Genomic DNA, 72,089 nt, shown 5'->3' with positions numbered 1-72,089 from the left:
TACAGCCTCACCAATTACTGCCTGTTTACCAAGCCCTTCCAGGATGTGAAGTCGGGCCTTTACTTTTGCCAGCTCCAATCGTAGCTCTCTTATTGCCTATTGCAGATAAAAAATATGATCCTGTTGCGTGAGGATGGGTCATTTTGAGCCTTCTTGTTGGTAATTCCGTGCATATGGAGAGGGTGTCATGGCTGCAACTGTAGAGTATCGAGTCTTGATGGATGTTGAAGGAGTTGAGGGAGTTGAGGGGGACTTGGAGGAGAGGGTAGGCCAGCCCATAGTTGGTTGTATGATGAACCCCTTGGCTTAACCTAACCCCCAAGTTGGGTTGGGGGTTTAGCCCAACTCGAGGTTAGGGAGGACTAGGACTAGACTAGGTACGGACGGGAGATATGGACAGATGGAGAGACGAAGGACAGAGGCTGTGGTACGAAGGTACGGACGGGAGAAGCTGTACGGACGGAGAACTATACGGCTGTATGGGTGGTATAGGAGAAGCTGTATGGGTGGTGCTGGAGAAGTTGTACGGGAGGTACGAAGAGTTACGGGGTGAGGCTGTATGGACAGAGTTAGACATCGACAGAGATAGAGGGTTCTAATGAGGACAAGGAGAACGAAGAGAGAAGAGAGTAAAAAAGAATATTGTGTGTGTGTGTGTGTGTGTGAGAGAGAGAGAGAGAGAGAGAGAGAGAGAGAGAGAGAGAGAGAGAGAGAGAGATGTCATAAGTGGAATAGGTGGAACAAAGCATGCTGGTTGCCAAAAAAAACTCACTCCTTGCCCTTATAACATAAAATAACATAAAATAAAAAATAAAAGTCTATTCATTTTCTATAAAAGAAATATTGAAGCTCCTAACAATGTAGGTGTGAGCGAGACACTCGTCCATGCATGCATGAAAATGCCAATCCCCAAGGTTGCTAGCAACTAAGAAGAGCAAGACACTCATCCATGCATGCATGAAAATGCCAATCCTCAAGGTTGCTCATCAATCGCATGGTTGTTTCTTGAATTTGATTTGTTCGAATCTTCCTCAATTTGATTGGTACACAGCTAGTTTTCACCATTTATTACGAGTCAGCTCACATCAAAAACACGAACTCCATGCCAAAACCTTTTGTCATGTGCTAGGACTACAGCTCAAGCTTGGGGAATTGAGTGATAGGATCAGGCTCGACACCAAGTTGTGAGGGTGTGTGGGAAAGAAGCATCAATTGCCGATTCACTCAACAATTTGAAAATCATAAGTAAAATGTGAAGGTATCGAGTCTTGTATCGCTCTCCATGAGATTTTGATAAAAAACTTAACTATACAATGTGCTCTAGAGATGTTTGAATACCTTGACATGCCTGAACTAATGTAACTACATTGCGCTCTAGAGATGTCTAAAAGTTGTACCATGACCCCAAGAGTTGATTGTTGTAAGATACATGAGAGTGTAGCTACATTCATAACTTCTCACAAACTACGTTTGTTGCTATTTGCAAGATTGATTGTGAGTACTCGGTATTACGTTCTTGAGCTCATCTAGTCCAAAAGCTGATAATGTGAGATGTAGGAGAGATTTCTCAATGTTTGTTTCTATTGCGAGACTCGTGCATCTCCCATGATCATCTTTCAGACTACATGAGCTTTAAAATATGCAATATCAAGTACTCACAAGCAATTTTGCAATAGCAACAAACATAGAGAAGTCTCTCCTATAATCGCATGATCGGCACGAGCTCAAGAAGACAATATCGACGAGTACTCACAATCCTTCACTATGTTTGTTGCTATTGGAAGATTGATTGTGAGTACTCGTATTGCGTTCTTGAGTTCATGTAGTTGGAAAGGAGATGTAGCTTGGGGAGGCAGCTGCCTACACAACTGAGAAATTTTTTGGGCTAGTGTAGGTGCCTGAACGAGGTGTTAAGGCTATATGCACCAGTAGTGGCGATGATCAAGAAGGCAACAAAGTTGGTAAAGGAGCTAGAAATGTCTGAGGAGATGGGTGGCGATGCTAGTGTCTGTGTTTCATCGCAACATAAAGTATTTTGGGGAGGGCGGGGGATGCCCTTGAGTTCAACCCACATCTCTTCACAGAGGGCATAGCAAAGGCATCGTCCCATGTACGTTCATGCAGTTCAGTTTGGGATGCGGAGGGCCGTTGGAGATCCGCAGCTTCGTTTGGAAGGGATGACGTCGATGGGGATTCTTGTGAGAGAGGAGAGCACACACAAAGGGTTAAGGAGACACCAAAAGTGGTGGAGCAAAAGCTACTCCAGCTTATTCCTCTATCAAAGTACATGTGAGTATACATGGGCACTGTACAAGTGGGTGGGCACACTACCCTTTACCCCAACAACCTCCCACTTAAAGGCAGTGTGCCTTTAAGGGAGTATAGTACACATATAATGCAATCAGCCATAGGCTGAAAAAACAAGATGACTAGACTGTCATCCTATGCCCATCGGCACTTTACAATGTGCAAAGTGCATAGAGGATAAGCTGCTAGCAGACATCAGGTTTGCAGGATAGAAAACGACAAGCTGTAGATGCCTGTCAACCAAGATCTCATGCCAGATCTCACTAGGAGAGTGAACTCTCACGACCACGTGCTCTTGTGCTAAGTCCATAGCACCCAAACAGTCACTGTGCAAAGAAAATGTCTCTATACCACCTATGACCATAAGCACATGATCTACAATAGACCTCTGCTGGTCTACCCAACCTGCATCACCTGGATGCTGCTCCTGGAAGCATAAGGACCTGATGTCCACAACCGCTTCCCTACTGCCAAAATCTACCATAATCATGCTACCAACTCCCACAACGGAAGCAAGAACCGGAAGTGTAGCCCCAATGGCAAACATGTGAGAACCAAGTCTCAACATAGTCATGGATGCATGAAGTACTATGGCTGCCATATCAACCATAACTTGCTGCTTAATTGATATGTGATTGTCAAACCTACTGTGTTTCAAGTATGGAGCCAATACAGGTAATGGAGTACTCAGTAACTTCCCCCCTCTCCATACTAAAACAACCAAGTATCTGACAAACATCATCAAGACCATGCAGCTCCCACTGCAAAGCATCCCTGTCCATAAGGAACCATATGGCAAGTAACCTCAGCAGGATAGCAACCTCTTGAATACTGAGACCATAACCTGTCTCACTGCGCATCACATCCTGAGCTCTCATAATGGTATCAAACCTATGAAGCCAAGCTCGAGGGGATTGCTTCTAGCCATGGAGGCACTTACGAAGCAAACATATCAATGATTCCTGCCCATGCACAATATGACCTGAGTCAATAATTGTAGAAACCACATCTGTCTTGGCATAACCAGCCAATGGATCATACCGGGCATCATTAGCCAAGGTATCCTCCTTTACCATGCATAGCCTCATCCTCATCTGCAAGAGGCACTCCGCATCCTGGGAGCAAACTGTCACTGTCCTGTGGAATACTCGAGACATCAACCAAAATCAGGAAGTAATCATGGCTGTCCCAACTTTATAACCTGCTCACCATGGGAAAAACCTCCCACTCCAAGGGATATGGGCTGTCCCTGCATAGAATTCGGAGGTATTAGTGCACTTACATCCTCCTGGAACACCACTCTCCTGCTATCCACAGTCTTGGGCTATCCAAACATAGCATCCTCTTTAAAATAGACATTATGGCTGCGTATCAACTCTCTAGTTGAAGAATCCCATAACCTGTAGTCCCTACTGGACTCACTGTATCCAAGGAAGATACACCTCCTCGATCGGGAACCATGAGCATAAGCCTCGCAGCAAAACACACGTAAATGCTCATAACATGGTGTCCTACTTGTCAAGAAGTCAAATGGCACTCTACCATTCAAAGATCTCCTGGGTGACCTGTTAAGCAAGTATGTAGCTGTCTTACATGCCTTAGCCCAATAGCATTCGGTAAGACCTGCATACCATAGCATGCTATCAATCTTGTCCAATAGAATCCGATTTATACCTTCTACCAAGGCATCGTGAGCAGAAAGATGAGGGGTGGTCAACACCCCATTGATACCAAGTGTATCACATAGATGCTGAAATCTAGGAGAGGTAAACTCTGCATCACCATCAGTCATCAAGCTCAATAGCTTCTTTCCTGACTGATTTTTAGCATTACCCAAGAAGCGCTGAAATGTATCATATACATCATGCTTTTGTCGAATCGGATATACCCATATGTACTTTGTAGCAGCATCAATAAATATCACAAAGTAAGAGGCGCCACGCAGTGAAATGGTAGGCATAGGCCCACAAACTGCACTATGAACCAACTATAATGGCTCAATATACCTCTCACTGACTATCTTCCTCACAAAAGAGGATCCTGACTGCTGATCATCATCACAATCATGACATAAAATTTGACAGACATCCATAACAGGAATGTATCTCAATGTTGTAAGGGCTTCCATACCTGCAGGTAGACAAATGTCCAAGTCTAGCATACCATAAACTAACTGATGGCTGATTACTAATCATAAGCATCTTATCCTGGACACTTGATACATGCAATGCATAAGAGAATCCAACCTGTGATCCCCTAGCCATGACCAGATTGCCTCTAGCAATCCACCATGCATGATCACCCAAAGAGACATGATAACCTGCCTCAACCAACTGTCCAGTACTGATCTTGCTCGTAGCAAGTCCTGGTATATGTCTAACCCTCTCTAGAACAAGGATAGAGCCACTATGCATAACAAGGTGGATATCCCCATAACCATAGACATCCATAGAATGATCAATGCCCATCAAACCACTCTCCAAAATGCATTCCTGATATGCACTGAACCATGACCTATGAGGGGTCATATGACATGAAGCACATGGATCTAACATCCAATCACCGAGAATGGGTACATCAGTGGCCAAGAAGGAGGTGTCAGACATGTACAAAAGAATGGCTTCATCACTGCTACTGTCAGTGGAAACCTTGGCATCCACACCTTGAAGCTCAACATGCTTCTTCTCCTTCTTCCTGTCATTCTTAACCTTGCTCTTCTTCTTGCATTTTCTCAGCCATTTCCAGCAATACTTTTTCATGTGGCCATACTTTCCACAATAGAAACATCTAACACAAGTTCGAGAGCTAGAATTGCTCTTGGAATTCCCCCTTGAACATGACCTATTTCTACCAATTGCTGGAGTGCATATCAAGGCTGTATTTCAGCACATCAGGGCATTTCAACCCATCATGCTATAACATAACACTATCGTGGTCATACATCCGGCATATACGAGTATAGAACTCATATGCATGGTAGTCTACACCCTGTAAACCATCCTGTACCTGCAAGTAGACTGACTTCGAGAGTGATGACTAAATGATAGAGCATGCTTGCTCATCCATGTCATCCCAATCACTCTGTTTAATGCTATTAGGCTTGACACCTTCGCATTGAATGGGCTTATGCTGCCTTTTCTGTACTAACACATCATAAATCTGCTCTTTCCAATACTGAAAGTTTGATCCACCAACCTCTCAATATCAAAGAGGGCACTACCAGCTGTAGATGCCATATCTGTGGCACAATAGCTCACAACCAAAGAACAGTATAGTGCAATAGGCAACCCAGATGACCAAAAAATAGTGTTTTCCAGAACAATCAGGTCTCCAAATAAACTGGCTGATCCAATGCTCAAAAGCACTCAGCCATAAAGTGGCATAAACAAGAATATATGTAGCCCAATAACCTACCAATGCCTTGCAATCCAAGTAAGAAATGCACTGAACCAAATGAGCAATGCTTGCTCAACCAATGGCAATAGAAGCCCAGCTCAACTATCCATAAACATCAGTGCGGCATCCACCAATGCAAATCCATAATGCATCGAAATGGCATTTATCGCATCACCAATGCATCACCTCAAATGTGCAATCCTTTCGCAACAAAATCAAGCATTCACCACTTGCCCAATGTGCCAAAGTGACTTGCCAAAATGCCAATAATGCCCTTGGATTGAAGTGAGATCCCAATCACTTTCGGTAATTTACTGTGAGTTCCCAATTCACTGTTGTGCAAGAGAAATTCCTACAACAATACCTCACAGCCACTTTGGGCAAAATAACACGCTGTCCCTGTCTTTGAACAGCGATATCTTTTCACTGAAAGACCGGATGCCAAAGCTGTAAACAGCAAAGTTGTAGCTGGTAGAAAGATCTATAACTTATCAGTTGATCTCAAGAGCCAAATCCTTGTGGATTCTTAGATATTCTCACCTGAAAAACAGCTTCCTGCACATTAGTCACAAATAGACAGTAGACTGCAACTTTTTGTGGTATTGCAGAGGCTGTAACTCCTGCAGCTTATACTAGATCAACTTGCTTCCAAAAGCAAAGTTGTAGTATGTTCTGTGAACTACAACTTTCCAGTTCGACACAAAGTGCAATTCCACACCAGGAAAGAGATATTCAGTCTTGAAAATGACTGTTTTGTCATAAAAAACAACAACAATAGCAATTGTAATGTCCTGACCAATGGCAAACACAATGCCATAAAATCAGCCCTGAATACGGTAACAAATCAGCCCCAAAATGCTGACAAAACAGCCCTAAAATAGCTCCAAACAATGCTAATCTGATAGGATCTCAATACATCACCGTACCACCGTATGTATTTAACATAGGCAAACAACCATGCATCCAACGAACTGTCAATGCATCTCAACTAGGCATGTCCCACTGTCAAAGCATGTGTCACTGCCACTACCAAAGTGATGTACAGATCGAAAGCTCCTTGTGCAAGACTGCAAAATGGCATATGACCAGTCCTGCAAAGTGTCCAAGCAATAGCCTCAAATCAGCCTATCCACAACTGATGTCCATACTTCACAGCATCAATGGCAATCTGCTCGGCATCCAAGCGCATCCATAGTTCACTCTGAGTGCTCACATGCTCGCCCACCAGAAATGACATGTTCCTGTAGCTTCCTTGTCAAAGATATATTTGCTTCCATGACAAGAAACTAAGTTCCTCCAATTGAAACAAACATTGACCACAAACTATGCCACCACAGCCACAATATAGGCTAAATTGCAATGGAAGGAGCTCTCATAGAAGCAGCCCAGCAACTCCAACCAAGAACTCCCAAGGTAATGAGCAGAAACCGTGCCGAAAATGAGGGCAAATGCAGAAAAATGCCAAATGCCACTGTACCACTCCAATCTTCTCTGCAATGTGCTCTCAAAAGACACAAAAGCTTGGTAATGCCTAAGTCAATAGAGTTGACTAATCTGTAAATCCAAGCTATTGGTACATAAGATTGTGAATTGGAACCAAAACTGAAGCGGCTATAAAGGAATTGTCGAACCAGTAGTTTGTCAAAAAATCCATACCGACTATATGGACGCTGTACAAATAGGTTGCTTCTGCAATAGAGTATACGATGTGCAATAGACTGTGCGGACTTTATGGATTCCGTACAGCTCGTAGGGATTAAGTGTACAAATGGCAACGAGCACATACAAGGCCTTGAATGCTACTACAGCAGCTCCACTCAAAGTACAGACGGCTAAAAAAAAACTAACTGTAGGCATGGAGGAGTAGATCTCAATGCAAAAGTGCGAGTGCTAGTTGAGGCTTTCTGCAACAATGGCAATAATGTGAAAGAATAGGGCAGATATCCGCTCAATGGCGAGACAAATCTGAGACAAAAGTCGATGTCTACAACTGGAGTTGTTCACATGACAAACACTGGAGCTAGTTGTGGGGAGAGAGCCGTGGGAATGACCTTCCTGAGTTTGCTGGTTACGACTATCTGCAAGTGAAGTCACCTTCAGCTCTCACGGGAATCTACCAAGCTCTCCTTTGGGCTCTGGGCTTCCTCCACGCTCTGATACCAGTTGTGGGAGAGGACAGCACACACAAAGGGTTAAGGAGACACCAAAAGTGGTGGAGCAAAAGCTACTCTAGCTTATTCCTCTATCAAAGTACATATGAGTATACATGGGCACTGTACAAGTGGGTGGGCACACTGCCCTTTACCCCAACAATTCTGGCTCGATTGAGGATCTCGTTGATTACAGCCTTCCGTCTATGCTGGCGGCTTGTTGGCCCTATCTCAGGGCCTCTGTTCTTGTGGCAGTGTACGAATTTACATAAGACATAGGTAGGGCTTAGAGATTCAACTATCTTATCTTTGGTGAGAGTTTTCAATTAGGATCAAGGACCCTCTGATCAATTGGTCTCCTTATGGGATAGTTAACTAAGGTCCGGGCTGGCAACATGGGTCAATTTTTGTATCCGGTCTTTTTTACTTGGCTAGCACTAGATCGTTTTATGAAACTCTAAAATCCTACGAAGCCATGTGGCATTTCTAAGCCGTTAGATCAACTGCCCTATTATTATATACTTACAATATACTTAGCAGATGGCCAAGGATTCTAGTTAGTCATCCTTGAAAGGTTCATAAAGGCCAAGTACTCGTATAAGGGTGTGTTCAGCCCATCCAGCAACAGCCAAACACTACTCCTCCTCTATGCGTTCAGACACACAAGTGGGGGGGGGGGGTACTTAGATGGTATTTGGAAAGTTGATTGGACATTCCAGCGCACATATTTGGATCAGATGGGATGGGCATCCACCAGACGTAACTTGTCCAATAGTGGTCTTCTCCTCATGCAACACCCTAGAGGGAGGATGATATCTAACTAGTTTGAACTTAGCCTAAAGGGGCAAGAGCTCGCGAGAGGGAGAGAGCTAACGAGAGGGAGAGAGGAGCTAACGAGAGGGAGATGGAAGGGAATGCCAAGACAAGGAGATGGAAGGAGCTACACAAGGCAAGAGAGATTGTTTTGAGAGGAGAGGCTTAATTATTGCATCCCAAGAGGGGGCATTAATCAGGCTGCAAGTCGAGAAATGCAATTTTTGATTTCTTGTTCGATGGGAATACATGATAAGCAACATCACCCTTCCCCCCTTTTGTATAAGATACCCAATCACATTCAACCCAGTTGCAACATGCAGTATGCAATGGACCAAGTACACTACAAAAGCCAAGTACACTAGATGAGCCAGCATGTAGTGCACCTTCATGCTATCTTTTGAGAGGAGACTTTCGATGTAGCAAAAAGATGAGGAATTTTTCAGATGCAAAGAAAAATACAATGCTCCAACATATCACTTTTTGATGTTTATTGACTAGTTAAGTGGAACATTTTTTTGGGGGTTGGCCACCCCTCTAATGCTTTTCTTTATTTTAGAAATTAAAAATAAAAATCTATTGATCCTCTATACAAGATTTATTAGCATTGCCCTGTTAGGGGCAGAGCTCTAACTACTAGGAAGTTATACAAGGAGTTCTACTCATCCACTTGGTGAGGCCTTGGAGTACGTGGGTAGACAAAGGGGCAGTGCTATCGGGCTTTGGAGTACGTGGGTAGACAAAGGGCAGTGCTATCGGGCATGGAGTGTGCCCTCTTGTTGAAATATTTAAGCTCCTAAAAATCGAGGTGTGAGCGAGACACTCGTCCATGCATGCATGGATGCATGAAAATGAGTCATTGATTACTTACGTACTGTCGCTTCTAGTAGGAGCGACTTACGAGGGGAGGAACGAAGGAGTAAGAAGCGTCCAATCCATCGACCAGCGGCTTCTGCTCTGCTTAGCGCTCCACGATGGAGCCCAGATTTTGTCACAAGGTGCCAACATCGTTCAGATACTCCAATATGTTTCTGCATTATTTTGCGTAAACTGCATTGCCTTTCCATTGCCTAAAGTCATATCGAAAAATTGGGGACATGGGTCTCCCTTTTGTTTTCATTCGAAAGCTTGTGAGGAGCAAAGTTCGTCCTTATTTTTAGAACATGAAAGGGTGCTCACAATATATCGGTGTACTGTATGGTGTACTTGTCCCTTGAGATCCATTCCTTAACGACCTTGTACGGTCTATCAAACAGACCCCTGCCAGATTCTCGTTGCATGATAGGCATACATGTATATTTGATACACTAAGCTTTTGAACATCACGCATGCATAAAGTACTTGGGACGTTAAATCACACCTTACCCCAAATGAATGACCATTACTTCCCATCAAACAAAACTTTTTATGATTGATTAATTTTCTCATGTCAAGCCAATGCACCACTACAAAATTGTTAGCCTGATACTCCTTTCAAGAGCCAGTCATTCCACACTCTGTTTTATCCATTCCAGCTATGGGGGCTCTTTAGACTCCCGCTGCTCCATCTTCAGAAATAGTTGTGGGAGCTTATCTTTCCTTGCTCTCCACCCTTCCATCTCCTACAATAGCTCGTAGAGTACGATGACATGTATGATGTCGCTGTGGCGTTACAAATTGAAACATTCCCAAGATTCCTTTCTAGGGTCGCTACCCATAGAAGCTCTCAACCCGAGCAATATGCAGTACTGGTGGTGTTACCTCTTTCCCAGCCTTTTCAGGAAAGAGTATGATCTGAAAAAATTCTTTGCAGATTCTAAGGATTCTCATGACGAAACCAATTAAAAAACCACTAACCTTACCCCCTTTGTTACAATCCTCCCCACCCAAAAAGAATTTGTCCTCAAATTCTGTCATTGAGACAATAAAAGAAAACAATGAGAAGAATAGATGACACCAGATCATCTCCATGCAGCAATGATAATGCCCAAAGCCTCCCAATGACTACATCAACTGAGTTAGGTGGGGGTACTGCTCTCCACAACAGATGAGGGCTGTCATAAGGATTCATCATTGGAAGGCCCCTCCATTTGATGTACAATTCCACATGATTTATTCCGGAGTGCATGGTCCCTAAAACCAATGATTTTCTCTGGGATGTACTGAATCTGTCCTTCCTCATCCATGGGAGGTAATTCCTTTCACAAACTCTCTTTAGAACATTCAATAGCCATAGTATTTATGAGCAAGCTTAGTGTTAGTGCTCCTCTTCAGGAGCCTGTTAAACACATGATCTCCCCTCTCAAATGTAGTTCTTTTTGATTCTGATTTGCATAAAGTTTCATTCTATCTTGGGCTTTCATCATATTGTCTTTGCATAAAGTAAGCATCCCTAGCTTGTTGATTGGCCATTGCTCTATCAACAACTATGGAAGGCAGATGATCTTTGCAGCCATACATAGCTTCAAATGGGCTCATCCCAATGGAGGTGTGCTTAGTATTCTTATAGCAGAATTAGCTAGATGGAGCCACTTGTTCCCCCCCGCTACCCTGCGGCTATCCCCCTTGCTACCCCTCCGTACCCCCTCACTACCCCTCGCTCAGCCCAACCCCCCCCCCCCCCCCCCTTTTTTTTTCCCCCCCAAGGGAGGGGGGGGGAAAAAAAAGAGTCGGAGCTGTGAATGGGGGTTCTTCGACCTCCTGCAACCCCTTCTTTGCTTGCTGCTGCCTCCCCCATAATGAAAGGAATAGGGGGATGAGGACAGGAGACTAGGCGAGAGACCCTTCGGTCCAAATTTGCATATGCGTGGAGATGGGGAAGGGGAACAGTGACAAGGCGAAAACACAAAAGCAACTCAATCTAGAGGACTTCAACAAATGCAGCAACTGGAGCGGTTTGACAATGGACAACACCGCAGCCCAGAAGAAAGGGGACCACCCAAAGCCCATGCTGCTCACCACATCCTCGACCTCTATGGTTACCACCACTATTTCACCACCATCATCCGCCTCATCATCTACGCCACCTCTCTCCTTCCCCTCTCGTGCATCATCATCACAAGTCTCCTCTCTAGTAGCCTCACCACTGGCCCCACTGGCCATGGCTCCACAGTACTTTCCTTTCGTATCACCTCTACCTCTTAGTCAGCCACCCTTCATCACCTCGTCCGGCCTCACTACTCCTACATACCACTCCCCCACGCAGATCATGCTGTCCCTATCCTTAGTATAACGTCAGCAGCCCACCTTCATTCCAACCCCTCTCGAGATACAGTTCCCACCTGGACCAGGACATCTTAGGCCCCCACTAGATGCTTGGGACTCCCTATTGGCTGAGATACATAGCATCCGGGCCCGTTAGGCAGAGCTGACACATTACACCCAAGAGCAGGCCCAATACACCTAGGAGCAGGCCCGCATTATACACGAGCAGGGCACCCTTATCCAGGGACTCATGCATGACATCACATAGCTTCGAGAGGAGCTCGGGATCCTCAAAGCAGCGCCTGGAGGGACCCCAGTCACAAAGATGGAGGCACAGATAGCCACGATACAGTCGGTTATAGTAGAGATGACTAGATGGGTGGACATGGCGAAACGGGAGCCCGCAAAGCCAACCGTTTCAGCCACCATACAGGAGTAGCAGCAGAGGGATTCGAAGGTCCTCAACATCCGGATACGAGGGATCACGCGAGACAGCACCAGCACCACTACGACGCCCATGGAGGAGGGGATCACCTTTGTGACCACCACCATCATCCCTAGCTTCTCTCGAAAGCATATAAATGGATCTCCTCTGCGAGAGATTTGCGCCACATTATCCTCTGTGGGACACTACTGAAGAGCAATGTAGCCGTCATCAATACAACCCTAAATAAAGTGATAGTGGCGCATCATGCAAGCACGAAACACTAGGTTGTGACCAATGGCGATGCATGACTGACTATCACAGTAGAGAGATGTGGGAACACTCTCCTATGAATGATGAAGGTCATACAGGAGTTTCCTCAACCACATGCATTCTGTAGTGGCTGCAGCTGTTGCCTTGTACTCCGCTTCACTGGATGAGAGTGAGTTCCTGGGTTGTTTCTTGCCTTGCCCATAAAGAAACTATACCCAGCTGTAGATCTTCTGTCATCACAATCTCCTGCCCAATCTGAATCAGTAAAATCATGGAGATGTACATCATCACCTGTAGCATAATGCAAACCAAAGTGAACAGTCCCACATATGTATCGAAGGACCTTCCCACATATGTATCGAAGGACCTTCTTGGCTGCATTCCAATGTGTGACAGTAGTGCATGAATTGTGATAGCAAGCCTGTGGCATAAGAAAATCCAGCCTGGTAGAGCACAAATAGATGAGTTTCCCAACCGGTTGCTTGTATGATGTGCCATCAATCTTCTCAACAATATCATACTTCCTAAGTTTGAGTCCCTTCTCCATAGAAGTAGACACGGGTTTGCTGTCCTGCATATTAAATTGCTGAATTATACTCAAGGCATACTTGGACTAAGTAAATGCCATGTACCATTTGCCAAAACTCAAGTCCCAAACAATAATGTAACGGCCCCAAATCAGTCATCTCAGACACTGAGAATAGCATGATCTTGATGGCTGCAATCTTCTTTGCATCATTGCCAGTGAGTATAATATCATCTACATATAAAATGAGGATGACTATATAGTCATGCTTCTGCAGAACATACAAGTTGGGCTCACTTTGAGTATTGCAAAGCTGATGTGACAGTAGATAGGTATGTTTGCAATGATACCAAGCACATGGTGCTTGTTTTAAACCATATAATGCTTTTCGCAACTTGCATACTTGGTGGTGTTCTTGTCTTGCAACACTAAAGCCTAGGGTTTGGTTCACATATACCTCGTCTTTGAGGTCTCCATTCAAGAAGGCTGTCTTGACTTCAAATATATTTATGGGCCAGCCATATGAGGCAACCATGGCCAAAAACACACCTGATAGTAGTCATCTTGGCTATAAGAGCAAATGTCTCCTTGTAGTCAATGCCTTCTGCCTGTGAATATCCCTGGGCAACCAAGCGTGCCTTATACTTTTCCACTTCACCATTGGCATGATATTTCACCTTATATACCCCCTTTGTGCCAATGACAGATCTGCCCACTGGTAGACCTACTAGTTGCCATGTTGCATTCTTCTGGATAGAAGACATTTCTGATTTCATTGTATCCAACCACAGAGGATTAGTATGTGCTTCCTGGAAATTAGTAGGCTCCTCTGGAGCTTCCATCACTGTGGTCATCAATGCATATTTGACTCCATGAAGTCTCTTTCTAGCACCCCTTGTCCTGCCAAGAGTGGGCTGATCACCAGCATCCTAGAGAGTGGGTTTTGCCCATGTGGGAACTGAAATTACTGGTTTTTCTGCTACTGGAGCAACCTGAGACTTTGATCTCCTTTGATAAGTGATGATTTGTTGTTCAACCACACTTTCCTCCGGCTGCATGGACATCTCTTGCTATCCGTTTTCTGTTTGGAGCTGCAACACATCATCTGTAGCCTCACTTAAATCAACGACAGTTAAAGGAGTTGGATCCAAATCTGAAATATCTTTCATGTCAGTACTTCATTGGAGACAAAATACCCACTAACAATGAGCTTTCGTGTGACTGGATTCCACAACCTTTAGCCTTTGCTTGCATGGCTGTATCCAACGAAGATACATTTAGTCTCTTTGTTATCCAACTTAGACCTGTTTTTGAACAGAAATAAAGCATATGCCACTGAACCAAAGCTACGGAGGCGGCCGGCCTTGGGAGGTTTGCCATATAGTGCCTGAAAGGGTGTGATGTCTACCAAAGCCTTGGTGGGACATCTGTCCTGAATATATGCAGCTGTAACCACAGCTTTTCCCGAAAAAGATTTGGACAAATTCCTTTGAGAAAGCATGCAACAGGTCATCTCCAAGAGAGACCTATTTTTCTTCTCCACCACATGATTTTGTTGAGGAGTGTATAGAGTTCTAAACTGATGCTTGATGCCATGCTGTCTCAAATAGTCATTGAAGGCATTTAGTACATGCTCTCCTCCATTATTTGGAAGCAATGTTTTGATCTTGGCATCAAATTTTTTTCCATCAACTGCTTACATTCTTGAACGAAATAAAACCCTTCAGACTTCTTTTGCATCAAGAATACATATGCAAAGCATGGGAAGTCATCAGTGAATTTTACAAAATATCTCTTGCCTGCATGTGTGGCCACATTGATGTAGCTCTCACTGCTCCATCCAAAGGGAGGGGCTGTCTATGCATATTGCCCATAACATAGTCCTCACAAAATTCAGATTTTATGTGCGTAAGCTTGGGCACACTTGCTGCCATAGCTTGAGATGAAATAGGCTCAGCATCAAGTATACACACACCATCAGTGAATGTGCCTGTAGCAACCATTGCCGTATTTTTGGTGGGATGCTTGATCCTACATTGCAAATCTTGAAATTCAATGAGCATGTGTTGTTGAACTGCAAGTGTTGGCATGGAAATAAGATTCCTATGAAGTCCCAACACATGCCACACTTTGCGAATGAATTGTTCTTTGCCATTGGGCACTTGCACGGGAATATCACCAGTGCCAGATACCGCTTGCCTTATATCATTGGCACATGTTACTGGTTTTTCTGCTACTGGAGCAACCTGAGACTTTGATCTCCTTTGATAAGTGATGATTTGTTGTTCAACCATACTTTCCTCCGGCTGCATGGACATCTCTTGCTATCTGTTTTCTGTTTGGAGCTGCAACAGACAGTTAAAGGAGTTGGATCCAAATCTGAAATATCTTTCATGTCAGTACTTCATTGGAGACAAAATACCCACTAACAATGAGCTTTCATGTGACTGGATTCCACAACCTTTAGCCTTTGCTTGCATGGCTGTATCCAACGAAGATGCATTTAGTCTCTTTGTTATCCAACTTAGACCTGTTTTTGAACAGAAATAAAGCATATGCCTTGGTGGGACATCTGTCCTGAATATATGCAGCTGTAACCACAGCTTTTCCCGAAAAAGATTTGGACAAATTCCTCTGAGAAAGCATGCAACAGGTCATCTCCAAGAGAGACCTATTTTTCCTCTCCACCACATGATTTTGTTGAGGAGTGTATAGAGTTCTAAACTGATGCTTGATGCCATGCTGTCTCAAATAGTCATTGAAGGCATTTGGTACATGCTCTCCTCCATTATTTGGAAGCAATGTTTTGATCTTGGCATCAAATTTTTTTCCATCAACTGCTTACATTCTTGAACGAAATAAAACCCTTCAGACTTCTTTTGCATCAAGAATACACATGCAAAGCATGGGAAGTCATCAGTGAATTTTACAAAATATCTCTTGCCTGCATGTGTGGCCACATTGATGTAGCTCTCACTGCTCCATCCAAAGGGAGGGGCTGTCTATGCATTTTGCCCATAACATAGTCCTCACAAAATTCAGATTTTATGCGCGTAAGCTTGGGCACACTTGCTGCCATAGCTTGAGATGAAATAGGCTCAGCATCAAGTATACACACACCATCAGTGAATGTGCCTGTAGCAACCATTGCCGTATTTTTGGTGGGATGCTTGATCCTACATTGCAAATCTTGAAATTCAACGAGCATGTGTTGTTGAACTGCAAGTGTTGGCATGGAAATAAGATTCCTCTGAAGTCCCAACACATGCCACACATTGCAAATGAATTGTTCTTTGCCATTGGGCACTTGCACGGGAATATCACCAGTGCCAGATACCGCTTGCCTTATATCATTGGCACATGTTACAAATCTGTCCACAGGTGGAGAAAATTCTTCAAACCACTCCCTATGGGGAGTCATGCATAGATACCGCTTGCCTTATATCATTGGCACATGTTACAAATCTGTCCACAGATGGAGAAAATTCTTCAAACCACTCCCTATGGGGAGTCATGCATCTGATAGCTCCACAGTCAATACACCAGGCATCCTACATTGCAACCATGGCTTGACCACTAGTTGCACATGTGTCATCAGCATCTTGCGTGTGCATCATAAGCATCCTTTGGAATCTCAGGTGGCTGTTTTTCTGTTAGAGGCATTTCCCCCCCTGCATAGTAGTTCTTTCTCAACCAAAAACACATAATCCTTGTCATCGTGGATAGTATGTGCCTGCTCAAAAGATGGCTGAACATTGTGGACAGTATTTGCCGGAGATGGAGGAACAATTTGTGGGCAAAATGAGGATAGCTCAGCTCATGTGGAGGAGAAGAGGCAATGAGTAGCAATGGCACGCATAATGATGCCAATGGTTGATGTAGCAGCAGTTCTCTTCAAGTAGGTCGTTTCTTCAAAAACAGGCTCCAAATGAGGTCGTTTTTAGGGCGACCAATACTAGAAACATCTCCACAATAGTAAGCAACTATTTACTTCACAAAAACGCCCCCAAAACAGAAAAAACGGGCTGTTTTTGAGCAAAAAACGGGCTGCTTTTGAGCAAAAAACGAGTTGTCTTTTTCCTCTACGAAGACACCCACTAATGCCCATAAGAATGGTGACCAAGTTGCTCCTTTTTACGTGGGCAGCAAACCAAGCTCCATAGCTTTCGAAGGTGAGGCTAAGGTAGAAGAAGAGAACAAGATGGGGAGAAAAGATTGGAAGGGAGCTCAATCATGGAGGACAGAATGACTTCCATTTGTGGGCTTCCTTCATCCTCTAGATTGGCATGGAGAAGGGAAAGGTAGGAAAGGAGGCTTAGATACCACATGAAGGTGCATGGTGGAGAGGGAGATGGGGAGAGAGAGGGTAGGCTAGGGAGAGAGATAATAATACTCAAAGAGAGACATAATGAAATGGAAATGAAATAGCAAGAGCAATGAGCAAAATGAAAGCACTCACATGTAGACCAAAGAGCTTTTAGGCTTGATACTTGATTGATTTGACACTAGACAAGTACAGCTCTTATATAGAGCATATATGTACATATGAGCACCAATGCATATGGGATAGCTCCCATTGTGACACGTGGCATCCATAGGACACACTAGACTAGAACTCACACTAGAACACACCAAACTAACTCATCTTGACTCCATTTCCAAACTCCTTCCCATGGAGGAAAGGTGAGTGACTACTGGAATGGAACCAAGAACAGAAAACGGTCATCTAACTGTGCAATGACGGTCTAGAACTAGACATGGCTACCATGCTAACTCAGAGGCAAGTGAGCATGGCTCATAAGCTAGTGAGCATGGTATAGACTCAGAGGCTCACCTAGCATGGCTCAGAGGCTCATCATGCATGGATGTATAACCAACTTAGAGGGCTAGGAGACCAATGCACCAACATCCTAGAACTCACATGCCAGACCTGATAAATAGATCTATCAAAGCTAATGCATGACTCCCTTAGTACATATGAACACCAATGCATATGGGATAACTCCCAATGTGACACGTGGCATCCATAGGACACACTAGACTAGAACTCACACTAAACTGACTTATCTTGATTCCATTTCCTAACAATGGGAGGATCAATCAAATCCCATGTACCATTTTTCTCAATGGATCTTATTTCTGATTTCATGGTTTCCTGCCATGTGGGATGTCCATGTGCATCCTCAAAATAATGAGGTTCAGTTTCAACTCTCATCACTGTAGTCATCAGATTCTGAGCACTTTTGGTGCTGGCCCTGATTCTCCCTAAAGTGGGATGATCTTAGGCATCTGCAAGAGTCAACCTGTAGGCCATTCTATGGGCTATCCATAGGTGCCACTTATTCCTTGGTATGTGTCTTGTAGGCCTAGTTATAGTTAGTTAGGACTATTGGTACAATTAGTACATGTACCACCTAGGTCAGTTAGGACACTTAGTCCAGTTAGGGCAATTAGCCCTAGGGTTTTGTTATGTAGGCTCACCCTTGAGCCTCCACACTTGTTGTACCAGCATTTTCAATACAGCAGCTCGTTTTTTGCTTTCTTCCACTCATTTCTGAGCTTTCATTGATTGCCATAGCCAACAGTGGTATCAGAGCAGGTTAGGGTTCCACCCTCCAACCATTGGCAGCCTCCCCGAGCTTTTGTACTCATCTGTGGAGCTGTTTTGGTAGTCTTTTGGAGCTGTACGGAAGCTTTTCGTCACACGTGTGGGCATTGAATGCTGTTCCGTACAGTTCTGTCGCCAAAAATCACTTCTTCTAGGCTGCTGCTGCATTTTCGACTGCCACAAGTGATCTATCTTCATTTGGCTCTGCATTTTCACTGCATTTGAGCCTTCAGCCTTTGCACGTGTGGTGTACGGCCATCCATACAGGTCTGCAATTGCTGTATGGATTGCTATCAGTATACAGTCTACTGCCAGGCTCATTTATTGCAATACGGACGCATGACAGGCTCATTTATTCCAGTATGGATGCTGACATGTGCCTTAAACACTATACGGACTGTGTACTGTGCATTTAAGCCTGTGTATGGAAATTGTTAGATGCATTTAAGGCTGTACGGAGGCATTTAAGACTGTGCACGGGGCTGTACGGACTGACGGCAGCAGTTTACTGCAGTACGGCATTGTACAGAGCTGTACGGATTGCATTTACTGCATCTCACTTCAGGCATGTGGTCCGTACAGGGTCCTGTACGGAAATTGCATCAGGCTTTTAAAGCAGTTCAGTCTGGCTTCGAGACTTGTGCCAGCTGATTTGAAGCTTCCTTCACCACTTTGATGCTGTTTCGTGAAGCGTGTCCATTTTTTAAGCTCATACAAGAGCCGACTTTGGTGTTTGGAGCTTGCTGCTACACTTTGGAGCATTGAAGGTCACCATTCTTTGCATTTGGGACTGGTTCTTGAATGTTACACAACTACTCTCTAAATTCCTGTTCTGCAGCTCCTTGCTGACACTGGATCTGTGCACTCTAATTCATCTTGTTCACGGGCGATGACAGTATTACGATCCACCCAGCCAACTCTCAAGGCATGATACGTATTCAATTTTTCTTCATAAACATCACTACGTATTTTCTTCATGTTTATCCTTGAGACCCACATCTCCCTAGATAGTTCCTGGCCACATGTCACATTTTAGGCCCTTACTTAGATGCATCCTTTTTCACCCCTCTCTTGGAGTTCCCCTTTAAAACAATTGCCCCTTGGCAATTTACATATTAGATGCACCTAGGCCCTAGCCCTATTAGAACTATCTAGTCAATGCCATTACGCCCTCACCTTGGACCTTGGCAGTTACTTCTCTTGACCATTTAATTACGCACATTAATTATTACAAAAGTTGGTCATCTAAGAGAAAATGCCCACCGATCTATCCGAGGTCATGCTATCTCGGCTTGAGCATAACATTCCTTCCCTCTTCAAGCATTAGCGTCCTTGATGATGAAATCTGGGAATGCTCTCCGCAACTGGTACACGGATTCCCAAGTAGCTTCTGATAGAGGCTGACCATGCCATGCAACCAACACCGTGGGTATCTTCCGATTTCGTATTTGCATTGTTCCTCGGTCCAGGATTCTTGTTGGTTTGCGCCTTGCAATATCCTCTATCTCCTGAAACAAAACCACACCTTCGATTAGTGAGTCACCTGTATGCAAAAATTTCTTTAAGCGTGAAACATGAAAAACCGGGTGCACCTTACACCCCTGTGGCAATTCTAATTTATAGGCTACACTGCCTATTCTCTTTAGAATTAACCACGGCCCACAGTATCGAGGTGATAACTTAGCACACTCTCCTGAAGTCAACGACTTCGAGTGCGAAGGAATTCTGAGAAAAACTTTTTCTCCTTCTTCAAATACTCTTATAGACCGATTTTCATCCGCATACACCTTGGCTCTATCCATAGCCTGACGGATATTAGCTCTCGCAAGTGCTAGCATCTCCCGCATCTGAACTACAAAGTTCGCGGCACTAGGCACTTTCTGAGGTACTCCAACTATAGTCGGATTGGCTGGTCTATAACCATAGTTCAGCTCAAACGGACTGAACCCAGTAGATGAATGTTTTCTATCATTGTAGGCAAACTCCAACAATGGCAACCACTTGTCCCATGTATGTTGCCTCAATGACACATATGCCCTCAGCATATCCTCTAAAGTCTGGTTGACTCTCTCCGTCTGACCATCCGTCTCAGGATGATCCCCACTACTCATTCCCAACTCAGTCCTTAGTGTCTCAAATACCGCTGTCCAAAAGTGACCGGTAAACCTGACATCTCTGTCTGACACTATGGATCTAGGCAATCCATGCAGACGAAATATATGTCTAATAAACAACTCCGCTACTTGCGGGGCACTAACAGACTCTCTAGTCGGAATGAAGTGAGCCATCTTGGTTAGACGATCAACCACCACAAGGATAGAATTATACCCTCCTTGTGTTGCAGGTAACCCTACAATGAAGTCCATGGAAATGCTCTCCCACTTACTTAGTGGTATTTCCAAGGGCTGTAAAAGTCCGGGTGGCTTCACCCGCTCGGCCTTACTTACCTGACACGAGAAACACCGTGTCACATATTCATGAATATGCTTTTTCATCTTTGGCCAAAAGAAATCTCGCTTCACGAGATCATATGTCTTCTCGACTCCTGGATGTCCCGCACACGGGCTATCATGGCATTGTCGAATGACTCTCTGCCTGAGATCATTCTGACCAGGTACTACAACCTTGCCATTTCTAACTAGCATACCATCCCTTATGGTATATCTTGCATAAGTTTGGCCTTTTCTGGATGCCAGGTCATCCTTTTCATTTTCCCCGGGTTTTAATACATGAGCCTTAGGCCATAAGCTCTGGACAAACTCGTCCACCTTCTGAGTCTCTCTGATCTCGGTCATTAGAGCACTCTCTAATACCGTGAAACTCAGGTTGTGCATAATGCGAGACAACGCATCAGCCACCTTATTGTCTTTTCCTCTTCGGTACCGAATCGTTAAATTAAACTCCTGCATGAGCTCTGCCCACCTAGCTTGGCGGCCCCTCAAGTCAGGCTGTTTACAAAAATGTTTCAGAGTATCATGATCTACATCCACATAAAACTCTGAACCATACAGATAATGCCTCCATGTTTTTAAAGCATGGATAACAGCATACAACTCCAATTCATGAGTTGGCCAATTCCTTTGAGAGGGAGAAAGCTTCTTGCTTTCAAAGGCTACTGGCCTTCCCTCTTGAAGGAGGACTGCTCCTACCGCAATGCCACTTGCATCGGTTTCTAGGAACAACGGTTTCTGGGGATCAACTATTTTTAACACCGGTCCTGAGACCACAGCTTGTTTTATGGTGTTAAAACTTCCTTGTTGATTCTGTCCCCAAATAAAAGGTACTTTATCTGAGGTCAGATCAGTCAATGGCGATACTATTTCGGAATATCCTTTGATATGCCTTCTATAAAACTGGACAAATCCCAAGAATGATCGCAACGCGGTCAGACTCTGAGGGATTGGCCAAGTTAGTATCGCAGCCACTTTCTTCGGATCCATTTCTACCCCCTGTGGAGTAATTATGAACCCTAAGTACTCAAGCCTAACCATACACAGTATAGTTTTCTTTTTATTCACGTAAAGACTGGCTTTCCTCAAAGTACTGAACACTATCCTTAAGTGTTCACGATGCTCAGTAATACTTTTACTGAATATCAAGATATCGTCAATAAAATGTACTACGAACTTTCCGATATACGGACGTAGTAAATCATTCATAAGCATGACGAAGGTCGCTGGAGCATTGGTAAGTCCGAAGGGCATTACCAAAAACTCATAATGACCAAACCTGCTTCTAAAAGCGGTTTTATGCACATCCTCGGCTCTAATCCGGATCTGATGATAAAGATCTATCTTGCTGAAAATCACGGCTCCATATAATGCATCTAGCAAATCATCAATCCGAGCCATCGGATACCTGTGCTTAACAGTGATATTATTCAATGCTCTGTAATCTATACAGAGTCGAAACGTATCATCCTTTTTCCTCTTTAATATCACTGGCGAAGCAAAAGGTGAGAAACTTGGTTGAATCTGCCCCAACTTGAGGTATTCTTCCAGTTGCCTACGCACCTCTGCTTCTTCAGTAAAACTCATTCTATAGGGAGGTCTATTTACAGGTTCTGCCCCCGGGATCAGTTCAATCTTATGCTGAACTTTCCGCTCTGGAGGTAACCCATAAGGTAGTTCATCCCTAAAGCATTCAGAGAACTCCTCTATTATAAGATTAGCCAGCTTGGCCATCTCACCACTTTGCGTAACATCAGTGCTAGCCGAAGACTCATCCACCGGCTCTACCGATGCGGTGCAAAGGTACAAAAACTCTACTTGAGCCTTTCTGATTTCCATCACGGAAACCAACGGTCCCTGAGGTATATCTTTTTCACCTCGCAAGACATAAAGCACATCATTCATCTTGAATTGATATATGTGCTTTTTCCAATCAATGGCTGGATTCTTACTAGAATGCCACGCCATTCCCAGGGCTATATCTGCATGAGCAAGCTTGGTCATTTCAAAATCAAGCTTCTCAGCATAGTCCTGAATCCGAAGCTCCAACTGGGTAACCCTTTGGTCCCATACTTCAGTTGAACTTCCATCTGCCATCCTGACTGTATACGCATAGTCAGATGGACTTGTCTTTAATTTCAGCCTCTTCACGAGCTTGGAGTTAATCACATTGTGAGTTGACGCTGAGTCAAACAACACAATGACATCATGACCGGCTACTTGTCCTTTCATTTTAATTAACTCCGTATCATTGAAGGCTGTATACCCCGTTGCTGCGGGCTTAGATAGGATGTTATCAGGTGCACTCGTCACTAACTTAGCAACAGATACACATAACAAACAAGGTACTAACCTCTGAGAAGGTCCCGCCAGTTGCATCTGCATATGTTCCGCACTGGGACTCTCCTGCATTTCCACGTCGCATTCAGATATTATCATACTAGTCGTGCGACGATCTTTGTTCAGTGGACAATCCTTCCACTGATGTCGCTGAAGGCAGCCGAAGCACAATCCTTCTTTTCTAGCTTTCTCTTTTTGTTCAGGGGTCAATGAGGACTTTGACCAAGCCCGGGCTGCCATTGGAGTTATTTTCCTTTTCACCCCAACGGTGGTACTTGTTTTTACTGGTCCCTCAACCGGCTTCACCTGCTTGGTTTGGCCACTTGGCTGCGAGACACTTGTCTTTGAAGCCCATTTCCTTTGAAATCCCCCTTTTCTCGGGTGCTCATACTGAGTCCCTGCCTGCACAAATCCACCAGATCTGCCTCTGGCATCCTCATAGTTCAGGGCTACTGCTATAGATTCATCTAGTGTAGTCACATATTTAGCCCGAACTTCCATTTTTATCTTGTCGTTCAGTCCATAGATATAGTCTTTTAACTGAACCGACATAGGGAGGGGGTCTGTTATTTTCATAACACATTCTCTGAATTTGTCAGTGTACTCTGCCACTGACAAGCTCCTCTGACGAAGACTTCTATAAGCATCCCAAGCTCGGGATTCTTCATCAGGTGGGAGAAAGTGTTTCTTGAATTCAGCTTTGAACCCTTCCCAGGTGGTTGGAGCAACTTGATCCTTCTGTTGCTTTATCCACCATCTGTCCGCTGCCTCAATAAACAGGTGTGTGGCCTCGCGGATTTTCTTTAGATCGGATTTAATCTCACAAATGGCGAAGGCTTCTTCCCACTTGTGCAACCAAACCTCGATCACATCAGAGCTGCGCTCGGTCATCCGACCAGCGTACTTCTCCGGTCTATAATTAGCGATATTAGGTACTTTGACCCTTGCGCGCTCTAAAGAATGTACACTGGGCTCTGGCTCTGCTGGAGCTTTGCCCTTATCAATCCTAGACGGTCTAGCCGACAAGGCTTGCACCATCTCCCTAATCTCATTTTGACCAGCATTCGCCTGAAGTTGCTGGTTCATAATCTGCTGTAAAGCATCCTCTAATATTGAAATCCTACCAGCTAATGTAGGTGCTGCCTGATGTGATATTGGTTGTGTTGACTGTACTCTAGACTCGCTAGGATTCACCCTTGAACTCTGTCCTTCAGCTTCCATTTGTTGAAAGGGAGGTTTTTTTTTTTTTTTTTTTTTTTAAAGGAAAATATATACTGCCTTCTTTTTCTGGTTTTAAAAAAAAAAAAAAAAAAAAAACTCTACACGCCAACCTCCAAAGTAAAATATATATACACAGTTTTTCGATTTCCACTCTGCGTAAATGATAAACTCAAACGAACGGAAAAGATGCTCCCTGGGCTTTTCGTCAGTTCCGATTTTATCAGATATCTCCGAATTACAGTAGGTCCTGCTACCGATTATCCCATGTCTTCGTCTGATTCGCCGTCGATCGTGCACGCCACTCAATTCCGTATCACGTTCCTACGCTGGTCTATTCTAGAAGCTGCGCCTGGTTTCGTCAACGACGCCACACTATTGCAATAAAATATCAACCTGCTCCATTCGTTATTTTCGTCACTTGCGTGGAGATGACGATACGCAGATAAAACTCGTGGTGACTGGTCGAATAGCGACGAATAGTGGCTGGTGCGTGTACGAATCCTGGTCAGCAGCCCTGCGATAAGGCGTCACTCAATCCGCTGCTCTCCGTCGTCACGGCGACTCTCTAGGTACAGCCACCATCTGAAAAGTCCCGACAACCGACGAACCACCACACTATCAACCCGTCCCTAATCACGGCCGCAGCGAGATCGCCAATTCGTAGACCCCTTACGTTCGTGCCTTCTCAATATCAATCGTCACCCTTCTCTTGGATAACCTCCGTCTAGAATTCTGCTGTTCGTCCGTAGCTTCCATCAAAGCTCACGAACCTCTTCCTGTTCCTTGTGCTCTGATACCAAATGTTACACAACTACTCTCTAAATTCCTGTTCTGCAGCTCCTTGCTGACACTGGATCTGTGCACTCTAATTCATCTTGTTCACGGGCGATGACAGTATTACGATCCACCCAGCCAACTCTCAAGGCATGATACGTATTCAATTTTTCTTCATAAACATCACTACGTATTTTCTTCATGTTTATCCTTGAGACCCACATCTCCCTAGATAGTTCCTGGCCACATGTCACATTTTAGGCCCTTACTTAGATGCATCCTTTTTCACCCCTCTCTTGGAGTTCCCCTTTAAAACAATTGCCCCTTGGCAATTTACATATTAGATGCACCTAGGCCCTAGCCCTATTAGAACTATCTAGTCAATGCCATTACGCCCTCACCTTGGACCTTGGCAGTTACTTCTCTTGACCATTTAATTACACACATTAATTATTACAAAAGTTGGTCATCTAAGAGAAAATGCCCACCGATCTATCCGAGGTCATGCTATCTCGGCTTGAGCATAACATTCTTGCACTCTTGAAGCCACATACTTGCTGTTCATTCAGCTTCTTTGTTGGGACAGTAAGTTATTTGTGCAGTTAAAAGCCTTGAGGCTTGTGCAGTTACTAGTTTTTGCAGTTGAGAGTTGTATCTATCCTTTTTGCCTTTGTCCATTGTGCTACTGCTTCTCTATTTGCATCAATTATTTCAGCCATAGCTACATTTGGCTTTCAGGTTCTTTTTGATGGTGTTAGGTGTGCAGTGTATGATGCTACACATGCCTTTACCATGGTCTTGACTGGCACATTGACTAGCGCTGTTTATACACTTGATGTTTATGGCAGATGTTTGGATGATGATGCTGCACTTGCAGATGCCCATGCCTTTGCACTTGATTCTACCATGGTAGATACCCATTTGTGGTATGAGAGGTTTGGACACCTCGTTTGGGAGAGACTAAAAAGAAAATTTTTGGACTTCACAATCAGTTGTAGCTTGAATGAAGAGATTTGGACTACTTTTTGATTAGCCTTCTCCTTTAGTGCTAGCCTTCATCATGGCTGAGTTTGCCCTTCACCTCCAGAGTGTCGACAGAAACTCAATACAAAGACTTTGTATAAATGGATGCTCAGGTATGTGTGGATGTGTGGATTTGTATGTGTGAGAGCATATTTTTATATTATGGTCTACACCCACTGTTGGGCGTTGATGATGTCAGTGGGGATGTCATAGTAGCTAGTCCCTGCTATGCGTGATGGAGTTTATGGTTTTCAATCTTATGAGTGACTATCGTGAGATTGAAACTGCACTATGTTGTGTTTTTAGAGGATGAATTTGGGAATGTTCCTTGATTCATCTCGGTATAAGTTATATAATGATAGTATAGTTGTTGATCTTCTTAAAATTATTATTGTATATCTTGTTGGGAGACTTTTTAAGGGCTTTGGTACATACCATAAAGCTCTGAATGCTATGGGAATTCCATTGTCATCCCTTACTATCTTAGCAACCTTTGCCACCCACATTGGGCCACCTTGCTTAACCAACTCTGGATCTGATAAGATCCCCAAACCTCTTCAATATGATCAGATGGTACAAACTCTTACAAGGGTTTGTCACCCTTCCTGCCACAATATTTTCGAGGTAAAAGACATTGCTTTACTTCTTCCTCATCTATCTCTGTATTTTTGTGCAATGCGGATCCTCGTGACTCGACTCATTTTGGCAAAAAAGACTCGGAATATTCAATGCTCATTAAGTTTTCTTTTTGCTTTTGCTTGCTTGGTAAGATGCATCGTGCTGCATTTCCCAAGGACGGGAGAGTTGGTGCTTCACGCAAGCTTTATGTAGTTCATAGTGATGTTTGTGGACCCATGAGGTTTGCAACTCTTGGGGGCTTCTACGATTTTGTCACTTTTATTGATGACTTCACCAGGTACAGTTGGATTTTCGCCTTGAAATCCAAATCTTAAGTTTCTTCATGCTTCAAGTACTTTATTGCCTTGGCTGAGAATGAGAGTGGGCTGCACATTGCTCATCTTAATACAGACAAGGAGGGTGAATACATGTCAAAGGAGTTTGCTGTTTTTTTGGCTTCACGTGGCATACATCATCGATGCACGGTGCCTTGTAATCCTTAATAGAATCTCGTGGCTGAGTGGAAAAATAGGTCAGTGATGGAGATGGCTAGGTGCATGTTGAAAGGTAAACATTTGCCTAACAAGTGGTGGTTGGATGTGGTCATGTGTGCTAATTACATCTTGAACAGATGTCCCACAAAGGCATTGTAGACTATCACACCTTATGAGGCTTGGACGGGTCGTAAGCCTCACATTTCTCACATGAGGTCTCACATGAGGACTTTTGGATGCTCACAGACACGCACTAAGTTGGATGATAAAGCTGTCAAGTGCATTTTTATTAGGTATAGCTCAGAGAGCAAGGGCTATAAGCTCTACCAGCCCCGCACGGGCAAGTGTTTTTGTCAGTCGGGATGTTGTGTTTGACGAATCTACCTCTATGCCTTTGCTGGACTGTAAAGAACAGTCCGTTGTTGATGCTCCAGATATTTTTGATAGCTTGATGCCTATGTTTCCATTTGATGCTCAGGATGATGTTCCATCTAAGGTTGTACCTCCTCCATCTATTGGTCATTTGCAGCAACCACATGTGCAGCCAAATATTCAGCCTGATATGCCTCTCATTGATCAGGACCATTTGCACAGGGCTCTTGACCAGGAAAGAGCTGAAATCTAGGAGTCCAAAAAGGTCCCCCGTTGGCTCCTTGACACACTAACAGACCGCAATATAAGATACTCCTCTGCTAGCCCATACTAGAAAGAAAGAAAGAAAGAAAGTCTATTAACATCCACTGGAAACCAAAAGATCTATGGGACAGCAAGAAACCCTCTAGTACATCTGCTTTAGGGAGGGCACATGGCAGCTCCCAAGGAGTGCAAAAAGCAACCCCAATTATTTAGAGTACCTACATGATATTCTGGAAGAGTAAACAGCCATACATCAGTTTAAGACGGAGAGTCTTTTGTTTTTGATTTAAACTCTCTGATTAGTGCTACCCCTTCACGGTAAACTGCCCATTTTCCATCCTTTCTAGCAGCCGTGACTTTAGCTAATTCAGTTGCCTTAATCTTGAGTTGAGTTTGTGTAAGATCCTTTGCTATCCATACTTTGGTGCCCTTCAGCTTGTAAGATTGTCGAAGAAGCTTGATCCGCATATCTTTTGACTTCAGTGTAAGGATTGCATGCCCTCTATAGTGCAAAATAGAAGCTGGCCTGGAGTCGTCTTCATCCTGCTCATCATCATTCACCCATTCAATGTTGGGCAAGCTTGATTTGATCTTTGTCAATATTTCACTATATGTTTCCTCCTCTTTGTATCAATCTTTTGGGAGCCCCCCTATTCTAATCTTCAGCGCATTATCACATCTAGCTTCGTGTTCTTTAATCTTTGCTTGGATATCAGACTGACTTGCTTTGTTGTCCACTTCCACAAACACTTCCTTCCTAGCAGTTTGTACTTCAATGTGAACAAGATCTTTGACTGTAGAGACTAGCTGCAGGGTAGGGGGGGAATCTTTACAAGATTTTACAGCCTCATCAATTACTTCCTGCTTACCAGGCCCTTCCAAGATGTGAAGTCGGGCCTTTACTTCTGCCAGCTCCAATCGTAGCTCTCTCTCTGCTTGCTGCAGATAAACAATTTGATCCTGTTGTCCGAGGATGGGCCATTTTGAGTCTTCTTGTCGGTAATTCCGTGCGTATGGAGAGGGTGTCATGGCTGCAAGTGTAGAGTACCGAGTCCTGATGGATGTTGAAAGAGTTGAGGGGGATTTGGAGGACAGGGTAGGCCAATCCATAGTTGGTTGTATGATGAACCCCCTGGCTTAACCTAACCCCCGGGTTGGGTTGGGAGTTTAGCCCAACTCGGGGTTAGGGAGGACTAGAACTAGACTAGGATTAGACTAGGTACGGACGGGAGATATTGAAAGATGAAGAGGTGTTGACGGGGAGAGGTACGGCTGTACGGCTATACGGGAGGTACGGGAGAGAATGTACAGGAGGTACGACTGTACGGAGGTACGGAAGAGGCTATACGGGAGATATGGTTGTATGGGAGGTAGGGGAGAGGCTGTACGGGAGGTACGGAGGCTGTACGGGAGGTGTTGTACGGGAGATACGGGGAAGCTGTACGGAACGAACGGTATGGGAGAGGCTGTACGGGAAGGTACGGAAAGAGCATGCTAGTTTTGTTGCTACATCATGCAATGAAGAGCCATTATGTCATCAAGATGCCTTTCAGAATGATTGTTGGTTGAAGGCTATGCAAGCTAAATTGGATTCTATCCATCAGAATAACACTTGGGCGTTGTGTGATTTGCCTCCTGGCAAGAATGCCATTGGAGTTAAGTGGGTTTACAAAATTAAATGGAAAGCTGATGGTTCAGTGGACCGTTATAAAGCCCCTCTTGTTGCTAAGGGCTATGCTCAGCAGCAAGGCATTGACATTGAGGAGACTTTTGCTTCCACTTCCAGGATCACTACTATTTGCATTGTTATTGCCTTTGCTGCCCACTTTCGTTGGTAGGTACATCAGCTTGATATCAAGACAGCTTTCCTTCATGGGCATTTGCAAGAAGAGGTCTATGTTTCCCAACCTCCTAGCTTTGAGGTTGAAGGTTCTGAAAGCAAGGTCTGCCGCTTAAAGAAAGCCCATCTTGTTGCTAAGGGCTATGCTCAGTAGCAAGGCATTGACATTGAGGAGACTTTTGCTCCCACTTCCAGGATCACTACTATTTGCATTGTTATTGCCTTTGCTGCCCACTTTCATTGGTAGGTACATCAGCTTGATATCAAGACAGCTTTCCTTCATGGGCATTTGCAGGAAGAGGTCTATGTTTGCCAACCTCCTAGCTTTGAGGTTGAAGGTTCTGAAAGCAAGGTCTGCTGCTAAAAGAAAGCCATCTATGGATTGAAGTAGGCACCTCGGGCTTGGTATTCCAGGATTCATACTCATTTGCTCACACTTGGCTTTCAGAACAGCCCTAGAGAGGCTGCTCTTTACATCTGCAAGTGTGGGATAGATTTGCTGATTTTAGCCCTTTATGTGGATGACATGCTTGTGACTAGCAAATTGCAGATTTTAAGCTTGATTTGCGGAAGTCATTTGCTATGTCTGCTCACACCTTGGCTAATATTTAGATAGATACAGTACATATTGTGATGGAAAAATGGGTGAGGATGCAAGGGTCTTTGCTGGTTGCCAAGGCGGTATTTCTCAAGGAATGGATTACCTTCCCTTCATTCTCGGAGTCACTCTATAGGGTTGAGATGGATTTTTTCAACCTCAACCGTGGTTGTTTCATTGTTCCATTTAAGAGTTTATTTTTGGCCCATCTAGGGTGTATTTCATGTGCTGCATGATGTTTTTTCTCCCTTGAGGCTTCTCAGGGAGGGTCTTTCATGCTTAATAGAAGCCTCTTTCTTGAAAAAAAAGGGGAAGGCTAAACGAAGAGAGTGAATTTTGTATTCTAGAGGCATTTCCAAATCCTCCTCCAAAATAATATGAAAGCTCTCCCAATGGTGAGCTCTTGAAGGTCTCCATCCTAGCAACAATCTAAAATTTGTATGGGTTCATGCAAGGTAACATTTACTTTAAATAGGCAGGTTCTTAGTGCCAAAAAACAATTAGGGGGAAGCACTTTTGGAGAGTCGTTAAAAAAAAAAGTAGGACATTGAAGTGCAATTCTATGCTCTTCAAGTCATTGTGCATGCACTTGGATCCACACAGTTGCCTAGCCATCATAGTTAGTTATAACTTCTGTAGCTCTTGGGCTTCTTCTTTTGTATGGAATGAATTTCAATTGAGCTCGTCTTCACCCATCTTCAAACCATTCTTACCCCCCTACATAGACCTTTTCTCTTCCACCTCTATAACTACAATGTGACAAACAACCTGGACAATTACATGATCTGTAGATAGGAACAACATCATGAACTCTTCACAAATAGTGCTAGCTTCACCAACATTTCAACATGTCAAATGACAACTCATGATTGAAGTCTGTCTGTCTGTTTGTTTGTCTGTCTTTCTCTCTCTCTCTCTCTCTCTCTCTCATGCAGATGATGTGGTACTCATGTCCTCCTCTCTTGAAGGCCTCTAAAGACATTTGGATGCACTGTAGATATTTTGTGAGCCACATGACTCGAAGGTCAACCTCTTCAACACATCTTGAGCAGCATGCACAAGGAGCAGTTCACATTTTACCGATCCCCAGTAGAGATCGTCTTCTCATATACTTACTTGGGTGTTGTTTGCTATGGCTTGATTTTTATGATGAGACCAACTATGCAGGCTCAGTTGAGCAGGGGACATGCCTCATTTTCCCGATTGGAGAGACAATGCTTCCATTCACACTTTCAGGATCCTTGGACCAAGGCTCTTCTCTTTGACTCCCTGGTTTGCGACCAGCCGACATGTATGGTAGCCCTTGATGGGGACTCGACATTTCAAATGCAAGGGGTCTGGAGTAGAGCGACTATAGAGAATAGATTCTCTTGCTCTCACAAATGATCTGGGGGAAACCATAGGTGCTACATCATATCATTCAAGCAGAGTTGGGCAGTTCTCCACTGTAGCTAGATGCGGTATTCCAAACCATTACCTAGCTACACTGTGTTAGATGGTATGGAGACTGAACATCGAGGAGACGTAGGCTACCATGGTTGGCTCTATCTTTGTCCATGAGTCTTGCAAATGGAGGGGACAAGAGAGGTTGGTATGCATAGACACGTAGGTGGTTCGAGAGATTGGGGTCTCACATGGATAGATTACCACCCTTCTAGTACAGCTTAGACACTCCATCTATCCCACTTTGGTACCATGACAACTAGGTCATTTGAGAGGATCTCTTAAAGCTACAAACATTCAAGACCTGGTTGTAGTCGAGAGAGCTTCCAGTAAAGCTCAGCTTCTATAGAGATCACTGCCTTCACATGTTTGAGGAGCGCTTCATTGTCCCCCCCAAAGTAGCATTGAGGATCTCCATCGGGTAAATTTGAGTATTATCAAACTAACTTTGTATCGAGAGAGGACGAGCTAACGTAATACCCAGGGAGTGTCGCTAATGTATGCTTTGCGATCGACAGGAGGTTGAGTCAAAGGAGCAGTTCTTACTCTGATGCCCCGTGTACTACTAGATCCATGGTCGCTATCATTATCTCTTTAGAGATGGCTTTAGTTGCCTCTCTAGACTCCTTTCGTATCTAGACCAGGGATACCTCGCTTCTTTCATTCATGAGGTGGTTTGACATAGAGAGCACTTACTCAGGATACAAAGACATGCCTCGGATACATCGCCTAACTCTTCTCAGAGTAGGATCACAGAGTCCTTCCATTCAGATCGTACAGGTCACATAGTCACTGATGGCAGACGTAGTAGGGACCTGGATCCCGAGGCACGCCACACTCCACAAAAGACGGGCACACAAATCACTTTGGGTGACCTTCCTTCCTTGTTCAGACCTACCATTGCAATTATCTAGAAGTAGAGCAACAAAATAAGCAATAATAAAGTTGATGTGACTAGATCAAGCATCTAGTGATAGAGAAGCCAAGTGTTGCATTAAGGTTGTTAAAAAAATAGCATCAATATGCAGGGATGTCACAGGCTGTTATTGCTCTACAAGAGTAGCTAGAAAGCTTGTAGAAAGACCTGAAGGTATCATTGAGCATAGTTACACAATGGAAGAGCCTGCATGTATTTTTAAAGTAGAAATAGTGGCATTGAATAGAAATTGTTCTGTTCTAGGTGCCTCTTCAAACTCCTCATTATATTTGGAGGCCAACGTGGCGGCCTTGCAAATTAGTTGAGTGGTTCATCTTTCTATGCACTTCTTTGTGTTTCATGATGTACATCTCACCTAACATTGTTTGCCACTCACCTAACAATTTTCTTGATAAGTGGAAGAATCAAATGGCCAATGAATTTTGGTGGATGCATTTTTTGCAACAAAGGAAAAGCAACACAATACTACTCATTGTTTTGTCATCCACCCCTGCTTGCACACCTAGTAGGGGGACTATAAGTATTGACACATCTGTGGCCTGCAATGCATGTGGCCTCTCATTGAACAAGATGGAGGTGGTGGGTGTGTGCATGCTCTCATAGGCAGACCCCTACCATCTAATCTATTTTGCAAGCTTGTATTTGAGGAAAGACGAATGTGTGGAGCATGCGTACAAGCAAACTATTACTAATGCTGCAAAACAAATGGTGTTGGTGCAATCTCATGCCCTTAGATGGAGGAGGGCTCTTCAGGAGCACGAGCGTGCAGTGCGACGATGAGACCTCGCTTCCATAAAGAGGCTCCGAGAGCAGGACCCAGGATCCCTGTGGCTTAGTGATAGATATGAGAGTGCATGCCTTGAGCTCTAGGACATGGAGGTTTGACGGGATGAGGCTTCCTATGACTCCACTCGGGCCCATTGGGTAGAACATGGGATAGGATGATGAAGCATTTTTTTCAAACCACAGGACCTTGATCAGCAGGCATGCAGTTACAGTGATTATGAGATCCACATGGCATTATGGACACCGATCCACAGGAGATTCTAGAGCTAACCATGGCTTTCTAAAGTCGCTTTTTAAGGTGGAGAGGGCGATTCCAACCTACCTTGTGGCCCATGAGTTAGTTTGGGACCATGTTTTGACAGTAGTCTTGCGAGAGTTGTGCAAGAAACTAGAGGAGCCTTTCACAGATGAGGAGCTCTGGGAAGCCCTCAAGGCCCTCTCGCGACCTAAAAGTTTCCTGGCGAAGATGGCTTGACTTCTCAACCTTCTTCTGAAACTTCTGGGAGATCATTTCCATCCCTTTTCACTCAGCTTGCTAGGAGATCCTTGACACAAGATCCCTTCCTTAGTACTTAAGCATGGGGTGGATTTATTTGATCCCGAAAAGGGGAGATATGTGAGACATTCGGCAGGGGAACCGATCACCTTGCTTGACACCGCTTATAAGATCCTCGCTAAGGGTTGCGGCCTCATCTCAACGACATCATCCACGGCACACAGATTGGATTTGTACAGGAGTGTAGCATCTTGGAAAACATTTTTACGTTTTGGAAAGTAGTGGATTGGTGGGCCAGGGAGAAGCACAGTATTTGGCCATTCTTCTCTTGGATTTTGAGAAGGCTTAGGACAGGGTGGAGTGGTCTTTCTTGGAAGGGCACCATCCAGAGATTGGGTTTCTTAGATAGATGGAATAGAGGAGTCTCTGCACTTTATGCGGGGAGCTCTAGTCAGATACTTATCGGTGGACACACTGGCGAGGCCTTTTCACTATCTTGCTTGGTCCGCCCGAGCTGCCCCCTAGCTTCTTTTTTTTTCGTGTTTGTGACGAAGGCATTGGGCTACTACTTGAAATTGCAAGTGGCGGGCCTTATAGGATTGAGGCTCCTAAAATTAGATAGGAGGAGAAGCTGTTGGACTCACAGTTTGTAGATGACACAGCCTTGTACGTAGAGGACACCGTAGTGAGCTTGGAGAGAGTCAAGGGAACCCTGGCTATTTATTGTGAGGCCTTAGAGGCCTTAGGTGTGCTGAAGAGACAGGAGATTCGAGAGCGGGGGAGTGCCTTTGGTTTCCACTGGATACCGTGGGGCCAAATAATGAGATACCTCGGATGCTAGGTTGGTATTGATATTACAATTGAGTAGCAGATCGCCCGAGTTCTTGAGAGCGCTTAGCACAAGCTTCTCTACTCAAAATTTCCCTAGCAGATCGTGCCTTAGTGGCAAACCAAGTCCTTATCGCCATAGCCTGGTACATTGCCTCCTGTTGGTGCTTTCATAGAGTGTGCATTGGACACCTCCGATGATTGGTTTGGAATTTCCTTTGGGCAGGATCGAACAGCATGAGAAATACAAGAGCTTGGGTCACTTGGTAGATGGTGATCATGCTGCAGGCATTAGGAGGCTTGAGTATCAATGATATGGAGATGCATAGCAAAGCCCTCTTGGGAAAGTTGGTTGTGTGCAGCCTCACCCTTGGTGCAGAGCCCTAGAAGCTCCTCTTACAGCAAGGGCTTCTCAGGAACACCCCATGCAGTGGGGGCAGTGTGGTAGCAATCACACAGATGGATCTTCTTAGAGGCCTCTCTTATGGGGAAGGGTTCCCCCATGATGAGGAGCCTACATAGGGCTTGGCAGAGATTAACAGGTGGTCTCATCTATGCTCAGTCCCATTGCAGAGAGAAGTTCAACCGTTAGTCCCTCATTTTGCACCCTAAGATTAGGGATCGGGATGGACGTATGCTGGGACAGCGGACTCACATTGGATGGGCACGGTGGGACAATGGCTCGGATTGCTCCTTTGGTAGATGGAGTAGACTACCCATGGAGGCAGTTGCGAGGCTTGGAGCCACAACGCAAATGCATGGGGTAGGGCAGCAGATGAGGGACCATTGATCTCGCCAATCCCTAAGTCTTGGTGGGAGGGACTTCGGATGCGGATGGACAACAGATGGTTGGGTCAGTTTTCTTGGACAGGGGTCCCCTTGAGGATGATGATCCAGCGAGGCAGTAATTAGCCTGGTTCCTTCCGTGTAGGTCCCAGAGGCTTACTTCAAGCACTTACTAAGAGAGACCCAGAGATGGACAAGAGTCTGGATGGGATCCATTGGAAGATGATTAGGGTTGTGGGACGATTGGGGAAGGAGTGGCACATTGTTGGGGCCCACCTCTCACCCATGTGGCCATCACTTTGGGGAGTAATAACAATATAAGAGTGGAGGCCGTTTTGTAAGTGCTCATAGTTTGTAAGTGCTCATAGTTAAGAGTAGTGGCCTTGTCTAGTGAATGATGCTCGAAAATACGACTGTTGTCGGAATACTATTGGAATATGTTATAAGCATCATGTCTTCTTTTTGAAGAGAGTTGTATGCTATAAGTTGGGAATACAAACTAGTTTCAAGCCTTTGTCTTTTAAAACGCTGTTTTGTCTCTTTGAATGCTCATTTTTGATTTGTCTCTTTCCAACTTTAGTCAAACATGAATCTAAATCTAGTAGTTCCATTACTAGAAGTGGATGTGTGTTGGTGTTTTTCTCCCTTTTGAAGACACTAGTAACACTATTGGCGATCCTCTACTGTGTTCAAACTCCCAGTCGGTTTTGCTGCTACATAGCAATTGTGCAAAAGAGTGACAACAGTAAGATCCAAAACAACAATAGTGACAACTCGAACAAATACAATCAACAATGGAGTGCCTGCAAAAAGGCTACTTCAATACAAGACAAAGATGACACAGCAGCTCGACAAATCGGTGCATTCCTAACACGAATTCATATGAAAATCCAACTTCCAGCGGACTACAGTAGGAGATAGATTACGACTTTCTGCCAGCAAGAACTCACGGAAAGAAAACGCTCAAGAGTCTCTAGAAACCTTTGAACAAGTCAGAAGAACTACGACAAGGTGCAAACAACTACAAAGCCTATTCTTGAATTGGGTCTTTGACAGAAGCGGATTGACATTGGCGTGGTTTCGACTGGACAAAGCGATAGAAGGCTGTTTTGAAGCATTTCATTAATAAAATCAAGTACATCAACAACAAAGTACTACACAAGCTTTCAAATTATCAAGCTCCATCCACATTACAACAAGCAACTTAGTAGGCAAGACTGCAGTACAAGCAGTGCGACATAATACAGTGACATTAGTTCTCCTTCTCTTTTCTTTCATGTGGCAAATATCTCAACTCATGTTAGATAGATTTCAGGAGCCATTGTCACCAAGACGAATAGGATACGTCTACTTCACACATAATCGAGCCCGTGTTGAAGCATCTACTCAAGTTGGCCAGGATCAACATGATATATTCCACACCAAGTGGAACAAGCTCGTTTGATAGCTCACTCCACAGCATCAAATTATACGAAGCTCGTGTTGAACTCAGTACGTTGACGATATCTACATTGATAGAGGAATTCCTCAAAAGAACTCTTGCAAGCCTTATAGCAGCAAGTGTGGTTGTTGCAACCCAAAGAAGATTGAACTTCGACCCACTACCTGCACAACCAAAAAGGAGAGTACCAACCAAAGCTCCAGCTCAAAATCTAGCTCCACCAAGAATTCAGAACCCATTAGTGAAAGCAGCCAAGTTCACTGGCAGAAAAGGCCAAGACCCTGATAGCCATGTTGGGCAGTTTGAGATAAGGTGGACAGTAAGTGGCTTTGGCGGACTCCCAAAAACCACAAAAAAGGAGCAATTCGTAGCAACCTTCAATGGTAAGGCAATGAATTGGTTTATGCAGTATGGAGTAGCTCATTTTACCACGTATGATGAGTTAAAAACTACATTTTAAAGTCATTTTCAGAAAGAAAATCAGCTTATTGCAGTACACTAGCTTACCCTGGGCATCATGGAAGGCTTCCCTGCATGCTCTGACACAATATGAGAGTTTCCAACACAGCGGAGGTATGCTTGCTAAGAATATCATGCTTTTCCTTGATATTATAGCACAAGTCTTTCAGCTTCCTATCATCAACAAGGAGGTTGTGTACAAAAAATATGTTGATTCCGACATGTAGGAGGAGTTCCGACCACCAAAGACACAAAAGAATTACTTTTTCATCAATAATGTTCAGGATTTGAGAAGACAACAACAATTTGTTTAGTATCTCTGAAGGATGCAATTCTCATAAAAAATAATACTATGAGCAGAGATTCTAATGCTATGCTAAGTGCAACCGAGAAGGGAACGAAGATATCATGGGCACATCTGTTGTACTCACGCCTAATGAGCGAGATTGCCAGAAAGGACTTGAGCACCTCCAATGCTCATTCAAAGATAGGGCTATTTATTGCTGCATTATTTAAATTTGCCAATCATATTGGTACAAAGGCCTCGGAGGTAGTCCATCACTACAATGAAGAGCACACAAAAACAAAGCATGACAACTAGCATGAGGAGGAGAAGATAAAGAAATACATGCTACAAGCATCAGAAGATGCCCAGTACTCCAAGGAGGAAGCCAATATGGCTATGTATGGCCACTCCTTGGCAGAATGTCTGTGGGATACACCCCTAGCAAGAGAAGAGCTTCTAGCCACACGTGCAGAGCCCAAATCTTCTAAGAAGATCAAGTTAAATCCTTGACTAAAATTTGTGCTTCAAAAGCGAGAGACTTGGTGCAAACAAAAAGATAACATTGCTAGCATACTGCTTACAACGCCTTCCAGAAGCTCCTTCAAAGTGTTCTCCCCTATCCACAACATGACGGACTTACAGGAATCCCCAAAACAAAATATGAACAGTCCCGACTTCAGAAGGAATACATGCCAGCATGGAGCTAGAACATGCACTCCGAGTCTTGTAGGACTATGTTGATTAGCAGAGAAAAATATAGCTGCAGTAGCAGCTGAGTAGCAAGTGCAAGAATTAACAGAGGATAAGAAGGCCGGACATGAATATATGCTTAAGTAGGTTGACATGCAGAAAAAGTTGCATGCCACACAGTTGGAGCTAGAGGAAATCAAGAGGGAATATGCCTAGTATAGAGCTATGCAGGAGAAGCAAGTCTCCAAACTCACTGCCCAGGTCAGAGTGCAAAAAGAATGCCTACCAACTTTGACAACTTGGTTGGAAGAGATGAAGACATAATTTTTTCTACAATTGAATCGAATGGGTGCATCCCACACCGACTTGAACATTTAGAATCTTATACTGAAGGAATGGATAAATGCCTCGAAAGGAGTTGATCAACAACTCAAGGAAATGGTAGAAGAAGTTGATGGAGTTTTTTTTAGCTCCTCCGATCTCACGGATATGAAGAGATAGTTGGCAAAGACATCTCAGGACCTATGGTCCAATCTTAAAAAACACTTATTTGTTATTGTGCAAAGACCTTCTGAGGCCTTTGCATCTGCTGCTAACGCATTGGAAATGTTCAAAGCTACAGCATAGGGTGTAAAACAGAGACACATGCCAATGGATGTTGACAAATAATTATTTGAATTGAAAACAGAGCCTGAGAAGCTAGCTGCAACACAGCAGAGCCAGTCAACACAATTGTTTGCAAAGCATACCACTTTCAAGGATGCCAAATATCAGGATACAGAAATCATAACTACCCCTTGACAGGCCTTATCGCCTGGTGCAGATTTTGAAGAGAAACAGACAGCACTTGAGGAGGAACCAGAACTTTGAACGAAACCTGTAGAGAAGATAAAGATGAAGCAGACCCAATTGCTCCTACACCATCAAGCTTTAGCTGATGGACTACTTCTAGTAAAGGGTTTGAGTCCACTTTTTTTGCAAAAAGTTTTACCACCGGGTGTGCCAAGTGTTGAGGATGACCTCTCCACCCATGTGGACCTCAACCAAGGAGGGTTAGTAGACCTCTAGTAAAGGGGGGTTACAATAGTAACTAGTGGATAATTTTGTAACTATAGGGACATTTATAACTGTCCCTAACGGCCATTAGTAGTGGTCTTATCCACCAACATCATTTTTGGAACTATGTCTAGTTCTGACTGTTACCAGACTGAAACACTATTGGATGTTGTTATAAGCTCATCATCATCTCATGCATCAGGGTCATTGTTGCTATATGCTAAAATACAAACTATTTGCAACATTTCTACTCTACAAACAATTGTCTTAGCTCTTTGTATGTTTTGTACTATCTTTTCCTTTTTTCGACATTAGTCTGTCCTTGGCATTCCCATTGCTAGGAGTGGATATGTGTAGGTTCTTTTTAGTCTTTTGGAGACATCACTAACACATCTAGCAGAGGGCACCGGTGCCCTCATCTGGATGATAATTTGGGCTTAAAAAAATTTAAATGATTTCTGTTTTTAGTCCCTCTCTCTCTCTCTCACACACACACACACACACACACACACACACACACATGCCTAAAATGCTAAAAAATGTACCCAAAATGGTGGGAAAAAAAGACAAATCATCAAGGCAAGACAATCTCTCTCTCTCTCTCTCTCTCTCTCTCTCACACACACACACACACACACACACACAAATGCCCAAAATGCTAAAAATTTTGCCCAAAATGGTGGGAAAAAAAGACAAATCATCAAGGCGAGAGAGAGAGAGAGAGAGAGAGAGAGAGATCAAAGAAATTTCTTTTAGCTCAAATTGGCATCTAGAGGAGGGCGCCCTCCCTTGGATGCTAGTTTGGGCTTGAAAATTTTCATAATTTTTGCTAGAAATATCCAAGTTTAGTCATGTTTGGTATCAAAATGATTGGAACACATCAAATGAGCTCATTTCTCTTGTTTGTTTCATGAAATTCTACCTTTGATGTGATTCTGTGCATGCTAGCTCTCCTTTAGAAGCCCTTTTGGGCTAAAAATTTATTCAAAATGCTAGGAGAAAAAGACAAATTATGACACACACATTTCAATCACTTTTAAACATATTTACACACACAAACACACACACACATACACTTTAATCCCTCTCTATAGACACACATTTTAGCTTTTTCCAAAATTTTACTATTATTTTTAATTAATATTTATTTATCATCGTTTAAGGCTTCAACCCTCCTACCATTGGCTTGCACATTTAACCTTTTTTCCCTTTAATTATTTCCACTCTCCACACCTTTTAACTTTATAGAACTTCTTAATTTTTCTTTAATTTAACACTCTTTTACGTGTGGATGCATGTAAGTTTCTTTAAATTGTTACTTGGCTTTAATTTTTCTCTAATAAGGCACTCTTTTAAGTATGGGTACTTGTAAGTCTCTTTATGGTGTCAAGTTTTCATAATTTTTACGTCTTAGCATCTTATTGTCTCTCTATCACACTCCCAAGCGAACTTTAATCCCCTTTACTAACTCTAGTGTGTTCAATACTATTGTTAAATCATTTAATCACTTCCCTTTGTTTAATATATATATATATAGTTTGTACTTTAATTTCTATACATTGCCTAATTGATTAATTTGCTTATTATTTAATTTTTTATTTTCTATATTTAGTGCTTTCTCTATATATTGCTCTATTCTTTTTCGTTTTTCTCTTGCTTTCTCATTATTTATTTTAACTTTAATTTTGTATCGTTTTTTATTTCTAAATGTAGTTCTCGTGTTTTTTTAAAATTTAATGTATGATGTCCCCTTTTTTTCTTTTACCCCCTCCTTTCTCTAAGTCTCTTGACCTAGCTTATTTCTCCATGTGATAAATTCATTAGTGTTCTATGTCCACTCTTTGGTAAGTTTAAAACACTCCTTAAGCTCTTTGATCTCCGACCCCTAAGATGATAGCTAGCCCCATTTTTAAATCCTCTTTAATTGGTTCTCTAATTTAGCACCCTTGTGTCATTTTACTAATGACATTGATTACCATAAAACTTGCAAAAAACCACCTAACTTTATATGACTATGTACCTCTTAACGAAACCCCCCCTCCCTATGTCTCATTCGAAGCAAGATAGGAATAACTAAGAATTGCATGCTTTACCTCTTTTGTTGGATGTCTTGCAAGACACACACTCATAACGATTAGCCTTTACACACACCCTTGCCCACTGCACTATTTATCCCACCCACTCTTCTTGCCCACCGCCCTAGTTTCGCTCGTCATGTGCTTGGCATCAAGCTCACTTGCGTCCTTATCTTTTGCCCTACTTCTTCTTCCTCACGGACCTCACTTCAGCTCCAGTCTCACCTCTCCTTACTCTCGGATCCTCTTTCTTGTTTCCTACCATCATTCTTTCTCTCTTTCTCTCGGACCTGGTTCCTTCTACTTTACGTAATACATGCGTTAAGCTGCCTCTATGCTTCCGCTCTTCGTCTCCACCTTACTCCTGTCCAATACTCAGGTCCATATCTCGAACCTTGCTTGCTTTTCTCCTTGTAATGGTTGTTGTGTTTGGCTCTTAATTGATTGATTCTCTTCTCTTTACGTGCGGATTTTTTGACTATAAGCGAGCGCTCTTTCGAGATCTCTACTTGCAAACAATACATGGCACAAAACTCTTCGTGCTACAGGTGTTAGCTGTGGCTCTTTGCTTGTGTTGTGACTGTATGTCACCCTTTAGGCTCTTTCTTTTGTGAGCTGAGTGCTCCTCACTTACTCTCTCATTGCTTGTGGACATTGCAGCCTTATGGGGAGGATCCTCTCTGACAAACTATCGTAAGGATGGACTATGCTTCCTTCTTGCTCTCTTGTTTTTTGCGTACTCGCTATTCAGGTCGACGCCTTCCTTGAGCCCTCTTGGCCACCCTTCACTATACCTTCCTCTTGCCATCCCTTGTTGGATCATGGATGTACTTGGCTCTAGTAAACACACACTGTTCTCTGTGCCTCCCTTCCTTTACTTTCTCTATTGCATGGATGCTTACAATTGCGTCGTAGTCTTGTTACTTACAGTTGCTTACATTTATTTCTTGTAGACTGCGTGTTTCTTGTGTTTCTTATGTACTGGTCTTCTCTTACGCTTAGCTCGACTGGTCTTCTTCCCTCCTTGTTTCATTTCCCCTCCTTCCTTGGCTTGTTATCGCTTTACCTAAGAACTTGACCTAACCTTTCAGATTCTATAAAAAGTGAATCGACCATTAGAGTGATTTAAAGAGTTAAGAAAAAAAAGTTTTTCATTCATAGAGAGAGGAGAAATATTTGGAAATTTGCTTGAATGGAAAATTTTATATTAGAGACAATTCATGGAAGGTGATCCGTTTCCTTAATTAAAAAACAACCTTAGGGTGATACTCCGCTCCCTTATTTGAAAATTTTATCAAATCGGGGATATTCCACAACCATACATTACACACAAAATTTAAATCGTAAAATAAAGCATTAGAACCATGAAAATTTTCCTTTGTACATGGAAGATTTAAAAACTAAATTAAAAAATAAAATAAATCAAATTAATGTAGAAAAATTAATGTTCTTTGAGAGCTAATGGATCAATCATTAAATGCCTCCTTATATGAAAACACGATCTAGAAAGAGCATACAGTATATATTATATGTGATAAAAAGTTTGGAAAGAATATATGAGTGACTTACTATAAATAAAAATATATATATATATATAGAAGTACAATTTTAAGAGGAAAACAATGTATAAACAAATTTTAAAAAGAAAAAATGAATGCTTTTTACAAAAGAGAACTAGTTAAATAAATGGGCCTAGCCATAAGTGAAAACGAAATCACTTTATAAAAGAGGCTCAAGAAAAACAAGACTAAAAAGCCCATCCCAACCGTGCATATAAATAAGTGTAAAAGCACACATAACATGGAAAAAATCATATGGCCATAAGAAACAAACAAGGCGGTCGCCTGAGAAGACACATAGGAAGTACATACAGCTGAGAAGAACCGCAAGAATAGAGAGGGACTCACACAAATAGGGTCGCCATAAGTAGGTTAGTTAAGTGAGCAAGAGCAGGCTGGTAGGGAGAAGCCAACACAGCTTCATTACCTACTATCTACCCAAGCTTAACTTTATTGTTCTAACAATTGGTTGGTTTGGATGGTGGGAGGTAAGTGAACCCTGACCTCAGAGCTTGGACTACCGGATGGATTCTATACTTTTATAAACCTACCTTGTTTGGCTATAATACCTTCGAAATAAAATTATATCTCATTTCTTATAAATGTTTAAATCTCCATATTTGTTAAATTTTAATTGTTTAGTTTAAGGCCAATCTATGACTGAATCAAGGGGATATTGAGGGAATAATGAATTCTAAACACACACACACACTTTTTTTTTTGGTAATGCGAGTAGCTTATATTACAGAATTAGGTAATACAAAGAGAGTCTCCAAAGCAAAGAGTCTCCATCAAAAGCAAGAGTAAACTATCTCCAAGCAAGATGTCTCCAGGTCACCTTCCTTGAAGAATAAATTCTCGATGCAAAGTGCGAATCGTCGATCTTTATGTCTTATTTCCCACTTCAAAATGTCTTGGTAAGTTTTTCTTGAAAGTTTTGAAGAACAAATTCTCGATGCAAAGTGCGAATCGTCGATCTTTATGTCTTATTTCCCACTTCCCAATGTCTTGGTAAATTTTTTTGATGATGCTTCGTACTATCTTTGCTATCAATAAAACAATGTTAGAAATGCTAGCCCTTCATAAACAGATTGCCTTAAGGAGGCTCGAAAGAACTCATAGGACTGAGTGAATTGTTGTTGCAAATATGCCATATTATGTGCAGTCCAAAAAGTCCAAAAAGCCTAGTAACGAACCCAATGAAGGAGAAGGAAGTAGGGTCTTACTGGAGTGGGACATCTACCAAAAATCCAAAAAAAATTCCCAAAGGTTGTATTTGGGAAATGAAGGTGTAACATTTGAGAAATCCTCTAAATCAAAAGCCTAGAACATGGGCAGAACCATAGAAGGTGTGGTACGATCTCTGCAAATGCTGAGCATCGAAGACAGGAAGCCGTGGCTGTAGCAATCTTCCGTTTGACCCTAGTGTAATACCTACAGGCAGAGTGCCTGTGATACATCTGTAGAAGAAAAGCCTTTGCTTGAGAGGAAGCTTAATTTTCCATAATGCATGCATAGTCCTGGTCAGTCGTGGTCCACCAAGTAAGTGGTTTGAGCAAATGCCACATATTATTAGCATAAGTATGTATTTAAGGCCTCGGCTGCAAAAGCCTATAAGTGATAATGGATGTGAGCTTACATAAAGGCACAGGACGGATGTTCAGCCTTGAGAGACATAGTGCCCAATCAGCCAACCTATCATTAGGCGAAAGAGGATGAACACACACACACACACACACACACACACATAGAGGGAGGGAGAGAGAGAGAGAGAGAGAGAGAGAGAGAGAGAGAGAGAGAGGGAGGGAGAGAGAGAGAGAGAGAGAGAGAGAGAGAGAGAGAGAGAGAGAGAGAGATGTGTAATAAGTGGAATAGGTGGAATAGAACATGCTGGTTGCAAAAAAAAACTCACTCTAAAACTTGCTCAAAAAACTCGCTCCTCACACACACTTTGGTCAGCCCCACAAAAAAAAGATCGGACACAAAAATTGGCACATGTTAGGGCTGCTAGCCAAGGCTTGCACTGCATGTAGCAAGGGGTAACCTTCATAGAGTCGCTAATGGACATAATTAGGTTGAAATTTTAGGCTAGTAGATTGTTGTCAATGGTAAAAGGAAGTCATAGGCTGGTTGTAAGAGTATCACACATGTCCTAGGCCGCACGTAGGTAGTATCATAAATATTGAATTGGAATTGATCCATGATTGCATTTCATGATACTATACAACCAACATATCTTAAAACAATTTCACCCATTGTTTCTTTATTATGCATGGCCAATTGATGGGGGGCAAATTCATCTTGTGCTTGCTAGAAAACCATTGATATTTGCAAAGAGTTGCATCAAATGTGGGATGTGAACTAACTCAAGGAGGTGCTAGAATGTATTCTAAGAGGTAAATAATATGAAGTAGCTTTCGTTGGGTCCACTTTGGTTGGGGATTAAATTTCAAAAACCTTTTCTTTACTTTTCCAATAGCCTCATGCATTTTGAGTCTCAAGAGTCCTATGAGACTCCTCCCCTAGATTGAGTGCCTCTTGGGGTGCATGCCAAAATGCCTTGATTGAGTTTATTGGTAGGGAAATGTCTTTAAATCCCTGATCTCACATGATGCCTTGCTGGATTCATTTTCATCCCCCTAATTGGATCATATGTACATGCATATTTTCCCATGCTAGTAATGTTTCCTCACACAAGTACAATTGGAGGATGTGCTTTTAACCCTGTGTTAGCAAGGACTTAAGTAGCATAAAATGTGTGTAGAGTAGTGATAAATCTTTGCTTCCCTTTGCTCGTACACATTCCTTCTCTCCCACTCCTACACTCCTCCTAAACCCTTATACTCCTATATTATTTTCTCAACCCTTATCCTCTATTCAGGGTACATTTAGCCTTGAACATTTTAGAACTTCACCTTTCCAACCATTAACATGAAGCAAGCACAAGCATACATAGTTGGATCATGGTCGGATCATAGTCGGAAGACAAAGAGCAATCCAAATATAGTTGTGATTGAGAGAATCATGGACCTGATTGAGAGATTTATGGATCTAGATGCTCTACTGAGCTCACATATGATGTCACTACTGGATATAATTTGTGCCTATATATTGGGCATGTCTCTCATGAATAAACTCTCCCCTTTTTCATCATCTTGCTCTCTCCATCTGGTCTCCATGCTATTCCAACATGTGGTATCAGAGCTTGTATGATCCTCCTTGAGCTTCTACCCACGTGTGCCACATGTCATCACCTCCTTCATCTTGTTCATCTTCTCCTTCATCTTCTTCTCCTCTTCTTGGCTGAGCTTGGAGGGCTTCATCCATGAGATCTGCTTCACCATTGCTTCTATCCTCTTAGCTAGATCTTCTTACTTCAGGGCATATCTTCTCAATGGTGGATCTGCAAAACGCGTTGCTCTACAGCCTGGCATTGTCCCTACAAAAGTCGCCATCTTCTATCTTCAGTGATGTATGAGTGTATCCCTAAGGGCTAGGAGTCCTATGTTAGGAGTGTGTGAGAGTAGGTGTGATTGAGAGAATCATGGACCTGATTGAGAGATTTATGGATCTAGATGCTCTACTAAGCTCACATATGATGTCACTAGTGGGATGTAACTTGTGCCTATATATTGGGCATGTCTCTCATGAATAAACTCTCCCCTTTTTCATCATCTTGCTCTCTCCATCTGGTCTCTATGCTACTCCAACACAAAGAAGACCCCAAAAGGAGTTATAACTACCCACTATGGTTCTTTGTAACTGCCACTCATGTATATGACTTGTGACCTTCCAACTTCCACATGACTTTGACTTAGCCTAGGTCCTCAACACCTGGCACACCCAATGGTAAAACTTTTTGCAAAAAAAGTCAAAGACTCGAACCCTTCCTAACCTCCATGGTGTAGGTTTTACTGATTACAATTATACCATTTCATGGCTACATGCCAATGTTGGGAACCCTTGAAATAGAGTAGAATCCATGCATGTTCATATAAAATGAATAAGTAGAACCATGCATGAATTAGCATGTTCACATTCCACTGGCACGGAATGGACAGATTACTCTGATCAAGCAAAAAGGAATAGGTCGATGAAGCTCCAACATCTGTAACATATGTTGGTGTAGAGTCCTCAAAGAAATCATTGATTTGTCTTTGAACCATCTACCTTTGACCTTGATAAATCCATTGAAATACTAAATTCTGAATCAGCTTTAACTCCTTGACTGAATTTTGATTTTTGTCTTGAATCTGACATAGTCAAATTGAGATCAAGCTACGAAATCCAATCTGACTGTCAAAATCTTTCCAATTATAAAAGCTCATATATAGCAGAAACTTTCTATCAAGTTGGATTTTGAAAAATACATAAAAAATAGGAGAATAGATAGTCAAACTATCTATAGGCTCCAGTCAGCAGATTGCTATTAGATTATCATTAGACTACAGTCAGATTGTTGGACTACTTGTCCACATTATGCCAATTGTCTGGTCATTATTTGCTGAGCTTAAGATCACAAAAATTACTACTAGACCTTCAGAACTTTGTTCTACTTGGATGAAATTGAAAATCGATCTTTTGAATTGTTTCCAACCTTCGAAATGCATACAATTGCTGTCAAGCTGCCTAGAAATGTCGGACTACTATAGGACACCATTTTTTGTCATAAAGAGCATAAAAAGAGATAATGTCAATGCATCCATGTTTTCTGCACTTGATTTTACTAATATTAAACCTTCAAGGCTTCATTTGAAGTGCTTTCGACCTTCGGACTTCATCCGACTTCTTTTAGATTGCCTAGAACTGTTAGATTGTAGTCTGATTACTTGTTGAATATTTGATTTCTATTTTTCTTTCTTGCAAACCTGCATGTGCTGACCTTGATCATGTGTGAAGTGATTTTTGGTATGAAGTAGAGGTGATTAGGGAACTCCTGCAGGCTCTTTTGGCTCCACTTTGGGCTCTGTTAAGCTCCTCCTTTTCCCTTCATCTTTCATCCTTTGAATTTCATTATCATTAGCATCAACATCATCATTATCATTTTTTGATTTTGTTTTGGTTGTTTCTGAATTTGAATTTTGTATTTGTGCATCTTCCCAAACTATTGGAACTTTGCCACAACTAGGATCTGACTTGTAATCTCCATCTGACTTCTTTTCTTTGCTTCAACATTCTAAATATATGCCATCTTTGTAGCATCTTTTTAACATCTCTGGTTATCAACTTGAATAGCATCATCAAAAACATCATGATTTGAAATACTATCTTCAACATTGACATTAGACCATTGGTTTATTTCTGGCTTTGATTGTTGATTCATTTGTTTATCCCCAATAGGAAAAATATGAAAACATGAGCTTATTGCATAATCCTCAATATCTTCTTTATCATCATCACATATGAAATTTGGAATCTTTGCATAATCAATATCATAACAATCAGAAACAATGTTAGCTTCATTGCTTTGACATACTTTAACATTATTGGTTGGAATTGAATTAGGAATATACCCCAAACCTTCCTTGTTAAAAGGGCTTCTGTATTCAAGCTCCTTAGTGAAATGTCTATGGGATACGCCCCTAGCAGGAGAAGAGCTATTAGCCACACCTGCAAAGCCCAAATCTTCCAAGAAGATCAAGTTAAATCCTCGACCAAATCTGTGGTTAAAAAGCCGGATACCTGGAGCAAACCAGAAGATAACATTGCTAGTGTACTGCTTACAACGCCTTCCAGAAGCTCCTTCGAAGCATTCTCCCCTATCCACAACATGACAGACTTACAGGAATCCCCAAAACAAAATATGAATAGCTCGACTATAGAAGGAATACATGCCAACATGGAGCTAGAACATGCACTCCGAGTCTTGTAGGACTATGTTGATCAGCAGAGAAAAATATAGCTGCAGCAGCAGCAGTTGAAGCAACAAGTGCAGGAATTAACATAGGATAAGAAGGCCAGACACGAATATATACTTAAACAAGCCGACATGCAGAATAAGTTACATGCCACACAGTTGGAGCTAGAGGAAATCAAGAGGGAATATGCCGAGTATAGAGCTATGCAAGAGAAGTAAGTCTCCAAACTCACTGCCCAGGTCAGAGTGCAAAAAGAATGCCTACTAATTGTGACAACTTGGTTGGAAGAAATGAAGGCGGAAATTTTCCTGCAATTAAATCAAATGGGTGCATCCCACATCGACTTGAACATTGAGAATCTTATATTGAAGGGATGGATAAATGCCTTGGAAGGAGTTGATCATCAACAACTCAAGGAAATGGCAAAAGAAAATGACAGAGTTTTTTTCAGCTCCTTTGATCTCAAGGATATGAAGACACAGTTGGCAAAGACATCTCAGGACCTATGGTCCAATCTTAAAAAACCCTTATTTGTTATTGTGCAAAGACCTTATGAGGCCTTTGCATTTGCTGCTAACGCATATGAAATCATGACACAAGAATTGGAAACGCTCAAAGCTATAGCACAAGGTGCAAAATAGAGACACATGCCAATGGATGTTGACATAGAATTATTTGAATTGAAAACAGAGCATGAGAAGCTAGCTGCAACACAACAGAGCACTGCAGTCAACATAGTTTTCTGCAAAGCATACCACTTTCAAGGATGCCAAATATCAGGATACAGAAATCATAACTAACCCCAGCCAAGCCTTAGCCCCCAATGCAGATTTTGAAGAGAAACAGACACCACTTGAGGAGGAACCAGAACTGAATGAAATCTGTAGAGAAGATAAAGATGAAGCAGACCCAATTGATGTCTGCTAAGAGAGCAGTCATAGATCTTAACTCAACCTAGGATAGTATCAAGGTTTAGTTGATGGATTACTTCCAGTAAAGGGTTTGAGTCCTCCACTTTTTGCAAAATGTTTTACCACTGCATGTGCCAAGTGTTGAGGATGACCTCTCCCCACGTGGACTTCAACCAAGGAGGGTTAGTAGACCTCTAATAAAGGGGGGTTACAATAGTAAGTAGTGGATAATTTTATAATTATACGGATAGTTATAACTATTCTTAACAGCCACTAGTAGTTCCCTTATCCACCAACATCATTTTTAGAACTATGTCTAGTTCTGACTGTTACTAAGTCAAAACACTATTGGATGTTGTTATAAGCCGATCATCATCTCCTGCATCAGGGTTGTTGTTGCTATATCTGCTAAAATGGAAAGATATGAAAACATGAGCTTACTACATAATCCTCAATATCTTCTTCATCATCATCACACATAAAATTTGGAATCTTTGCATAATCAATATCATAACAATTAGAAACAACGTCAGCTTCATTGCTTTAACATACTTTAACATGATTGGTTGGATTTGAATTAGAAATGTACCTCAAACCTTCCTTGTTAAAAGGGCTTCTATATTCAGGCTCCTCAAAAAATGCATTTGGATTAACCTTCTCTTACTTCCGCATGACTTTAATTGCAAATAATGGCGCAAATGCATAACATGCATGAATATCATATGACTCTTCATCATCTTTTATTGGAAAGTAATAATCTTTATCATCATTTGGCAACTCTTTTTCTTGCTGCTCAATTTGTCGATGAATAAAACGAGAACTTATAGGCATTGGATAATCTTCATACACATCTACCATGCTTTGAAACTTTGAAAAACTTCTTTCCAATTGGTCAAACTTGTTGTCTGCATGTTTGGGCTGCTTGTTGTCAAGATCCAATCTGTCGGACTGCTTAATGTCATGGACTACTGTCATACTCCGGTCAGACTGCTTGATGTCAGACTCTAGTCAAATTGCTGTCGGACTTCTATCTGACTGTTTGTAGTGAATGTGATATGAAACATTTGCATCCATTTGATTATGAACAGAAATCGCTGAATTATCATTGCAATTCTTACCAGTATCTTTGAAATTTGAGTCAATATCAGAATTATTATTCTCTTTATGGCCATATTTAGACTGTAGAATTTAAACTCTTTGTTGAAGCTTAACAATCTCATTAATATGCTGATTTGATCTCCAATTACCTCTGTGAAATTTGATATGCCAAGATTTTGCCTTCTCAAGTAAAATTGAATATTTGGAAAATTTATCCAACAGCTTTCTAACCTTCTGATCAGACTCTGCCTCACATAAAGTAGGAAAGATTTCATAGAACTTGTCATCCAAAAGTAAAGAACAATATTTTCTTCGATGACCGGGTTGTTGGCAATGCTTATGAAAATTAAGACAACAATCATTTTCCATGTGATTAGAATTTGAAGACATCAGACAATCCATCCTCTTACACTTCTTTTGCTTTGGCTTTCCCATGATAGGATCGATAAATGAGAAAAGTAGAGATAATTGTACCTCTGATGATGCTTCAGATTGATCAAGCTTTAGAACTTGTCCATTGAAATTGCATCGGACCGTCTTCCAACAACTGAACACAATTCAGAGCTCAATTCGACAAGCAAATATTTTCCATTTTAGAATCTGAAAACATATACTGAAAGCTATTACCATGTAGAATCATGTTATCAAGTCGTTTTTTGAAGAACAAGTCAAAAATAGAAGAACAATTATTAGAATTCTATCAGATTATAGCAAGTCGGACTGTCAAAACAGGATTTCATCTTGCTTGGTTAGACATGCCTTAATCATAGCTTTCCTTTGCTCAATGCTTTAGCCAAATCTTCTTCTTGGTGGGTCGATTTCATCATAGCAAGTCAATCTTTCAATAGTTTTAGCTCTCTCTCTCCAACAGTCAAACATGCTCCAATTGCCTCTTGATTTTTCCTGCAGGTTGGAACAATTCCTTATAGCCTTATGATTATGCTATAAGAACTCCATCATGAAGCTAAAATGCCCATGGACATCATTTTGTTGCTTGTTTACACTCTTAATATAATAGAACTATTGCTTGTTGCATCCGCTATTCAAAATAGGCCACTCATCTTCAATGGCTCACCAATATTCTTCTTTTGCTTGGGTTAGGTCTTCAACCTTGAAGCCTGTTCTTGTCTTTGAATAGCTATGGATTACAAGAATTTGTATGGACTGCAAATACTCTTCAAAATGATGTTGGAACTGCGAAGCTTCAGAGGACACTCGGATGACACACCACCATATATCCATAGCAAAAATATACCACCCGTATCACTCAAAGACTTGAAAGTTGCAAGCAGGACTGGTAATGTCCCATTCAATATGCTGTCCTACAAATCTAGACCTTGGAGGGAAAGTATTCCTTCGATCTCCTCAGTATTTCGACCCTTGATCAATGTGTGGTGTAGCAAGAAGTCCTCCAGTGAATACGGGCACACTAATCTATAATTGGATTCTTGCACTTCTGTGCCTCCGAAGGTAGAGAAAGCAAAAGAGAAGCAGCAAGAGGAAGGCGATGAGAATTGGAGTGGCGAAGATGATGGTTTGATAGAGCTGTAGCTGAGGAGGGGTTGGGAGCGATTGGATACACTTTCCTGCTTAGAGGACATTCTGTTGAAGCAAAGGATCAAGCTTGCCTCTCAGGGGGTTCACTTTGGAAAATGTAAGTATGCCATGAGAGTTCAAAATGAGGGGCATTTTTATTCTTCAAACTTACAGAAATATATATACATCAGGGGTAATTTTATGCACTATTTTGAAATCAACAGGTAGGGTGTGTCTATTCCCAAGATTCCATAAGTTATACTTTTATAGTGTTGCATCTAGGATGAGGTGTAGGAGCACTCATAGTTTGTTCATGGGTAGCTTGAATTTCAGCATGCTGGGTAACCCTAGGTCACTTCACTCTACACCACACGTGAGTGCCTGTATTAAGGCTTTGAGAGTCCATGCCTAGTCATTTTGATCTAACACCCATTGGAGTACTAAAAGATAAGCAATTTGTTCGCAAATCAAAATGGAATTCTCAACACTTCCTTTTTGATCAAACTGGAATTTTGAAGCAAGGAGAGAGATGGCACAAACCTAGGCATCCCTAGGAGTCTCGAGAAATTCACCTACATTTGCCTTCCCATTTCCATATGCATCACTTGCATGTAAGAAGATGGGTTTCTTTATGAAAAGGCATACTTGTATACTATTTGGTACTGTATGGGTTTAGGATTTAGATTACATAGAATAGAGGGGAATAGGGATCTATTTTTTAAACTAATATTATTAGTGCATGTGTGAGTGTTCGTGTGTATGCATGCATGCATGCATGTGCACCATGCATGTGTGTGTGTGCATGCGTGCTACACATGATTTTACTATAGAAATAGTCTAAAAAAAAGTATGTGTGTGTGTGTTAAAAAAAAGAAACCTCTAAACAACACGGCACACGATGCTCAGAAAAAGGTGGAAAAATCTTTATTTTCAAAAATATTTGACTTATGGATACTAATAAGTACAAAGTGTTGAATCCATCCAGTAATCTCCACTCTGTCCACTCTGAGGTTGGGGTCCACTTACCTGCCACCATCCAGACAAAACAATGTGTTAGAACATCATAGTTTCATGAGGGAAGACAGGTAATGCCTGTAAACCCCAGCTTGTTATTGCTTATACCAAAGAGCAAGATACCTACCAGGATTCTGAAATGAAAACATATTAACAACAAATTATAAAGTATAAGAAGGGGAATCCTACATCTTTACATGAGATGATTAGCTTCCTCTCTTTAGAAGGAGGAAAAGGGGGGGCATCTCACCCATATTACTAGAACATATTTAATAAAAAATGATTTGAAAAAGAATATCTTGATACTAGGAGGAACATATATCTAATCTATGAAAAATAGATTAAGCAAAGATATGATTGCATTGGTAAATAGTGTTTAAGATACTCGACCAAAATCAACCTTTGAAAAATTTCCTATGGTACCTTGAAAAAATCCCTTCATAGGCCTTAAAACGAAATAGAAAAGATTAAATTGAAAAGAAGAATCTCTAACACTAATAATTAAGTAACGTAAACTGGGCTAAAGTCTACGATAATTATTGTTATTGTGTTCTATTGAGCCATGGGGTGTATTCCAAGGCCAGTATGTCCATGAAAACAAAATTTATATAAAAACGAGGTAGAGAATAAGGCATAACCATGATATTTTTAATCACTAAGCTTAGGTCTATACTTTTTAATATTTCAAACGAATAAAAATTATCTACCTTAAGAGATAGCTATTAACTTTTTAAAAAAATTAACAAAGGGGAGAAAAGAAAAGAAACAAGAGGGGGGTAAAAAGGATTTAAAAAAGTGCTTTTTTTCACAAGGTATAGAGGGAATGAAAATAAAGTATGGGATAAGGGGGGAGGGGCGGTAAGCACTGCCGGTGGACTAGGGAGCAAAGGGTGGAAGAGGAGAGGGGGTAATATGTAAGCACAACCAAAAATTAGAAGGTGGTTAAAGCAATAGTTAAAAGGATACCTGAGTATCCATGTGGGCCAACAGTCAAAGGCATAGTCGTAATCCATGGGCAACCGTGGTCAATCGAGAGTCGTGAGCAGTGAGTCACAATGGGAATTCGTGAGCCATGAGCAATCATATGCCACTCATGGTTATGTCAAGAGAAGAGGGTAGAGGCTTTGGTATACGTACGAGAGGGAGGGAGGCGAGGTTGCATGGGAGAAATGAATGGGGAGCAGGAGCATAGAGGATTAATACGGACTGTGGAGGTGGCTTATCGCAGAGAGCAGGAGCAGTGCGTATTGACTAGGGGCAGCGAGCAAGGCGTATGATCGCAGGAGCATTAAGTGAGGCATACAATCGCAGGAGTAGCGAGCAGTGGGATTGGACTAGGAGTAAAAGCTTAGTCACTGGGTTAAGAGGAGGGTAGTCTAGGCATTTTATAGGCACATTAGTTGGGTACTCGGGTAGACATGCGCTATTGTAGTTAGGTGTAAAAACACCTATTCTCGAAAGGGGAAAGGTAGGCGGTTTTAGAGGAGGGGGGGTTTAATAATTATTATAGAGAGGCGGGCTGAAACAACCTTTAAGCTAAGTGCTATTAGGAAAAAATGTGGTTGGTTGGGAGGGGGGTGGGGGTTTTGGGAATTTTCTTGTCTATAGTAATTAATTAAGAGTAAAGGGTAGTTAAATAGGGACACGATTCTTAATTAATTAAAAATAATATAGGAAAAATTTAAGGGGGTTTAAATAGGAAATGTATACATAAAAAAAGGCAGTTTTTTTTAAAAAGGAAGAAAAAAAGGGGGGTTTTTTAATAAATCTAAAAAAAGAGGGGGTCTAATTAGAAAAGAGGGAAAAAATAAAAGAAAGATAATTTAGGAAAAGATAACTATTTATATGCAAACATCGGAAGAAAAAAAGGGGTTTTTTATCGAAAATATATTTAAAGGGGGTTTAAAAGAAACCAAGATTTTTAACAAAAAAGGAACTTGATAATTCTCAAAACAATTATGTTTATCGTCATAATTATGAAAGGGACGTAGTGGGATTTTTTCAAAGGAGGTATAAGGCAGACTTAGGAGGGTTATTTTCAAAAAAAGGGAAGTGTGTGTATGTGTGTGTGTGTGTGTGTGCATGCTCTCTCTCTCTCTCTCTCTCTCTCTCTCTCTCTCTCTCTCACACACACACACACACACACACACACACACACACACACCCGCACACACACACACACACAAAAAGTGATTTAGCAATAAGTGATATAAGTAATATCACATGCCATAAACATTTCTTCCATTTGCAATCAAAAACTTCAAGCCTTACATAACAACTTTATTAAATGTTCCACATGATGTAAAGATGTGCATATACCAACCGCCTAATGATTGCTAGTGGATTGGAATGGTTCTCAAGAAATGAGGATTGCATGGGTGATTCTTTATTTTGATATTTCAAAAAAATCAAATAGCTTCCTAAGTTTCAGATCATGCTTCCTACGTCCTGCTTTTATGCTTCTATCATGGTGGAGTTGAGCAACACTACACTACCAAGGCTATTTCTAGAATTTAAAGAGTAGAGAGAAGGGCCAAGCTTATTAATGAAACTTTTCACACACACACACACACACACACACACACACACACACACACACACAAAACAGAGGTTATGCTTGGGCGTCATAGTGGCCAATGAGCAGCAAGCTGTGATTTTGAAGAGACTTGCTTGACAAGGGGATCACAATGAATGCTTGTAGATATTGTTTGTACTTATGAGCACCTGGGCAGCTCAGGAATGCTTTCACCCATTGTTTGGGTATCCTAGTGGATCAATGAACACTTGTGCTTGTCTGGGATTGTGTGGCCTTGTTTGGGTTGTAAATAACAACTCCCATGTTAAATGCAGGTGTTTGCACTAAATATGAATTCTTATGGTCACATGGGTGTGATAGCAGAGCCCGGCAGGGCTAATGTGTTGTGATATTAATGCCTACTGAGTGAGGGAAGAGCATTGAATGGGAGTTAGTTGGTACTCATTGTGTAATCTCCTTGTGGAACTCTTCAACTAATAAAGAAATACTGAAAGGGGTGCTAAGGCTTTAGTGCTAGTCCATGTCTTTGTTTTTTAGTAGGAGTGCTCTGGCTCCCCCTATCTATCTATGGAGTGTTTGTTGAGTACTCTATTATGAAGGCTTTTGTTTTGGTCAGTGTTCTACCACCCTCTTGTTAGCCTTGAGGTTGGTTTCACGGTTCTCTCTCTCTTTATATATATATATATATATATATATAATCTTATATATATTATATGTAACATGATATATAATTTCTCTCTCTCTCTCTCTCTCTCTCTCTCTCTCTCTCTCTCCCCCCCCATTAGGGGAGATTTAGGGTCTCAAAAGGGCCCCCTTTTAGTGTTTTCTAATTTCAAGGGATTAGAGAGCCATTTGAGGTGTACCAATGAGAGTGCTCTGAGGTGTGGGGCAATGCCATGTTGAAGTTGACAAAAGCATTTAATTGTGCGGAGACCTCTAACTTAGAGTTTGGACCCATGATCTTCACTCCCAGTTCTTGATCTAATCTTCAATCCAAGGGATACATTCAAATTTGAGGTAAAGCACTCCCAGCCATTAGATCAAGGGGTAGATCTAAGGGATACTATCAAAGGATAGAAGGATGAAATCTCCACCCTTGATCAACACAAAGATCTAATGGACAAGATGACAGGATAATGCACTTCAATATGGGCCATAGATTTGATAGTAGATCTAAGGGAGAAGATGAGTGCAAATGGTGCCCTAGATTTGGAAGTAGATCAAGGGATGAGATGAGGGGAAAAGGCGCTTGAATCCAAGCCCTTTATTTGCAAGTGAGCAATCTAAGCCATCCAAAATGCACTTCAATCCTAGCCCTCCAAAATGTGCTTCAATCCCCACCCTCCATTAGGTGCCTCCATCTCATCCATTGATCTTGGACTTGAATCAAGTGCCCATATTAAAACCCCCCTTTCCCCTCTTAATGAGGCCTCCCCAAAGTCAAATTTTGCCTTTTGGAGCCCACCAAAGTGCATCCACCATCCACTAAATGCATCCTAGACCTTTGATCTATCCACCATCACCTCCATCCAAAGGCCAAGGTTGCCCAATTTCAAAATAAAGGTACCCATGTCAGTTGTGTCAATGCTATGGGTCCCTTAGCCCATGGGTTACCATAGTAGGCCCTCTTAAGACCCCAAATCTCCCCTAATGTCTCTCAGTCGCAAGTTGCAGTAGAAATGGGCAGTCGCCATCTAAGCAAACTGGAAGTTTGGACTCGAACTAGCAGTCTAGATGCCATGAGCGAACTTGCACTCTAAGCAAACTGGCCGTGAGTCTGCGAGCAGATGGGGACATGCACGACATGGGCAAGAATTAGTAGTTTGGCATGGGCAAGAACTAGCAATCTGCACACGAGCAGATGGGGACATGTGGTGCCTTGTGTGTGTGTGTGTGTGTATAAAATCTTATATATAATATATATAGATATACAAATATTATATTATCTGTACTATGATATATAATCTCTCTCTGTCTCTGTCTCTCTCTCTCTCTCTCTCTCTCTCTCTCTCTCTCTCTCTCTCTCTCTCTCTCTCTCTCTCTCTCTCTCGGTCGCAAGTTGCAGCAGAAATGGGCAGCTGCCATTTGACGTGAATTGGTAGTCTGGAACTGGCAGTCTAGCCGTGAATTGGCAGTTTGGATGCCGTGAGCGAACTGGCAGTTTGGACGCCATGAGCAAACTCACAGTTTGAGTGAACTGACCATAAGTTTGTGAGCAGATGGGGACATGTGGTGTGAGATGGTGTGGCAGCACTATTTGAGACTGGAACACGTGGTGCAAGAGACTCGTTTGAGATGACACATGGTGTAGCAATGCCAACTCTGCATGGTCAGTCTGCTGTCCCAAACTATCTCCTCCACGTGGCAACACATGAAGCTCTCCCTAGCCTCCTCCAAAACACCCCTTTCCCACAACGTGGTGCAACCTTTGAATGCCACATGGATCCTCTCCTTAAAGAATAGTAAGATAAGATAAGATGTACCATTATGTTTTGCTATGTACAAGAAAGGGTCTATGGGAAATTCGAGCAGAACTTTGAATTCCTATGTATTTTAGAAAAGTTTAAATTGTGACCCTAGCCCCTTCTGTAATTTTATAAAAGATCCTCTCTTCATAGCCTTTTTTCTCAACAAGCTCTCTTCATAGCTTCTCTCCATAGGCTTTTTCCCTCTTCACCGCCTCCTTTCTATTTGTTCTTTCTTGTGCCTAGGTTCTCTCCCTAACTTGTTGTCTCTTCACCACCTCCTTTCTACTTGGTCTTCCTTTTGCCTTATTGCCCTTCTTTAGCTGCTGCCTTGTTTCAATTGCATGGTTCATGATGAGTTGCTCTTTTGACAGGGTTAGTGCCTGGTTTTAGGGCTAAAGATCAGTCCTCATTGTCTCATTGGCATTGTCTCATGTCACCATCATGCTGTTTACACACGAGAATTGGACTATAGTAGCATGGCAGAATAGCTCTCGAGGCATCAAGGCCTTGGGAACCATAAATTTGCTCATAGCTGTTATTTCAACTTCCTTAGAGGTTGTGGGATGTAATCTTTGCTATCTTCTTGGGCCTAGTGCATAGTGAGCATATTCCTTATTCTTTGAATACTCTTCTGTCAAATTTGGCAAATGCAACTGGTATTACTTATGCACTATGTCTTTGTACTTTTTGGTGATTGTTTCTTCCTCAATAGTCATGTTTTGCCTTAAATAAGTCATTTTTGCAAGCAGACTTGCTCAACTTGCTTGACTATTTTGGCCATAAATCTTTGGAGCTTGCCTTCAAAACATTGGATGCTATTGTAGCTTAATAAGCTGTTTTCCCCTTTGTCTTGTATAAATCTTTCCTATTCCACAAAAAGAAGAAATGCCATAAATAAATTGGGATATCATCGTTTGTAAGGAAGTCCCGCCTGAGATTGAGGGAAGCTTTTTCATGAAGACGGAGGGCAACTTATAGATTCTATTGTAAGATGTACCCTGGCTTACATGCCACTGTTCTAGTTAGTCTTGGGCTTGTGCATATTATGTTAACGTTTTCCCTTTGCCATTTGCCATTCATTAGTTGCCTTTCACTATTTGCCCTTTGCCCTTTTTAATTGCCGTGAGCATTGAGAGGGCTCTCAATGGGCTTTTGCCGTTGCCATGAGCATTGAGAGGGCTCTCAATGGGCTTGCTATTTGCCCTTTTTCCATCAAAGTGAGCGTTGAGAGGGCTATCCATGTGCTTGCATTCTATTTGCAGGATGCAGGTCTTTCTTAAATGAGTGTGCCTTTGCTAAATGTCGCTAAGGTGGGTTGGTGGGAGATATTGTAGTGCCTTTGCTAAAGTCATTAAGGTGAGTGGGTGGGAGATTTGTAAGCTACAATGCTATGGTTGCTAATCGTGTCGGAGATATGGTAGTATTACCTTCTCTTTTACAACATGATACGAGAGAGAGAGAGAGAGAGAGAGAAGAGAGAGAGAGAGAGAGAGAGAGAGAGAGAGAGAGAGAGAGAGAGAGAGAGAGAGAGAGAGAGAGAGAGAGAGAGAGAGAGAGAGAGAGATGGGGGCTCTAGATCTATTCCATGTTTGTTGCAATGTCCAACGTGCTCTTAGAACTCTAGATCCTCCAGGTTCTCTAGATCACGTTGAGACATGATGGGTATTGACTTCTCGCATGGACATGATAGATTGAGAAACTAAGGATGGGCCTTCAAATCCAAATCTAGAAGTTTTGATATCTAATACCCCTCATGAATCTCTAATCTTTTGATTGAGATGGTGCATACTAAAAAGTTAGGGCATGTGTGAAGATATCTAGATGATGATACAAAAGGTTTGATGTCTTTGCTATGTATCTCTTAACTAGACCTCTATGTGCTTTGGTTTCTCTCAAAGCATAGGGTTCTCGATTATGGCTATGGAGAGGTGTTAATGGGAGCTTCACATCTATATCTATATTTTGCAAAGGAAAAGTGATGTGATTCATGACTAAAAGAAAGAGATAATTTTAAGTTTTATTGGTTGATTGAATGTCTTGAAAACTATGCATATAGACTTAAGGGAACCTCTTGAATTTTTACATTGATACTGGACTTTTGTAAATGCTTGAATAAATCTTGGAGTGACTTAAAGTAATATTGAAAAAACTCATTGTTCTTTCACTTCGTAATGTTAGTCCACTACTAAATTTCATATTACTGTTGGGATTTAGAGCTTGTGTATCAAATTCATGATATGGATGTAATAGTTGATCCAAACAATTATGGAGTGAAAGCTCAAGACAAGCTAACTATTTTAGTTTATCAAAAGAACCACAAATTGTATAATAGATAGTTGAAATTCTTTATTTTGCTTGACATTGAGGTTAATCAACTATGGCTCATCCCTATTGGGCTCGTCGCTTATTATAATTATTATTGATTGTCCTAAATGACCTTATCATAGTTGTGTGAAGACATAGACACACCTTATCATAGTTGCATGAAAAAATAGATACAAACTTTGAGGAAGAGCCTCAAGCGTCAACCGTTTGAATAGTTTAAAACATGGTTTGCTCACTAAGAGCTGAGACCATCTATAAACACATGCATGCTTACTAAAATCCCAAGCAGTTCTAAAACTTTGTTCAATTGTTAAAACGTCCAATCATGATCATCGCTAGTTGTTTCTACCAAACTATCAACTTCTTCCTTGGATGTAGGACCCTCAGTTAGCACAATGGTTGAGAAGGGAAAGTTAGTAGATAGCTGACAGCTTTAGTTGAGAAGGTAAAGTTAGTAGATAGCTGAGAGCTTAAACTTGTATTAAATGATGGTGCAAGAGACTAAATTCAAACCATCAACTATAGTTTTATAACACCCACATATACCCACATATAATATTTTCATTGTTTAAGAGGATTTGACTTTTCTATTGAAAATGATATAGCCTTAGAGTTAAGTTAAGTCGGTATAAGTCCTTGAAGGCCTTTCTAGTCAAATATTTATTGGTTTAGGGTTGGAAAGTCATTATTTAAAGGAGAAGGTCTAAGTTTATATTTACTTTATGAATCAAGTCATGCAATGTATACTATGTAAGCAATTTAGCCTCAGGAGCACTTCGGTCTCTTGACTCAGTCTACAATTGCCCTGGCAGAATGCTTATAGAATCAAGTCGTACAATGTATATTATGTAAGCAATCTAGCCTCGGGAGCATTGCAGTCTCTTGACATGGTCTGCAATTCCCCTGACAGAATGCTTAGACAATCAAGTTACATATGTAAGAAATCTAGCCTTGGGAGCACTCCGGTCTCTTGACATGGTGTGCAATTCCCCTGATATAATGCTTAGAGAATCAAGTCATGCAATGTATAGTAATCTAGCCTTAGGAGCACTCCAAGGGAATTGCAGACCATGTCAAGAGACAGGCAGAATGCTTACAGAATCAAGTTGTGCAATGTATAGTATGTAAGCAATCTAGCCTCGGGAGCACTCTGGTCTCTTGACACGGTCTGCAATTCCCTTGGCAGAATGCTTAGACAATCAAGTTACGTATGCAAGCTTGTAGCCTCAGGAGCACTCCGATCTCTTGACATGGTCTGCAATTCCCTTGGTCGAATGCTCACAAGGATCAAGTCGTGTAATGTATAGTATGTAAGCAATCTAGCCTTCGGAGCACTCCGGTCTCTTGGCATGGTATGCAATTCCCCTTGGTAGAATGCTCATAAGAATCAAGCCGTACAAGAATCAAGACTAGAGATTGTTGAGATATCGAGCTCCACTCGCGATATGCCAGGGTGACTATTGTGTATTTATATCACCGACTTATTAGCTGGAGATGCGGTTGTTACACTGCCCACGAATAATAGCTGGATGACAGCTATCCTTATCTACTCTAGTTTGTGGCTCAGTTAGTATGCCACCTTAGTTAGTTGAGTTTGGTTTGAGACCCACATATAGGATTCTTCTATTTTCTTTGTACTTGAGTTCTTTTGGCTTTCACAACTAAGAAGAGGAAAACTGTTTTTCAGCCTCCACCTTTGTGTGTATTCCCCCATTGTGCATGTGAGAAAGCCGCAAGTGAGACTCCTTCCCTCTCTCCCACTATCTTCACATGGTATCAGAGCCTTGTTCGTGGTAAGGAGCTCAAGAAAGCAAACCAAGTTCGCGGTGTCCTGGTAAGAGGACCAGTGTTGCTTTCCTATTTCGAGTTTAGGAGCAAATCTCTGCAAGTAGCACAGCCAGGAGTGCAAGAGTGCATTGTCTCAGATTGAGATGCCCTTCGCGGTGTGGCGAGAGTGCAGTATATGCTGCGGGAGTGGGCAAAGCCCTTAGTGACTTTATTTTTCTGATTCGAGGCCATCTCGGGGCCCGTTTTGAAGGCGGAAGTTCTTCGCAGGCACTCAGAAAAAGGCCCTGTTTTGGCTGTGCGACCACTGCTCGGCTAGTCGGTGAAAAGTTGCCGTAGAAATTGCATCGTATGCCTGTGTGCAGAGATATTGGGAGTTGTAGATTTATGCTTGTTGCTTGTTGATGCAAAATCGTCACTAGGAAGTGACTGTGTGGTGAAATACCACTTTCGTTAGTTTTGCAGATCTGCCCGTGTGAGGCAAAAGCTGTGTTTTTTGCAGTGACAGAATATTTTGCGGTGTTCTGAAATGGCATCTGATTCTCTTTCACAGATTGTCACTGAAAAGCTTGACAAGAATAACTTCCAGGCACGGAAGATTAGAATGACGAATTTCCTTATGGGAAAAGGCTATTGGGAGTTCAATACAGGAAATGAAGAAGAACCTGTTCTTCCTAATATTCCCAATCAACAGGAAATGCAGGCATTTAAAGGATGGCATGAGAGAGCCAGGAAAGTTATGTACTGGCTGTCTATCAGTATTTCGGACTCCATGATTGTGCATATTCAGGATGCAAGTACGCCAAAGGAGGCATGGGATACTTTGGCAAAAATGTACAACACAAATACGCAAGCCAAGAAAATGCAGCTCAAGCAGGAGATGCACAATGTGGAGAGAGAAAATATGAGCATCAATGACTACCACATGAAGGTGAAGAAAATTGCGGATGCACTTGCTTCCATTGGGTCGCCAGTGGATGATGACGATTTAGTTTCTGTGACCTTGAATGGTCTAGGAAAGGATTTTGCACAGTTCCGGACATCCATCGCCGTCCGTGAAAATTTTCCTGATTTTGAGGAGTTGATTGCTCTTCTAATTTCTGAAGAGTAGAGAAATGGTGGTGCATCTTCTTCAGCAGGAACTTCAAAAGAAACTGTCTTCTACTCAAATGCTGGTAGAGGTAGAGGCAGAGGTAGAGGAGGCCGATCTGCAGGCCGTGGTAGAAATCGGAATATGCAGCAAATGCAAGAAAACCAGTCCTATGCAGGAGGACGTGGTAACTCTAGAGGCAGGGGGAGCCAAAGAGGTCGTGGTGGATGGCAGAGAGGCCAAAATGCAAACAACAATGTTGAATGCTACTATTGTGGTAAAATGGGGCATATGGCTAAAGACTGCTACAAAAAGCAGAATGACATTATGAATGGAAAATTGCAGCAAGGCAATCATGCATCCTCTAGTAGACAGGGTGATGACAGAAATGAGCATTTGTTTATGGTGCAGCATATGACAAATTCTGTGACAAGTGCAGAAGAAAGCAATGATGTGTGGTATGTTGACTCAGGTGCGTCAAACCACATGACAGGTCATGCTGAATGGATGCAGGATGCAAGGAAAATGGAAAAACCAGGATTTGTGGAGACTGGTGATGATACTGCACATCCTATTGTGCAGATTGGCAAAATTACTTTGTCTATGCAGGATGGGAAAAAGAAATACTTTTCTGATGTATTTCATGTCCCGAACATCACCAAGAACCTGGTTTCTGTTGGTCAGATGGTTGAGCAGGGCTTGCAGGTCAGATTTAATCCTCATGGATGCTTTATTGAGGATATGAAAAATAATGGTCGCTTGATAGCAAAAGGAAAGAAGAAGGGCAGGATGTTTACGTTGGATGTGGACATGCCTGAATTGAGTGCAGCAATGTTTGCACATGGGACCGGTGTAGTTGCAGATATTGATATCTAGCACAAACGCATTGGTCATGTTAATATACAGCGACTTAAATCAATGCAAGCCCAAAATATTGTTGCAGGATTGCCTAAATTCAAGGTTGCAGAAATGCACAAGGTTTGTGAAGCCTGTCAATTTGGGAAATAGGCAAGGAAACCTTTTCCTAGGCATGTTCAAGAGAGTAAAAAGCCATTGGAATTAATCCACTCTGACGTGTGGACTACTAAAGCTACATCTATTGGTGGCTGTCACTATTTTGTCACATTTATTGATGACTTTAGCAGAAAACTTTGGGTGTATTTTATGAAAAAGAAAAGTGAAGTGTTTGGGTACTTCAAAGCTTTCAAAGCTATGGTTGAAAAAGAAATAGGCATGCAAATAAAATGCCTAAGGTCAGATGGAGGGGGAGAGTACCTCTCAAATGAGTTTGCAAGGTTCTTGCAGGAGCATGGTATAAAGCAGCAATATTCATGCAGTCATACCCCACAGCAAAATGGAATTGCAGAAAGGAAAAACAGGCATATTGGAGAGATATCTCGGGCTATGCTAAATGAAAAAGATCTATCAGATTATTATTGGGCTGAAGCAGTTGCTACAGCAGTTTATATAATGAGAACAGGACTCCCACTGCAGCAATACATGGCATGACGCCAGAGGAGATGTATACTGGTAGGAAACCAGATATTTCTCATTTGAAAATTTTTGGTTGCATTGCCTATGTCCATGTGCCAGATGAGTTGAGGTCCAAGTTGGATCCAAAAGCTGAGAAGTGCGTCTTTATTGGTTATTCTCTGCAGCAGAAAGGGTATAGATGCTATAACCCTTCTACTCGTAAGTTTACAGTGAGCAGAGATGTTTTTGATGAGATGAGCAACTGGTATAAACCAGTAAATGTGATGATTGATGTAGATGCACAAAATGGTAATGCTGCACAGAATTCACAGCAGCAGTCACAAAATATCAGTGGACCTACAGTGTCGTCTAGCAGTGGTTCACATACTTCGCCATGGACAGGCAGATTGAGATCAGGAGAATCTCCTCAAAGCAATGCAGAGAGTGGTATGCAGGTATCACGAAAAGGAAAAGAGAAGGTAGATCAGCCCATGTTTGATGTGAATGCAGGTCACTCTTGTGTGGATGGTGAATCCAGTGGCTCAGAACAGAGCATTGATGATGAGTTGGGTATTCCTTTTGTTGTTACACCTGGAGTAAGGAAGACCAGGGATGTTTTGAGAGCACCTAGAAGTGAGCCTATTTTGCGCAGGTCTACCAGGGTTAGGTATCCTGTGGATAGGCTGAAATATGATGGATTTACAGCCATTCACTATGCCTATATGGTCAAAGTGATACAGGAACCAGAACCCACTTCTTTTGAGCAAGCCATGGGAAATGAAAAATGGGAGAAAGCCATGGATGAAGAAATGGATGCCTTGGATGCAAATGCTACATGGGAATTGGTGCCTTTGCCTAAAGACAAGAATGCAATTGGCTGTAAGTGGGTTTATAAGATCAAGCACAATGCAGATGGTTCTGTGAATAGATACAAGGCAAGATTAGTTGTCAAGGGGTATGCACAGACATATGGCATTGATTATGAAGAAACTTTCAGCCCGGTTACAAGGATGGCAACCGTAAGAGCAGCCATTGCTATGGCCACATCAAAGGGATGGTCTTTACATCAGATGGATGTAAAGAATTCCTTCTTGCATGGTGATTTGCAAGAAGAGGTCTTTATGGAGCAGCCAGCAGGTTATGTTCATGCTATTCATCCTGAGTTTGTTTGCAGGTTAAAGAAAGCCTTGTATGGCTTGAAGCAAGCACCTAGAGCATGGTCTGACAAGATAGGACAGTATCTTATCACTATTGGCTTTCATATTTCTAAGGCATATTTCTCACTCTGTGAGAAAAACAGAGAAAGGGATTATGCTGCTTGTCATTTATGTTGATGATTTGATCATCACAAGTGATAGTGATGAAGATATCCTTCATGTGAAAATGCTATTGAGGCAGAAGTTTGAGATGAAGGATTTGGGAGAGCTGCGTTATTTCTTGGGCATTGAGGTGATTAGATCACCAAGTGGGATACAGCTCTTGCAGAGGCAGTATGGATTGGACATGCTATCCAAATATGGGATGACAGGCTGTAAGCCTATTTCAGTTCCTTTGGAGCAGAATGTGAAGCTAAGCACAGATGCAGGTGAGCTTCTGGAAGACCCTACTATGTACAGACGCATAGTAGGAAGTTTGATTTACATGACTATCATCAGGCCAGATTTGAGCTATGCTGTTGGGTTGGTAAGTCAGTTTATGCAGGCTCCAAGGAAACCGCATTTGGATGCGGCTAGACGCATACTCAGGTATGTGAAGTCCACATTGCAGTATGGATTATTTTATGAGGCTAGGGTTCAGATACAGTTGCATGGATACACTGATGCTAATTGGGTTGGTAGTATTTCTGATAGACGATCTACTAGTGGATATGTGTTCTCTTTTGGGAGTGCTGCAGTCACTTGGAGCAGCAAGAAACAGCCTACAGTTGCCTTGTCGAGCACAGAGGCTGAGTACAGGGGTGCAGCAATGGCTGCATGTGAGGTAGCTTGGTTGCATAAGCTACTCTATGATATGCATCAGTCTACAGATGGGCCAGTTGTCATTTATTGTGACAACATGAGCAGCATACACTTGGCAAAGAACCCAGTCTTTCATGCTAGAACAAAGCACATTGAGGTGCATTATCACTATGTGCGGGAGAAGGTTTTACTAGGTCTTATTGATCTAGTTTATGTCAGCACAGAGGATCAGGTAGCTGACATATTCACGAAAGCATTGGGTGCAGAGAAGCTGCGCAAGTTCAGAGACCTACTTGGTGTGTAGGAATTGGGATTGAGCTCGAGGGGGAGTGTTGAGATATCGAGCTCCACTCGCGATATGCCAGGGTGACCGTTGTGTATTTATGTCACCAACTTGTTAGCTGGAGATGTGGTTGGTACACCGCCCACGAATAATAGCTGGATGACAGCTATCCTTATCTACTCTAGTTTGTGGCTCAGTTAGTATGCCACCTTAGTTAGTTGAGTTTGGTTTGAGACCCACATATAGGGTTCTTCTATTTTCTTTGTACTTGAGTTCTTTTGGCTTTCACAACTAAGAAGAGGAAAACTGTTTTTCAGCCTCCACCTTTGTGTGTATTCCCCCATTGTGCATGTGAGAAAGCCGCAAGTGAGACTCCTTCCCTCTCTCCCACTATCTTCACAGAGATTTGCCTTCATTCCTCTGATCTCGCATGTCAGTTTCATGATCTTCTTTTACGATTGGCCTTGATTGTGCATTACACATGCAATCATTTTGATAGTGATTTTGTGAGGAACCAATGGAGTCTTTTGGAGACCATGTGGAATGCAAACTTGAAAGATAAAGTTGGACCCATAATTGGACATGCTTCAAATGGAGATAGTAGAAGATGAAAGTTGATGCTTGAAGACTATTTGGAGAAAAGCGAACAACCTTTTGCTATCAATTGGTGTGGATGGAATTCTAGAGCAAAAATTGTAGGAGGAAATGTGTATGGCCTTCATGATCAAGATTTTGTACACTGTGGAAAGAAACTTACGAGCCCACTTGATAGTCCTACTCGACAACTAGCAATTAGATGTGTTTGGATCATACTAAATCATGTATCTATTATTTATAATTCTTTTTCAATTGAGGAGCACAAGCTACGAGATGGAGATATTCAAAGGAATGATTGACAAAATTGGGGAGCAACTCAAAGGATTGCAAGTAGACAAGTACATAAATGTTTGAGAAAACTTCAAAAAAAAGAAAGAAGTATGAAGGGGACTGAGGCCTATTTGATGATTGTTGCTGATTATATTGATATTTTCTTGTCACCATATTTGATCTTAAAGGAGTCTGTGGTGCTTGCAACCAAGGTAGTTTTCTTTTTCAAAATTTGGCAACTATGGATTCATCACTATTCAACCTATACCCTAAAGAAAAAATTCATCAGTAAGGAGGATTATACAGACTGCATACTTTCTTGTCATTTTGTTGCATTGCTCATAAAGATGTTTTGAGATTTTTATCCTAATCTAAAGTGTCCCCTACATCTTACCGGTTCTGATGATGCTGAAATCTGTTTTAGTAAAGTTGGAGGCATGATTGGGCAAGAAAGAGCATTTGATCTTGGAGATCTTCTACATAGCATTGGTAGCTTGAATACATGAGAACTACATGAGATTTTGGGAATTGAAAAGACCAAAAGTTGAAAATACATTCTATTAGGTATTAGTATAGGTGTCAAGCATGCATCTCTACGACATACAAATTAAAGGGTTTTATTCGATTATACAATATAATTTCTGATAAGTAGTGTTTGTTTCAACTTACATTTAAAATGTACAAGAGGGGCTTCTCAAATTTTAAATTTATTGAAGGATGTAATTATTGATCCAAAAATTCACACTAGGGGTATATAAAATAGATAAAATGTGGTTACAAGGGGTTTTTTAAATACCTTTTCCGTATAGCTAGCTTATGTAAGGTGGACCCCCCTAGGCTCGCCTGCTCAATTGCTCGCAAAAATCTCTTAGACTGCAGGAAGACAACGCACGGATCTGTGTGCTTTTTAGAGCTTGTGCTTATTAGCTTGCGAAGCCTTGCACAGTGCAAGATTTTGCTTATACATTGCGAGAGAAGCAAGGAAAGGTTGCCACCGTCCTCCCCACCATTTCTCTCTTCTTCCTGTCAAGACTTTTAATCGTTGCAAATGAAGAAAAGCTGCAAACTGAAAAGCTCAGAAGCAAGAGCGAACCAAGCGATCTGGGGTGTCCAAAGTATCTCCCAAGCAAATGGAGCTTTTGGACGGGAGGGAAAAGTTGATTAGAAGCCTGCGTTGCCTTTTGTTATCTTCAAGATGCATGATAAATGCGTACATCCCAGAGCACTCCAACAGCTGTTCCTACTGACAATGATGAAGCTCCAAAAGCGTGAGAGAGACAAAAAGCCAGCGACTGAGAGACCAGCTACTCAGGATTTGGAGGTCTCCTTAGAACGATCTCACGAGGAGAGAGGCGGCAGACAGAGATTGCAAGATCCTTTACCTTTAGAAGAAATGCCTCACGGGCAGGCTTCCTTGCAACAGCCTTTGAAAGTCACAGAACAAGACCCTGTGGATGCTAATACAAACATTGTGCCCTGGTTGGAATGAACACCGTGCAAAAGCTCGCTCTAATGATAGGTTTAGGGAGACAAGTCCTGATCATCAAGCTCGACGGAGCAGGGATCATCCCAGATTATTGCCTTTGAAAGTCACAGAACAAGACCCTGTGGATGCTAATACAAACATTGTGCCCTGGTTGGAATGAACACCGTGCAAAAGCTCGCTCTAATGATAGGTTTAGGGAGACAAGTCCTGATCATCAAGCTCGACGGAGCAGGGATCATCCCAGATTATTGCCCAACGCAAGTAAAGAAGAAAGTGCATGCAGCTAGAGTAAGAGAAGACGAAGCTGCGAACTAAGAGAAGCATGTAACGAGAAGGAACAGTAAATAACAAAAAGAAGCGTTAAGGGAAGTTTTGAAGCGATGCCAAGAGAGGAGAGAGAGACGTAGCAACATCAGACAAGCTCATAGAGGGAGCATTGCAGCTATACTGTTTGCCAATTTGATCACTTCTAAAAGCATTGTCACTGAAACAGAGACCTCTCCAGACTTTGAGTATGCCGCCAAGCGTTCCCTCAGGGTAGCTCCTCGTCTCGGTGCCATTTTCATGCATTGAATTAGCAGCACAAGAATTTATTGCCCTCTGTTGCCTCCATGCATCTGCAAAACACTTGGGAGAGCAGTGGTAACTCTTGCTGACTAGAATCTTTGCCTTGATGCAGCGTAGGCACTGAAGCGCTACTGTTTCTGATGGATGTACACTGCAAACTGCGACTTTTTGTCATTTTGAATGTGGAACCATCTGTATTTCAAGTAAAACCCATCGACGGGCATTGCTTCAAGAATGTCATCCGAGGAGATAGAGCCGTTAGGGCAGAGCAGCAAAACGTAAGGTGTGAGGTCCAGCCCGCAATTGGAATCTTCGAGGGCAATTGCACACGGAGCCCGCTTCCCCCTGCTCTGCTCTGAGAAACAAAACTCTCTGCATTACTCTACTAATAGCAACTTGACGGCATATAGAGTCTAACAGTTGGGCTCGCTCAAGTGGGTCTTTCACTCTAGCTCCCATATCTTCCCCTGCCTCTCTTATCAATTCATCTGTTCTTTCGCATAGCACAGCAGCCCTTGAGCAGCATCTCTTCATTCTGGCACAACAGCTTCTTTTCTTTGCAATAGTCTTCAATCTTTCCAATCCAGTAACTCAGCATCTGCTTTTCTTCTTCCAAGAGCATCATTCTCTTCATGTTCTCCATCTGCATATAACTCACTACATGGTAAGGTTCTATCTTTTTCTTTTACTTAAGTGTGATCCTCTTTTTTTTATTACTTACTATGCTTTCTTATGTCTTACAGCATATCATATACAACCACCTTCCCTATTTTGTCAAAAAGAATGAATGCTCAGCTATTTGGTCTACCTAAGGCATGGAGAAGTCTCACTACATGGCACGTAATGCATTTTTTAGACACACACAACACTATGGAGGGAGTCAGAAGGCAAATAGTCTGAAGGAAGTCTTCCAATGGTTTTACCGAGGCATACTACAGAGGCTGCATGCTAAAAGAAAAGTTGCTAGCTCCAAAATCAAGCTTGCTTTTCTTCTAGCCCAAAAGCAAAGACGAAGACAAGCTCTAGACAATTCAATTGCAGCAGAGAGACATAGACAATGGAGGGAATCGAAGATATTTAGAAACCATAAATGGACAAGTAAACATGAATAGGACTCATTTGTAACTTATTGGTGTTATGTCCACATGTTTTCAAACTCATTCAATAGAAATTTTTTTAGTGGAACAAGTGACTCTTGGTGTTATGCATGAAAAGTATTTCTTTTGTGAAACATATGATCTAAACTTAATACAATTTGTTCACAATTTCAATATATTGTTCATTTAATATTTAACGACACCACTCTATGTAAATGTAC

The sequence above is a fragment of the Dipteris shenzhenensis genome, chromosome 12, assembly GCF_047967505.1.
Source record: "Dipteris shenzhenensis isolate YYH24624 ecotype China chromosome 12, Dip_SZ_1.0, whole genome shotgun sequence".
In the NCBI taxonomy this organism is placed as follows: domain Eukaryota; kingdom Viridiplantae; phylum Streptophyta; class Polypodiopsida; order Gleicheniales; family Dipteridaceae; genus Dipteris; species Dipteris shenzhenensis.
This window is presented reverse-complemented; position numbering follows the sequence as displayed.